We start from the raw sequence: 63,445 nt of genomic DNA, 5'->3' as shown, positions 1-63,445 counted from the left end.
AATATTAAATTTTAATTAATTAAAAATTTCAATGAATCAAACAGGCTTTTTAGTATAAATTTTCACCTTAAGAAATTATGTAGAAAAAATTATCAGAGTTTGCCTAAAAATAAAAATAAATAATTATTCTTTAAAGCCCTTTAAAGAACTATATTTTAGTCCCTAAAAATTGAAATTCAATTCTAACCTCTAAAAAATAAAATTTATAATTTAATCCTTCAAAAAACCGTAAAACTTAACCGATAAAATTATATTTTAACTCTTTCAAATATTTATAATTAATGTGTGACAAAGTATAAGAAACAACATTTGTTTTCCTTATTTTAAAATTCAAAAAGGAGAAAGAACACTTTATTTCCTTTTAAAATATTTATATGCATGCATCATTTACAATTTTAGCAAGTAAGGGACTACATAAAAAAAAAGAGCCTAAGTTTGGTGATCTCTTACACCTAATAAAAACGGGAAAAATGAGATTAGTGGGACCTTAATGTTATAAATTACAAGATTATGGGACAACTAAGCAATTTATTAACCCCATGCATTATATCTGGCACCACATGGGTCAAGTCCCCTAAAACAAGGTTTTTAGCAAAGTTGTATGTATATCATCTACCCTTTTTTAATTTAATAGTCAAATCAGATAAGTTGTCTCAATATTATTTTATTGATCCGCAAACGAGGTCATTACTTGTGCAATTTTTTTTAATTTATCGAGACATCTATTAGAGTTAGTCCAGTAATTAACCCTTCGCATTCTATAGACCCATTAAGGGATAGATGCTGACCATAAATTTTAAAATTGTTTTATACCCAGAGTGAGAATCAAACCTCAGACTATTAATTAAGATAAGAAAGATCCTTATCATCTTACCCAATTCTCTAGTTGCTTGTGCATTTTTTTTCTTCCAAGTAATAGTGTACTAATCATAACCAAAATAATAATCCATAAAAAAACACCTCATGTGATACACTATCTCATATTATATCCTTAAACATATGATATCCTTAAAACAATTGATCATTCCAGCAAGTAATGTGAAATTTTAAAAAAATTGCTTCCCACAAAGTTTCTTAACAAGTAAATCCAAAAATTGATTAGCATGGTCCATTACTTTCTTGTTTAAGAAGTGAAAACAACCATAAAAAAATAAAGTACATTATAAATTTCCTTTTTTTTAAAAAAAAATTTGGGTTGATTTGAAACTTAATATATTAATGGAGGTAGGCATCCTAACACACCCTAGAAACAAGGAAATGTTTTTTTTTCCCTTAAATAGGATTTACTTAAAGGGATTGAAAACCACATATTTGCAATGATCCTTTACCAAACTTGTTTGAGAAATTAATTTCATTTGAGGTCTAAATCAAGTCAAGGTGAAAATTAAATATGCACTATGTGTCAAGTAACACACAACAATTTGTAGATCAAAAATGGTGGTTGTGGTGGTGGAACCTCATTTGTGGTCTTACAGCAATTTCAATGGTTAATGAAGAAGATGATACCTTTACAAAGGTTAAGGAAGTTACAATGACTGTTGATTTTGGTTAATGAAGTTACAATGACTGTTGATTTTGGTGCTGAGTGTCGGTTTAATTTTTGTTTTAATTTATATATATATTTTTGAATGATTTTTAAAAGATTGTATCGTAAAACTTATGTTCGAATATGTCAGATACAAATAAGGACAACACTAGGGGCCTAGTAAGGGTTTTGCCTCTTAAAATAAAAAATTTCACTTTTGGTTTTTTTAATTTTATAAAATTTTAAATTAGTATATGGTAAAATTACACCTTTGACGACTTTTAAAATTAATTTATAATTCCTTAAGTCAAAAGAAAAAAAATTCAAATTTATTCAATTGTATCTCAATATGTCTAGGCAAAGCACTTACATGATAAATATTAATATATATATATATAAACTTATAAAAAATAATATAAATTTCAACAGTAACAATTTAATTTAGGGTAAATTATACCTATGGTCACTTTTGTTTACTTTAGGTTACATTTTAGTCACTTATGTTTAAAATATTACAATTTAGTCACTTACATTATCGTGTTGTAACATTTTAATCACTAAACCGTTAATTGCCGTTAATGGTGTAACAGCAAGCTGACATGGCATGTTAAATCATCATTTCAAACAAATATTTTATGTTAAATTCTACAATCGATCTTCAAATTTTTTTTGTTTTTAGCAATTTAATTTTTTTCTTTTATATTCTTTAAACTTTACTCTCTTTTTTCCTCTTTATTTTCCATTATCTTCTATTTCTCCTTCTATTTTCCTACCTTCTTCATGTCTTTTAACATATTAAGAAGTCGAATTGGCAGTGAAGAAAGAAGTAGGAAGTTGAAAGCCATCATTGCCTATAATCAAAACCCATAAACTCGTACCATGATTCTTTCTTCACTGCCAATTCGACTTCCTGATATGTTAAAAGAAATGGAGAATGTAGGAAAACTGAGGGGGAAGCAGAAGAAAATGGAAAATAAAGAAAAAAAAGTTAAAAGAACATAAAAGAAAAAATTAAATTGCTCAAAATGGAAAAAATATGGGAAGCAATTGTATAATTTAACCTAAAATTTTTATTTGAAATGATAATTTAACGTGCCACGTCAACTTACCGTTACACTGTTAACGGTAATTAATATCTCAATGACTAAAATGTTACAACATGATAACGTAACATAACATTTCAAACATAAGTGACTAAAATATAACGTAAAATAAACAAAAGTGACCATAAGTGTAATTTACCCTTTAATTTATAGATGAACTCTAGAAACTAATCAAATATTTATTAGTGGCTAAAGAGACTTTAAAAAGCCTTCAACTTTAAAACCTCGTATAAAACTCATTCAATTTGCATAATTTTCACTAAAAGTGTCATAACTCAAATTCTCAAACTTCAAACTTCAATCGACAATCACATCCCAACATGTATCATAAGTTTGTTTGTACCCAAATAAATGCTTGCCACTTGCTTTTAAAAGACTCAATCCTAAATTCCTATCAACAAATTTAACTCAATAGTATGATTTGGTCATTTGATGCAATTACATCTTTTTACAGACTTCAATCTGTGGATTTCAAGGGAAGCAAGCTACAAAAACCGGAAAACATTTAAGTACAAACATTGTATTCGCCATATGTATAAATCATTCCAGGTACAAGAAGATGATCAAGCACTACTACATTCATAACAATCAACAATAAGAACATTAACCCCCCCCCCAAAAGAGACTAAACGATCACCGTGTTATGTCGGGACCGAACTTAAAAACAAGATAACACTCGAGCCATCGAGAAAATGAACATACTGATTAGAACTACAGATTGAGCTGCACTGGGTACCTATGAATGCAATCTTCCCATGGATTATTAGGAGATGGCTTCACATTCCGGAGCGCAACCCAAACCGCGCTGTTACACTTGAAACCACTCCCGAATGCAATCTGCCAAACACGGTTTCCCTTCCGCATCCGGCCTTTTGCTTCTGTATAGGCAAGTTCATACCAGATCGAACTCGAAGAAGTGTTGCCGAATCGGTGAAGAGTCATACGGGAAGCCTCAGCATGTACCGGAAGAAGCTGCAAATTCTTCTCAAGCTCATCAATTACGGCCCTCCCACCGGCATGAATACAGAAATGATCGAACGCGAGCTTGAAATCCGGGATATAAGGCTTGATTTTCGCATTGAACAATTTCTTGGCAACTAATGTTACAAAGAACAAGATTTGTTCACTTATAGGAAGAACAAGGGGACCCAATGTTGTGATATTGGTCTTGAGTGCACCACCAGCAATTGCCATTAAATCTTTAGACAACGAAACACCTGTTTTACCATTATCATCCTGTTCTTGGTAAACACACTTGAATGCCTTGTCATTTGCCCCACAATGTGTCCTAACCACATGAACAAGCTTATACTTACTGCGCCTCCGATCAACAGACCGATTCGATAGCAGAACCGCGGCGCCCCCGACACGGAACAAACAATTCGGGATCAACATCGATTTCTTGTTCCCAAAATACCAATTTTGTGTAATGTTTTCAGTACTAACCACAACAGCATAACTATTCCTATGAACTTGTAACATGTCTTTAGCAAGATCAATGGCTATAACACCAGCACTACATCCCATACCCCCAAGATTAAAGCTTCTAATATTACCCCTTAACTTATATTTATTAATAATCATAGCAGACAATGATGGTGTTGGATTAAACAAGCTACAATTAACAACAAGTATACCAATGTCTCTTGGTTTAACATTAGTATTAGCAAAAAGCTTATCTAATGCACCAAACATCACCTGTTCTGCTTCTTGTCTTGCAGCCGCCATTGATGGTCTTGGTGGAAGGTAATGCATTGCTTCAGGCACACATGTTTCCTCTCCAAGCCCTGATCTTTCCAATATCTTGCGTTGAAACTCCAATGAAGATTCATCAAAATCACCTGTTAGCTCTGAATGTTCCATGAACTGTTGGTATTTGACTTTCAAATGTGATGGAGGAAGATAACATGAATAATCCAACAAGTAAACGGATCTTGGTCGGGTCATGATATAAACAGTGGATCCAAACACAAGAACAACCGAAAACACAATGAAACTAACGAGGTTGTACTGAAGTTGAAGCCATAATTGATGAACATCATCAAGACTCAACCTTGATGCTTCAACAACAATAACAGACATTAAAGGGATCAAACAAAGAGTCAAAAGATGACTTATTAAATAATGGTAACCGAGTTTAACATACTTCAAGTTAACACTTTGTAAGAAATCAGGCAATCTAGTACGTTGCCGGATCTGAACCCTATTGTTCTCTTCACCATTCATGGCGTTGGGTGGTTCAAAAAAGATGGGAAAGCTTTTTTGGAATACTTTTTCACAAACAAAGATAGGGTTTTTTTGAGAAGAAACTTGGGTATTCTTTGTTATGTTCAAAAGGGGTATATATAGTGAAGATTGGTGGGGTTTAGAAAAGGTTGATGCAACTGCAACAACGACCAAACGCCATTAAAGAACACGTAGAAAATTGTTAGATTACTATTAGTAGAAAGCTACAGAGAAGAAGGAGAGTTGGGGAGTTGGGAGTTTCCTGATCTGATTTTTAAAGTTTCTGCTGCTAACGCCATCCATTCCCCTCACCATTAAAGCTCCATTTTTTTTTTCTTTTGACTATGATTTTCTTTTCATTTTATTAATGGGAACTAAAATGGAGAAAAGAAAAAAGGAAAGGGCTTTGAACATTGAATTTGAAGATTTTGTTTTTATTTTTTTGGTTCTTAATTTGTGGGCCTAAGGAATGGAGAGAAATCAAAGGGCTTGATTTTGTTCTTTTTTTAAAAATGGTGTCTTTTAGAGGGTGATGAGTCAAAGAGAAGGAAGTGGAAGTTTCAGCGATGTTTCTTGCACGGCTTCAAAGATCTGAAATTTGTAAAAGAGTTTGTGAAATACGAGAAATTGTGTTTTTTCACTCTAATAAAGAGGTTGAAGTTACAAATAAAAGACACATGTCACATGTTCATAAGAATTCTTTTCTTAGTCAAAATCAGGGTATTAATCATCAATAATAGTGATTAATGTCATGCAGTAAATATTTTCTAAAAAGTAAATAACTGAAGTATGCAAGAATATCCTCACAAACACTATAGTTACTTTACTAGAACATTCCCTCATGTTCTCATTATCATAGTTCGAATTTTAAATTGGCCTTTAAATTTTAAAATTTTTCAAATCGAATCTTCAAAATATGAATATAATATCAATCAGGTTTTTTTGTCAATTAATTGTTAACTTACATTTGGAATGTTAATTTGTAACATGTGTAACATTGATGAAATTTAAACAAGTGTGTACCACTTATTTCTTTAATGCCCCTTATAAGTATACTCGTGTTTAAAATTTGATCCAGCGTTTTGAATATAATTCACAATGCTCAAGTTGATGGTCATATTGATATTTTAAGTACTCAATTACAATATTTTGAAATTAAGAGATCAATTTAAAATTTGAACCATAATTTAGGTACATACAATGGAATTGACCCTTATGTGTCTGTGTTAAACACTTATTAAAGCTAATGTTTATATAATATTATGTTTCAAACATTTAGGTTTTTCAAAATTAATAAAATTATTTTAAGGTTGTTACTTGGTAAAGATAAAAGAAAAAAATATTAAAAAAATATGAAATTCTAAAATTAAAAAAATATATTTTTATTTTGAGTATAAAACAATTTTGATTTACTTCCCTTCATATGATATGAGTTTACGATTTTCAGTTTTTATTTTTTTATATAATGCCTAAAACTAAACCCGACCTTGGAGATAGTTTAGGAGTACGGTCGCCCAGAGCATAAGGCTAGAAGGGGCCCAAAACTTTTTTTAACATAGAAAAAAAAAATCTTCAACCTTTTAAGTTTTCTTATCAACACTTCATTGCAGTCAGAAAAGAAAAAAGGTCCCATTTTTTTTTATTGTATTACATTTACAATTTTTTTAAAAAGGGTCTTGATTCATTGTTTTGCCTTAGGATTCAAAAAACATCAAGAACGGGGTTGTTTAGAACTACCTATAGCCCCTCCCCAACCCTTAAATAAAAAGATAATGCGTTCCAGCACACTCAAACCTTCGTCTTCTTATATTAACAATAGTACAAATACTAATTAAGTTAAATCATTGTGCTTTATTTGGAAAATAAAATAAAATCAATGTGCTTTAGGTGATGAATATTTTATTTTCCAAAAAGCCAAAGTTCATGACAGAATTTTTAGAGAAATGTTATAATTATGGGTCCACTTACCTAGCTGTCCATAATTTTGTAATTCATGGCCATGCTATTTACCATTTATTATATATTTTCTTTTTTGAACCATGCATCTTGGTGCCAGTAAGGTTCACTATTGATATTATTTTTAATTCTTTTTCTTTCTCCAAGTTATCATTGTTCTCAATGATGAATTTATAATAATTGAAGGAAAAAAAAAGAAAAAACCAAATTTGGCAGTGAGGTGTGTCAAAAGATATGGGTATATTTAACTTTTACATTTATATCAACAATACGTGCTTTATGTACCTCATGCTGATATATAAGGATTAATTTTTAATAGTATAAATGAGTCGGTTTTTTAATAGAATAAATCAATTGTTCTTTGATATAATGTATATGGACTAATTTAACTAGTTGTTAATTAAAAGGGACAAAATATAATTTAACTTTTAGTATAGGGACCTCTATGATATTTTTTTCTAAAAATTAATCCTTCCTATTATCAAAAAAAGCGCAATTTATCTTCAATTAAATCACACAAATTGCCTTGCATTATCTTCTTATATGATTACCTCAAAGTGCATTAGTTTAGTAAAAAATTTGTTGATATCTTATCACGCGAAGTAAATTTAAAAAAAAAAATTGGTTAGGAAGTTTTAAACGATGATTTGATGATTGGTATGGTGGATCCAAGTCAATCCGATAGTCAATGTCTGAGATCGAAGTAGAAAATTATTTTCATAAAAAAAAATTTTGAACTATAGAAGAGACGAAAAATAAGAGCTTTCGATTAGTGCAAGCAGTTTGAATAGAGAAGATCATACAATAGTGATTTTGATATCCCAGTGACTTAAATGAAAACTTTCGAATAATTCAATAATCATTTTGTAACTTTTGAAGTTGAATGACCAAAACGTAAATTTACTAACAATTTAGTGACATTGAATGTAGTTTACCTTAAAATAAAATAATCGATTTAGGGGGCATGGTATAATATGTAAATTTGCATGGGAATTCTTCAAAGAATTCCATAAAAGATTAGGGGGCTCTAATAATATTGCCATTGAATAAATAACTAAATAAATAAACCCAAGTTGAGCATATTGCTTGCTTTGGTGGAAATCGAAGGTGTGAAGCTCACTGCCCAACATCGCAAACTACACAAATCGTAACTAGTAATTAAACCAAACCAATGAGCCACTAATTTCAATTTTCAACGTTGTATTACTTAGAATATTTTTTTAAATTTAATATTTCAATTAGTTTTATTATATATTAATTAATATTTTAATTTATTTATTTTCAAAAGGTCCAATTATGGTTTTAAGTTATTATACTTCAATTTCATACAATTCAATCCCGGTTTCTATAACGTTATTAATGGGGCTAAATTGATAGCATTACTAACTGTTGTTAATTGATAACCATTAGAGGTGAAACTAGAAATTTTGTAGTTGGAATCGAGATTGGGTAAACTACACCCAATGTTATTAAACTATTAGTTAGTTTACGTTTTAGTCATTCAACTTCAAAAACTTACAAATATGGTTATTGAACTATCTGGAAGTTTTCATTTTAGTCACTAGGCTATTAAAATAGTTTGTGTATGGCCCTCTCCGTTCTCACCACTTGCACCAGTTGAAAGTTATCCTTTCCCTTCTCTTCTACAGTTTAATTTTCATTAAACAGCTTCGAACATCATCGAAGAACAAAAATCCAAACAATTTTTTTCATTGATCTCCGACACTGGCCATTAGATCGACTTGGATCTAAGGTATATTTTTCTACTCATCGATAGGTACTAATCTACAGTACTGAGAGTATAGTTTACCCTAATTTTTTAGGCTAAAATATAATTTTGCCATTTACTATTAACTTACAACTTGGTGTATGGGAAAAGAGAAAAAAAGGAAGGGAGGCCATACCCCTGCTTATCTTTTGGGGGTTAAATTTGTTAGTGTCCCGTTTTGAAACAAACAAATACTCACTTGGTAGTCATGTAATTAAAAATGTAATATTGTAATGAATTTAAATTTAACAAAATAATTTTTAACAGTGTTAATATTTGAACTTGAATTTTGAAATCTAAAAAAGTAGAAGAATTAAATTTCTAAAATTAAAACTACAGAGACTAAATTCTAAATTTATAAAAATATAGACACTTGTGATATATTTTAACCGAGGAAAAAAATAAAAAGTCAAAGGCCCCAACCGTGCTCGGCTTCACAATGATAAATGCAGAACAAAAGTCAAACGGTGAAAGGCCTTTTGCCCAAAATTTGCTATGGGCTTACGTCTTTCGTTTTCCGTTTCTTTTGATGATGTATGTGGGCCATGTATATATATACACATACATACATACATTATAAAACATTATCTTTATAATAATTATAATTTTTATTTTATTTTATGAAGCTTTTGATATTAGCCTTTGTATTATGTATAAATTACGAATTTTAGTTTATTAATTTTAATTTAATTAATTTTGGTTATTGTACTTTTAATATTTGAAATTTCACTTCTAATCTAAATGATAACAGTTAAATCCGTTAATTAAAATTTTAAGCTCATTTTTTGATTGAGCCCTGTTGTAGGCCAATTTTAGCCTGTTTACAATCAAAACCAAATGACCCATTTAAATTGCCCAGGCCCAAATACAAATACTCAAAACACAGTTACAACCAAAACCCAAACTAACCTAAACACTTAAAACCCAACACCAATCCAAAACAGTGAAACCCGATAGGTCCAAAACTCTAAAAATTTTGGAAAGCCACACTGCTCCACCATGTCGGCCACCACGCCCCGCGCGTGCTGAGCCATCACACACTCCACCGTCCGTGCCCATTCCCTGCAATCAGACAAGACAGAAGTAATAAAAAAATAGGTGAAAAAGAGTTATAAAAACCCAAATAAAAAACTGTAAAAGGGTTCCCTTTTCTTTTCTTTTTTTTTAGACAGTTTAAAATACAAAAAAACAAGAGAAATGTCTCAAGTCTATAATCAAAGTAGCAGTTTTAATTAGTACTCAAATACAAGCAAAATATCCAAACAACCAAGCATCGATATCAACACTAAGGTGATTTTCTTTTTTTTTTCTTCATTTCAGTATCGGCCTTCTATTTTATACGTATACATATTAAATAATATAATAAAATAATAAAACGAAAATAACAAAAAAAAGAAAAAAAACTAACCTTTTCGATTTTTCGGCCACCATGTACGGTGGCCGGCGCCGGCGCCGGCTCCGGTCCAGTGACCGGACCGTCCTTTCCCCCCAGGCTGGAAATCGCCCAGCTCCCTCACCCCTCTCTTTTGTTTTTTCCTTTCTACTGTTGCAAATGAGATTTTCTAAAAAATTTGGCCTTTAAATAGCCTCCCAAAACGACGTCGTTTTGGGGGCTGGCATTTAACCCCAAAACGACGTCGTTTCACTTGGCCCGACCCGATTCGACCTGAACCCACTTCAGGATCCGCGTGTTTTTAACTCAGTGGGCAATTTTCGCATTTGGCCCTTCCGCTTTTCTGAGGGTTCGCAATTAAGTTCCTATGATTTTGCAATTTGGCCACCTAATTCTCTGAGGTTTTCAATTTAGCCCCGTACCAAGCGCTGCGTTTTAACGATTGGGGATATTTCTGTTTTCGGTCCTCCCATGTTGCGCGCATATTGCAATCTGGTCCTCTCCTCCTTATTTTCTTTTCAAATCTACCCCACAACTTTGTTTTTAGTTTAATTTTAGTCCTGTTTTCGTTTATTTTCATTTTTTTATTTAAATATCCTTGTTATTTTCATATTATTGATGTTGTTATTATTATTATTATTATTATTATTATTAGTATGTACTTTTGTTATATGCGTATATATATGTATTTGTATTTAGTTTTTTTATTTATTCTATTTTAATATTTTTAATGCTATACTTGCCTTTATATTTCAACATTATTATTATTATTACCAATGTTTAAATATGTTTTATGTATATATGTGTATATATATATATATATTTACGTAGGCTTATTTTTATTACTTTATTTCAATATCTTTATTGTATTTGTTTTTGTGTTTCAATATTGTTATTATATTTATTATTATTATAATAGTGTATATTTCTATTTATGTACATAGATTTATATATATAGTATTTTTGTTATGTTACATTGTTCTTTTTTTGTATTTTAATACCATTACTATTATAATCATTAACTGTAGTATATGTTTTGTTATATACGTATATATTTTATATATTATATATATTATTATTTTTATTATACATATTACATATATATTAAATATCGTATTATTCATGTATTATATCATATATGCACATATCTTTAATATATATATATAAGTATATCTTTATGTAATATTAGTATTATTATTAATATTAATATGTTTTTTTAACATTGTAATTATATGTGTATATATTATGTAAAATGTTTTAATATTATATTATATATATGTTTTATATATATTATGAACATGTATTTTCAATATTATTAGTTAAATTTTTGTATATATTACCCTATGTACATTTTTAATAGTACAAGTTACATATACCTTTTTTACTATCTTATGTATATACTTCAAACACTATATATAGTATATTTCTAACACTATTACTATTTATATATATATTTTACATATATACTCTTAATTATCATCGTGTTCTGATTGTGTTCTCATATTTGATACTATTGTTACATTTAATATCACGTGCATTGTCATTGTTATAAATATTATTGTTGTATGTATTATGTGCCTTGATGTATTTCCAACTATTATCTTTCATTTCCCGCCCATTTTTATATATTACCCCGCTGTTCATTATCTTAAAATATTTATTTGTGTTTTTATTTATTTCAATAAGCAAGGCAACGTACCGATTTAAGCACTATGTCATCGATTTCATCGCTATGTTGGGTGAATATCAATCGACTCGTGTTAAAACGGTATATCCTTCTCAAAAGAAAACGAAACTTGAAATTTCTCGCGTTTTGATTGGATCACGATTCAATGTTACTTTGGACTTGCAATTTTGAAAATTAAGACAACACTTGTTTATAAGATACCAATTTTGGGCGTCGTGAGGGTGCTAATACCTTCCTCGCGCGTAATCGACTCCCGAACCCTAATTTTTCTCTGGACTTTCATGTAGACCTAAACTTGGCATTCTTTTTGTTTTAAAAATAAATTTATTAGGTGTCCAATCACACCTATAAAAAGGATCGGTGGCGACTCCCTTTGTTAATAAAATCGAAAGTTAGTTTTCAAATGTTTAATAAATCGCCACAATTAGCGACCAAGCGAAACTAAAATTTTTACGTCGCTACAAGCCCAAACCTAAAAAATAGACCTAAAAATTTGACAAGACTTGAACCGAATAAAAGCTACAACGGGACAGTTTAGATTAGTTGGTCGCCATTTCCCACAGATATACTCTTTCATCGTCTTTATACACAAAATACAATACCACATACAAAAAATATATCTTTTTAAATTATAAATATAATAATAATCTCAATTAAAATAATTTATTATAAGTGATAAATTAAATAATTAAATTCAAGGAATAATTACAAAAGGTAAGACTTGAACTTCAATTTTATTTTGGTCACACGAAAATATATTAATAAATTAAACAAATGATAACTTTCTCGGAACAATGATTTGGATTAATAATGTATTCAGATTAAGATTGAGTGATGGTATCATCATTTGTGTATATATTAGATAGAAGATCATTTCATTTCACGAAAAAACACATACAAGAAAAGTGCAAGAGGAGGACACAAACTAACCTCAAGCTGACAGGCTCCTCCGATACACCCATTTTCTATTGTCCAATCTCGTGAGAGATCACAGAAATATCCGATAAAAGAAACAGCAACAAGCTCGGAGGAGCAATCTCATAAGTGTGAGGAGATGCTTGAGATAAAGCCACTCGGGCAAGATGATTGCATTGAACTTTTGAATGTATTAGTTGTATTTGTAATAGTGAAACTCTAAAAAAAAAATCTAAAATTTATCCAAAGTAAATAAAGGTTTAATTACTATTTTTGTTTACCACGTTGAAATTTAGGATTTATTCTCTCTACTTTAATTTGACATAATTTAGTCTCTTGATTTTTATAATATCAATAGTAAACCCAATTTGATAATATTGTTAACAAATACCATTAATAGTGACTATATAGATTTTTATTTTTACCTACTACTAAAATTTACAAAGGTAAAAGACCTAAATCATATCAAATTAAGGTATCATTTCTTTCTTTCAAAAAAAAAAGATCAATCCCAAATTTCAACATAATAGAGGGACTAAAAACAAAATTAAACCTTAACAAATAATATCAAATTATCGCTTGACATGCATATGGTTCAACTTCTACATAATCCATCTGTTTTTGCCCTGAAATAAAAAGCAAACCAGGCCAAAATAAAGCAAAATACATATATTATAAATATATAAAAATTAATATATATTCCAAATAAGATATTTTTGTTCTTTCACGACAATAACAACAAAAAGAGAACATAGAGGAAGTGAGGATCACAGCTTTTGTGCCTCTTCTTAATACATCAATACTGACATGCATGCATGCATGTATATATATATATATAAGAGCATAACAAAACTTAGATTTCACTACTTTTGTGATTATTCTATAATTAGTACAACCATTAATACTAGTAGGTAAGCAGCATAATAATGGGGTTCATTGTTGTTTAATGTTGGTGCATGATGACATGCCAGAAGTCCATTGATCATCTTCATTAATTCAGATTCTGATTTTTCATCCTGCAATATTAATTAAACACAAAAATATATAAGATAATTAGCCATAAAATAAAAAATAATAATGAGATATTTCCAGCTTGTTTGATATATATATATATTCTTGTTAGAACTCCATGCAAATGATTGGAAATTATGTAAATGGGCCCCCTACATATATACTTTTCTTAATAAAGGTCACTGTTCTTTCTCTTCATAAGGGGAATAAGGATTATTATTCGAGGATTGAAGATTTAATATCAAACCTAAATACCAAGTTTAGGGACTAAAAGTTATATTAAACCATTTTAAAAGGGTTATGCACATGAAATCAAATAAATTGCAAGTATAGGGAAAAGTAGAATCAATGAAAAGTTAGATGGTCAGACATGAGGAACAGCAATGAAACAAGGTTGATGAAAACATGTCAAATGTGTATATATATATATAATTCACTCCGTTTTGAGACCATAACTGGTGTTAGTGTTACCTTGGGTGTTGCTGCCACCAGTGGTCCTATAGTTAGGGAATGGCACTTTGCCTGATTCAATTTGCTTCACATCTTTCACAAGCAGTTCATAGTGCCTCTTCACTTCCTCCGCGGTTTTCCCTCCGATAGCCTTGGCAACATTGTACCAACGGTCAGGTGTGTCCTTGTCATAAACAGCCAAAGCTTTTTCAAAATCTTTGTTTTGTTTGGCTGTCCATGAACTAGAACCTTGGGACGACATTGAGCTTGATGCCATAATATAAAAGCTAATAATATGATATTCACTAAGGGGATGATGATGATGATGGTGATGATGGTATGAGCAAAAGAGTTGGCAATGGCTGATATTTATAGAGGTAGTGAAGGGGGTGGTGAGGTGAGGGGTATATGGACAATTGGCTTAGAAATTTTGGACACCATGTTGTAAGAATTTTAAGTGATTTGTCTCCCTAAGAACCACAAAATTGTAAAAAAAGATGATGAAGAAGAGGAAATGTATGAGAATCAGTATCTACTAAGTCTAAGCACCTAAATTTTGATGAATAATGTATTAACAGTCAAAAAAAAAAAAAAAGCTTTGTTTTATTCTTTTTGAGTTGATAATCATGTCAAGTTCTATGAACTGATTGATTTGAGGGATAATCTTTTGGGGGGAGTTTGGAAATATCTATTTCATCTACAACAAAAGTTATTTTAGTTGACTATACAGTATTAGAAGATATATGCCTTCCAATGCATGATGATGGAAAATCAAAACCCAAATAATGGGAAAAGTTTTGTTTCTTTAAGCTTATAAACAGGGTTAAAACATCATTTAGTCCCCGAATTTAGTAATTCTTCTCTATTTGATTCATGAACTTTTTTTTAGTTAACATTAGTCCCAACATTTGGCAACATTTCTCAATTTTGGTCCATGCAATGAGGTGGTATTAGAAAAATTTGTTAGGAAAAAAAAGTATAAGGCTAAGTTAGAAAAAACTACCAAATTCAGGTACTAAATGTTCCCTTATCCCTTATAAATATGTTGCTTGAACTATTCATTTTATTTCAAATATCCATGTATGAGCTATTGAGCTCGTAATATTTATCACTTTATTTAAATGAATTTTAATATTTTATGTACACTTAAATAAATTTTTAACATACTTTACCAATGTATATCGGGTTAACTGGTAAAGAATATGTAAAATATTAGGTTTACATGACTCAACTCAAGATTTAATCAAGCCCAACATGGCTACTAGACACTACACACTAGAGATCTTAGACCTTAAAATATCTTATTAGCTTGTATTCAAATACACCTTTTAACTTCTTTCTTTTTCATATATATAACTCCTAAATTACCCATAAATTCCTCCCAACTCTTAAATAAAATAAAAAAAACGCACTTAAACATACAACTACCAATTTGCAGTTAACATCCTGTCAGCACCTTTTAGCCTTTTAATTTATGCTCAATTAAGCCTCTAACCTTTTAGGCTTTTTAATAGACGTGATTTATTAGTAAAGTTTTGGACTCTTTAGTTTTAATGATACTCTTTCTTACAATTTGGGGGCTGTTTGATTTCCTGGAAAAATGATGTGTCTAATTTTCCTTCTTGAATCGAAAATCGAAATTTCCCCCGTGATTGTTTTTGGAGAAAACAAAAACATTACATGTTTTTCAAGATCAATGAGTTCATTACAAGGGAAAGTGAAAACTGCACATATTGTTAATTTATTGCACTCGTTTAAAGACATGCAAATGACAAAAAAAAAACACACACACACACAGAGATCATAGCATCAACATAACAGTACATTGGTAAATTATTGTATGGTCCTAAAATGTACAGAACACCTCAAAAGCTGTTACCAGATAAAAATAAAACAGAACACTGCTGTATATGAAAAAAAGATTTAGATGTTCTTCAATTTTATTGCCTTGTAGTACAGTAATTATTGTTGTTTTTAATGGAAATTTGATTTGAACTATTTGCCCTTATTTTGATTTCTTTTTCTTTTAGGATGGTCCATATCCTTTGTTACTTTGTACCTCCCTCCAAAGATCCATAACCATACCTGAACTGACTTCAGGTCTACAATACCAAATATTGTTCAAAAATTGAGTAAACTAGTCCCTATTCATTACATTAAAGATCAAACTGGTTTTTTTTATTAAAAATTGAGATACACTTGGCACGCCACGTGTAACTATTTGGTTATTCTGTCAGCCACTGAAATAGATAAAACTTTTAATAGAAATGACTAGCTTACTATTTAATCTAATGTAATCTATTTTCTAACATAAAGAATTTTACGAAACTTATACCCAGTAAATTGGTATCTGCAACAAGTATGCATTCACAAGGAGTCTTAGACTGTTCAAAATCCATATCAGTTTATTTACTTACAGTCGGATTAACAGACCATTTCTCTGTACATAACTCCGAACAAAAGTGATTCATCATCCAAACTGCGTAAACAATTTGCATGAACCCTTAGATTCCGTCTTTAGAAAACGCGATGGACGACATTTTCGAAGCAATTTCGAGGAAGAAAAGAAGCTAAATATCTTGGTTGGAATAACAAGTCAAAATCCACAAAGACAGCATCAAAATTGGTAGGACGGTGGAGTGATACCATGGTACTGTTTTTAGCCTATGCAAGTTGAGTATATAGTTTAGCCCCAACCTATAGGGACCTTACTATGCCATCACTAAATATCCTGCAACTAGACCCTCACTGTAAAGTCCGCCTAATTTCGATTTTAAGATTCATAATCGACGACGATTCCTTCGTGATGCTGGTCTGATCCATCGACGGGGCAAAGAGCTCGGTTTTTTTTTTCTGGGATTTTTTTCAATGTGATAGCACATTATTCTTTTGATGATTTACCCTATACCAACCAGCACTGGTTCACACAATAAGGTAATGGCCAGCTAGTGCTCAAGTTGCAAAGGGTTCTCACATTCACATAAAATGGGGGGCTCACAGTGATGATTGCTTGAAAGTTACTCCCTACAACTTTCATGGAATATTTATCATTCTTTGGCTAAGTGGTCCTTTTAGTCCAATTCTGTTTTTGCCCTTTTTTGCAATGATTTTGTTAATCATTTCAAGCCTTTCAAATTTGGTAAACTGCATCCACGGAGGACCACGGTGGTTGAATTATTAGTAAATTTATATTTTAGTCACTTAACTTTAAAAAATTACAAAATAATTATTGAACTGTTCAAAAAATTTTATTTAAGTTACTGGGTTATTATTTTTTTTTAAGAAAAGACCGGCTAGTAATCTCCAAGCAACAATTCAATGATCAATACTGTGAATCGATACCCATCGATGAGTTGAAGAACGTACCTTAGTTCCAAGTCGATCTGACGGCCAATGTCGAATATTAGAGAAGAAAGTTGTTTGAGTTTTGGTTTGCAAATTCGTAACGTTCAAAGTTATTTTATGAAAAAAAATGAACTGTAGAAGAGAAGGGGAATGAGAGTTTTTAATTGTTGCAGACGGTGTGAACAGAGAAGGTTATAAAGTAACAATTTTAACAACCCGGTGATTTAAATAAAAACTTTTGAGTTTTGAATTGTTTATTAACCATTTTATAACTTTTTGAAATTGAATAACCAAAATGCAAACTTAATCACCTTGGGTGTCATTCACCCGAAAAAATCCATTGGTTTTTTTTGTGCTTTTTTTAAGTGGGATATTTTTTAGTTATATTAAAATTATTCGGATCAAAGAATTTATAAGAAGTGTTTGTAGCTTTGTTTGTGTAAATTACGATATTATTATAATGTTTAGCCTTTAAATTTTGTTAATTACGTTCATTTTAGTATCTATACCTTTTTTTTCAATTCACTTTGGTAGATAAAAATTTGATGATTCTTCTTATTTTGATATGAATTTAGATTCCGTTAAAGTATTATATTATCATACTTTTAAAGAATATAAGTTTAGATACTAAAATAACTTAATTACTAAGTTCAGACATTAAAATGGATTAAAGAAACTGTACATGTTTCAAAACTTAATTATTAAATTCAAAGACCCCAAATTATAATTATTGTGGGGAATTTTTTTTATTGGTGAAAAAGTTACAACTTACTTTGAATATATATAGCTTAGACTCGTGATAAGCGCTAAAATTAACATATTTTAATCTCATTCTTAATGCATTTTGGGAGATTATTCGATGTTAATTGTGAATTTTATGCTCCTAATCCTTTAAATTCACGTTTTTTATACTTAATAGAGCATTTGGAAGCAAAAGAAGTGAAAAACGAGCGAAAACTAAGAAATTGGAGCAAGCTACAAGAGCCACACGGGATGACTCATTCCACATGGCCTTTTAAGCGATTTCTTTCCTAGGTATTATTTTGTTTCTTGGTTGTTAATCGATTATTTTCCTGAATTGTTCTTTGTCGTGTTCATTAGTTAAATAATTTAGTTAATTTTAGTTTTTAAATCAATCACTCAAATTATTCGGTTAAATAATAGAAATACAATAATTACTAATACTCTTAGTCTTTGTGGGAACGATATATTTTCTCACTGTAATTATACTATTAATTAATAGATGCATTTGCATTAGTCAAATTTTTAATTAATTTCGTAAATATCAACTCAAGTGAGAAGAATAAAATTAGTGCCTTTTTATGGGTTTTTCCTTTTCAATTCAATCTTTGAACAAAGTAAAATTTGGGAGAATGGAATAATTTTTTTCCCAATTGGTTGAATTATTTTATTTGCAAAGGGAAGGCCTAGGAAGGGGGGTGAAAACAAAAGGTATAGGGGTATATAGGAGGGAATATGCAAAGGCAAATGGCAATAATTGTATGAATATGACTTGGGCATTCCCGGATTTAAATTGCAATAGTTGAAGTGTTTTTTTTTGAAATTATCGTAACGAATATTACGAATCGTAAAATTATTATTATTTTTTTAATATTAATTTTATTATAAGTTCTTATCATATTTACTTTTTTATATATAATGCTTAGAACTACTCATAACTCTTCCTCAACCCTAAATAGGAAGATAATGAGCTTTAACACACTCGAACCCATGACTCCTACACTAACAATAATACCGATACCAATCGAATTAAGACTCAATCGGTAAAATCAATATTGTTAGATTACGCTAGGGTTGCTATATAAATTCATATCACAAATTAAGTATATTTTGGGTACAATTGGACTGATTTTTTTTTTATTTTTTTGTTGTGATTCCCATTTCTAAGGAAAGAAGCATTGAAAAGTTAGTAGATACATGTATATATGTGGCTTATATAAAATGTAAAAGATGTGATGTAGCAAGAGGACACGAGCCCATGCAAATTGCAAATAGATAAGGGATAAAATAATGAGATTATTTGGAGATTTTAACCTTAAATTCTTATATTTGTTCATAATTTTTTATAGAAATTATGGGCGGAATTAAAAATCCGTAAAAGTATAAGGAGATTTCTATATAAGAAATCATATCGCATTTTATTTTCTTTACTTAAAAAATAAGTGAATTAATCAATATACGTTAAATCAAAAAGTAAATTGATCATTCTATTAAAAATTTCATTTATTTCTATTGTTAAAAATTATTTCTCGTACGTCAACAATAAGATGCACGTTATACCATGTCAATTTAACAGTATGGTGAAGTTTTTAATAAAAAATAAAGATTAATTTGTTTATTTTTTTAGTAGAGAAACTAAAATACAATCTGACTCCTAAGCTTCTGTATTACTTTTATCTTAAAAATTCATCTCAAAAGGACTAGATTTAAATTACAAATTGCTCTGTGATCTCTAACATTGTCCCTGTATTTGTCAAAAACATTAAATAATGATATCGTGAAAGTTTTTGATCTCATCATAAATTAATCTCATCTAAATGGTTTCGAGTTATGAATTAGAGCATGGAAGAAGTATATAATATATATATGGTATTGGAATTTTATACAAAAATTGTACATTGGTATTTTTCATCGTACATTGATTCTAATGTTGGAAGATTCAAAGAGACCAAAGCAAGATATGGTGGGGGCAAAGATTCGTATGTTCTTATGCTGATCTTGTTCTGTCCTTTCCCCTAAAGTGCATATATAAAAGTCAACGTTGGCTTCGTGTCTGTTTCGTTATTTTGTAATCAATAGAGAGGTTAAATTCTACTATTGATTCCTGTATTTTGTGTAAAAGTTATAGATTTAATTTATGTATTTTTCGAATTTTGAAACTTCAGTCTTGACGCAAATGATATTTGCCAACCCATTAATTAGATATTTAGTGAATAATATGTGAAAATAATCAGTTAACATGGTATTACACATTTAATGATATATTTTTGTGTTAGATTTTGGAAATATCAAAACTTAATGGATTTAACAGTTATTGTTTGGTGATAATTAAATTTTAAAATTTGAAAAGTACAAAAATTAAAAATGATCAAATTAAAGTGTAGAAATTAAATCCACAACTTTCGTAAAGTACATGGACCAATAACATAATTTAACCTATATTAGAACTCTTCTTACTATGTGTAAATTGTGCATTTAGTCCTTGTATTATATTTTGATCATTTTTAGTCATTGTGCTATTAGAAATTTATAATTTTAGGTTAGATCAAATGTTAGGTTATTGTTTTCACTTATTACTCACAAAAAACCAGTTAATAAATTTAACAATTGTTGTTTGCATTAAAATTGAAATTTCGAAATTTAAAAAATATAAAAACTAAGAATAATTCAATTGGAGAACATGGACTAAATCTACAATCTTACACATAATACGAGACTAATAGTAAATTTTAATCAGATAAATTTAACTGCTACCATCTGGTTAGGACTAAAATCTCAAAATTCAAAAGCATTATAACCGAGTTTTGTGCTTGTGGTGGCCCCCTTTTTTCAGACCTTAACTCGCTATTTCCTTTCTTCAACCATGCTCCTCTTTTCCTTTATCGTTTTCTTTACTATTCCGTTTACTTGCTTTGCTTTTTCTCTACTGTTTTCACTTATAGTATGGCCTTGAAGGGGTTGGTGGTGGTGCTCCGTCTCCGGCATACTCACTGTGCTTGTTCCACTCGTGGCTTTTGTTGTTTTTACCTAGCTTGCTTTGGTGTCCTTTCTTACTTTTGTCACAAACTTTCATTTTGATCCTCATACAAGAGTAATGGAGAATCTAAGAATCAAAGAGAACAAATTTGTTTTGACATTCAATTTAGTACATGAGTTTTTTTTTATGTTTTTTTTTACAATAGCACATTTGTCAAACATTCACCAGGCCACGTGATGTTGTTTAACCTATATATCAAATTGTACCTTGAAGTCAAACTTAAGTACTAAATTAGACAAAAAAAATGAAGTACTAAATTGAACCTTAAAACTAAATTTAAGTATCAAATAATACAATTAACCTTATTTCCATATAATAAATTTATTGGTGGTGTTTTAGACAGTGGTGCAAAAACTTCAACCCAAACCTAAATTTTCTATAGTCCATACAATAGGCCTAATTGGGTTATTTTTATCACACCCCGTTATTACTAGACCATAATAAGTAAAGATGTTCATGAGTTGAATTAATATATGCCTTATTATATACATGTAAATTTTAATTTAATTTTATTTAATTTTTTAAAATTATATAGAGATTAAATTAATTCATTTGATAATAATATTTTTCAAAATGTAATAATCCAACTATCACGTGTCTAGTTGTCTAAAAAAATTGAGGATATTTAAAAGAAATAAAATTGTAAAAAAATATATAAAATAAATTTATAATTTCAAAAATAAACTTAATATCATTTCATTATGGGCCTAAAGCTCAAAAGTTACGAAGGACAAAACCCTACAAAAACCATAGTTTTTTATTAACAGCGCCGCCATGCATGGGAGGAAGAGAAAAGGAACGACCGAAAATCCGCTGAGAGACCGCCGTACCGGCGTTGACAGCTTGCTCACCTTGGAAATTATTATGAAAAATTATCACCGTTTTATACAATATTTTTTAATCAATTTATTTATTTAAAGAAATGTTTATTTGTTTATTTTCCACTCTTCATATAAAAATAAAAAAGAGAGGTAACAAATGAATTGAAAAGAAAGCATTTACTTCATTCCACTTTCATGTTTTAAAACTCCTGATAATACAAGAAAAAATATCGATAGAAACCAGACACTAACAAGCAAACCCATTAAACCCTAAAATAAGCGCCGAAGCTCACTCAAACCCTAAAACGCCTTAACCTAAGCCCAAGAACCGCCGCCACCTGAGTAACGAGATCCACCATCACCGTATCCACCACCATCACGGCGTCCACCTCCGTATCCACCACCTCCATATCCACCTTCACGGCGACCACCATATCCACCGCCTCCACCACGGTTGTACCCACCTTTTCCTCCAAATCCTCCACCACCACCTCCGCCGCCGCTTCGGCGAGATTGTGCTTCGTTGACGGTTATATTCCTTCCATCGAGACTCCGACCGTTCATTCCTTCAATAGCATCTCTCATCGATTTCTCATCACGGAAAGTAACGAAGCCAAAGCCTCTGGATCTTCCAGTCTCACGATCGTTAATGATCTGAAAAAAAATCAACAAAATCTCAAAAAAAAAACTAAAAATTGTTAGAATCGATCGATCTTCGGCCCAGAGGGTATGAAGATGGAACGTACCAGCGAGACTTTAGAAAACAGTTTAGAATAGTAACAAGAGATTATCGAGTAGTAACACAAAATAACAGATCAAGGATCACAGATCATAGACATGGAGGCCCAGGTCGGGTTGGATTCGAGTCAGATCTGGAGTCCGATCACTGCGACAAACGGACCTTCGAATCGACGATCTCGCCGTAAGCACTGAAGGCTTCTTCGAGAGCACGGTCGTTGATGGTCCATGCGAGACCTCCGACAAAGCACTGGTACTCGACATCTGCAGAAGCCATGTGCGGAATGTAATTAAACCCTAGGGGCGGCAAAGGAAATAAAGGGAAAATGGAAAGGGTATTTTGGAGATAGAAGAGAATGAGAGATGAAGAGATCTAGACCTAGTTTTTATAGAAGGAAAAAGAAGAGTGAGGTTAACTATGGTTACTTATTTTCTGGTTTGTTTGGGTAGGTTAATAATAATAATAATAATAATAATAAAATCATCTATATAAATTCTCATTTATCGCATCATTATTGATCGGAACGGTTTAATCGATTATATATAACTAATAAATATATATGAACTAGTAAACTTCTGATTTACCATTACATAGTACAAATTAAAAGAAAAGTGGTAGTTTTGTAATACAAAATTATTACCCAATATAATAGATTTAATATATTAGTTCTTTTAGAGCTTCGAATTAATTTTGTACATTTAATATATTATCTTTAGAACTCTTTTTGTTTTGTAGGTTTCAACTTTCCGTGGTGATCAGAAGTACTACGACTATTCTTATGGTGGTTTTTATTTTGCCACCAATTTGTATTCTCTTCGAGGAATGAAACAAATCTTATTAGATATACTTATATTCATGCTGATAGATTATTTATTTAAACAAAAACTAATATCAGAAAATTTTAACCCCGATTAAACAATCAATCAATCATGTTTAAAAGTTCCAAATAAAAGTAACATCAATTAATATGTCATAAAAAATCCGAAAGATATAAAATAATGCAACTAGTTAGGTAATGTATAGAGACAAAACTAAATAAAACGTATGAATAAAAGCCACATGTTAAACATCAAAATCAGACATAATGTAAGGACTAGCAATTTTTTCATATCCATCATTGCAAACGTGCATGAAATTCAACTCAAAATCCAACCGTTTATGTTCATTTATCTTTTCCTTTTAGAATTGCTTATGTCATTTCTCTAAATAATTAATTAATGGAATAATATAAAGCGTATGAATTACCTTTGACAACTTTACAAAAGTTACAAGTTTCTTGGGGATGTACAGTAAGCAAAATATATTACATTTGTAAAATTAAACCACGCGAGTTCTTTTTTATACTTCTTATGAAACAATTAATTAATACAAACAAGGTCCATAAAAATGTCAATGGCCTCATTAATATAGTAATTCTAGATTAGAATCGACTCAAAAATCAGTTTAGACACTCCTCAAAAATTGTCTTTACACATGTACGGGTATTGAAAATTTTCAAATTCTATAACCAATTTAAGAAGAGGCGTTAGAGGAACGCAATCTTTATTTGAACTAAATTAAATCCGAACAATCATAAAATTCATTGATTTACCAACAATCATAAGTCTATTGGTTTATCGACACAAAATTGCATACTATAGAGATATAAATAAGTCAATCAATATTCATTTTCAAGTAACCCATGAAATCAAAATTTAAAAAGAATATAATTTCAAATATTTAAACCATATATCAAGTCGATTTAATATTTAAAGATGTTATTATTGAAAAAATAATGTAAAAGTAGAGATCTAATTAAGTTGATGCGTCTTTTTTGTTAAATGTTGAGACTTGATGAATTTATCAATAAGTAAACAAATTAAACTCTAATAGTAGACTGTAAATCTAATCAAAATTTATCAATAGTAAACTTTGAGAGTTAATCTTATTTCCCCATTTCATATAGATAACGATATCAAAATTTTCACCATCCTTGAGAATATAAAAATTAAAATAAGTTAACCAAAGCAATTATAATTGATCATGAATTAGCAAAAAATATAATTAGATTTGAAACATTAAATAAAGAAATTTCTTATAAAAATTTTGCATCTTGTGGTCTAAGATCTTGAAAATTATGGAAGATAAATTTGATCGTCAATAAAAAAATTATCACTCTAAGAAAGATCGTGTTGATAACGTATAATAAAACTAAAAGAATTATAGTATGAACAAGAGAGAAGAGTATATACAAATCTATTTATAGGGCCTCAATCACCATAGGTTACAACCATATAATAAAGAATTAAAGGTACCCTTGCCATTTCCAACTTATCGCCGTCGCATTTGATGGTCTTTTTCCAATAGCTAGGCTCACTAGAAGTCTCATTTGTTCCTCCTCGTCTCAAATCTCCCATTAGTTTTGCCTAAACGGACATAAACTCTTCAAATCTTACTTTGAAATCGAGAGTTAATGTCTTTTGATCTCCTCCTCTGATTGTTCGATTGCTTGGGTTCTGAGCCATGTTATTTTTCTCATTCTTGACATCGAACCCGCTGTCAAGACTTGGAAGTAGAACATTGAGGACTTCGTTCAATCGATCATCTTTCAAAACAACTTTTTTTATATTTTATTTTTTAAATTTATTCCTTTTTTGTTTTTCAAGTTTTAGTTTAAGGCTTTTTCATTTTTCCTAATGATGGAGATTTGAGTTGTAGGTTGGATGAAAGAAATTCAGAGATTGCTTTCTATTTATCCTTACCCCATTCAACTAAAAGGGACTTCAATGACTACTTTCAAACTAGTTTTTCCTTCTTTGATGGATTTGACTTTCCCAACTTATTATTAACACACTCAAAAGAGGGGAATACAGATGGCTAAAAGTCTAAAAAAATCCACCATTTAGGAAAAACACTAGTATAGGATGAGGAATTGGGATATAAGGGAATGACTCCATTTTTGGTAGTTTTCCTAACGTTCAACCGATAATCTGGCCTATCAACAGAAAAACAAGCGGGGTTGATTCATTTGTAACTTTGGGTATGGATGTTGAAGGGTGGACAGTGGTGTTGGTGGAATTAAGTTTGGGTCAATTTATGGTGTTTTATGAGGTTTTGGTAGTGGGTTTGAGATTGAGAGTGGAGGAGGGCACACCATTGGAATAGGCCAAAGCTTATGGCTTGCAAGCTTCCAACCATGAATTGACTTTTGCTAAAGATTTCGCAGAGCTAATGACAGGGGTGAAGTCATAAAATTTTGTTAGGGGCCGAAATTAAATTGTAATTTTTAGGATAGTAAAAATATAATTTCACCATCCTAATAACTTATATCTTTATAATTTTTAAATGATTGAAATAAATTTTTTTATTATTTTAGGGACAAAGTGTAATTTTACCTTTATTAATTTAAAATTTTAAAAGATTTAAGTGAAAAAATTTTTATTTTAGGGAGATAAAGCCCCTGCCAACCTCCCTAACTACACCGCTGGCTGATGATAAAATGGGTAAAGTTGGAGCACTCTTTGGAAATCAGGATAGATTTAAAAACATTTAATCTTTTTTTAGAGAGTTGGAATTTCCAAATCATCATGACGTGGAAATTCAAATATTTAGATGGAAATTATATAAATTATTTATTAATTACAAAAATTTCAAGTGATTAAAATGATCAAATTATGCAATATGAGTGCTCATTTCACAATTTTTTTATTTTCAATACCTAAAATAAAAACTTATGAGAATTGGATGACCAACTTCGAAATTTCCCCTTATATTTTTGTTGACTACTTTTACGATGTTATCTATTCATCTAATTAACTACTTTGAAAAATAATAAACGACCATGATAATGACACCATTGAAGATAATATTCCAATCATCACATGAGGAAAATCAAGCTGATGACGACGACAAAGACACCATCCAAATTACTTTTCTTTTTTCTTATAATATAAAAAGGTCAAATTTTTAAAAGGTACTTGTACTATGTATTTCTTTTGGATTTAGTCTCTCTATTCTAGTTTCAACATTTATAGTTTGTTTACTTTTTTAAATATGTAATATTTTTTGGTATTGCGCGCTTTTTTTTTTAAATATGTGGTGACATTTTTTTTTTATAATTTGATGCTTTTTTCACATATAATAAAAATGAAAAATATAAAATTTGTCCAATTATTTAAAAATATCAATAATTATATGTCACATCACCATATCTTAAAAATATATGTTAAATTAGTTGACAAAATTAACAAAAAAAATGTTAGCCTTAGAAAATTGTTTAAGGCGCGAAGATAAGATTATGAAATTTAGAGGGACAAAGTTAAAAATATTGTATTAACAATAACTAAATGGAGCATGGATCCCTTCTTGTTCCCTTTTTGTTACACACTTGGTTATCTCCATGATCGAAAATATACATTTCAAGAGGTAAGTGATTGTGCGCCACGCATTCATCCCGATAAGGCTTGAACTCATTTTCTTAAATAGTCTTTCAAGCATTTAATAAAAAAATAAAATTCTTAACTAATGACAATATTAACTCCGAGAAGACTTTATGGTTCCAAAATAAATAATACTTTAAAAAATTTTCAAAAAAAAATTTAACTCCATTAAAATTTCAAATTTACTGATTTAGGTTCAAATTATGAAATTTCCCAAGTATAAAAAATTGTATAAGAAATAATTATTTAACCAACCATCACTATTTAGATTCTTATTTTTAAATTTAATCATTTTTAATTCTTATATTGTTTTGATTTTGAATCCGCAGTCATGAATTCATTAACTAAAATAAAGTAGTTTTTGTGAGTATTACGTAGAAATAACAAATTGACATAGAATTATACATATGATAATATTTATTAGTGTTGACTTATTTGTCGGTTGAATTATAAGTTGCAACTAAAGAAACAACCTAATTCACGCTTCTCTAATGAACAAAACAATGCTCATTCAATTTATCCAAGGGAATATCTGGGAGAGGTAGGCAAGGGCATTGGCCCTCCCTCAAATGAAAAATTGTTATTTAAGTACTCCATACAACGATTAAATTAAAAAAAAAAATTTATAGGGAAATTGTACGTTGACCCCCAAAATGAATAAAATTATGTTTAATTCTTTAAAAAATGATGAAATAATTACATTATAAAATTATATTTTAGTATCTTAAAATTTTATTATTAAATTTCAACTCCCTAAAAAAAATTTTAGATTCGCCCATGAACTTATCCATGAAGTAATAAACATGTTTTCAATATACAAATAGCGTGAAATTTGAATATCCAACTAGTACGATCGATTAATGCTCTTTAATTTAATCCAAAAAATGCTTCCCAAACCATATGAAATAGAGAGTTATCTTCTTATCTTCTTTTTTAAAAACAATATCTCTCCGAATATTATAAGTAAACCACATTGGGATTCTTCAAATAATATTCTCGCTAGATCAAGTAACTTCACCACTTATATTCTTGTATATCGCTGCTCAAAATCCTAAATAAAAAGTGAGTATTCAAAATATTTAGGTAAAAATATGCCAATAAATATGATAAATTATACAAAATGAGTTGCAACAAATAATATTAACAATGTGTTTGTCGCGTAAGATTTTAGAAACAATATAGTTTAACTTAACGAATTTAATATCTACCGTTTGATCAGGACTGAAATTCTAAAATTTAAAAAGTACAAGGACTAAAAGTACTGATATAAAATATATAAACTAAATCTGTAATTTAGTCATAATATAATAACTAATAATAGAATTTGACCTAATAAAAATATAATTAAAATAAAATAAAAGTACATAGAGTTTGAATATGGATAATTTATTCCATTATCTCATCATTATCAAAACCCAACAAAAAGATTAAACTTAGTCAAAGGAAAGATATATATTCAATAAGAATATATTTAAGATAATCATTCAATAGTAAAATAAATAAATAAATAAATAATTCAAGCAAAGCAAAAATCTCACAACCACCTACTCCTTGCATTGACTAAAAAACTTGAATAAAATTCAAAATAGGGTTAAAAATAAATAAATTTGGATGTAATTGCAATATATTTTATAATTATTAATAATAATAAATCATATTTTAAATTTTTAATACCTGCTTTTAATTTATGTTTAAAAATGTAATTAAAAATTTCCAACTTAATGGCATTAAAATTTCTTATAATTACAAGACGATGTAATTACGATTTTAATAAATACATTTTTACATTTATTACTATTATAATATTATTAGTTTAAATAATTAAAATATTTACATAATTTATATATAAAAAAATCATTCTTGTTATACTAAAAAAAATTCAGACTAGAGCTTGAACTTGGTTTACCCAAAAGACATATTTTATTGATTAAAATTTTAATAAAAATAATTTTTATTTATAATTAATTATAAGATAATAAAATAAATTGAATTGAAAATATAAATCCAAACTTGACCCAAAACGAGTCTAACTGATCAAGTCACTATAATGAGTTGAAAGTAATATTTTTAAAGGAAAAAAAAAATTGAGAATTTAAAATACAGGGATTAGAACTAAACTTGAGCATAATAAAGGGACTAAAACCCAAATTGTACACAAAAATTTAAGGAAAAGTAAAACGTGTTTGCTTAAATAGCAAGAACAGATAATTCCAGCACCAAAACAACTGTTAAAAGATTAGGATCTCTCTGTATTTTTTGGGGTCAACAATTAGCAGTAAAGTGAGTTTCCTTAAACAAATTCAGCTTAAAAAGTTCACGAAAAAAATTCCCTTTTTTCTTACAAAAACAACGAAAAAAAGAAAGAGAATGTAATGTTTGAAGCTTTGGTTATATAACCGGTTTTAAACGAGATTAACGGCGCCGGACCTGGTTCTGTCGTGAGACGAAAATGGTGCCACCGGTTCAGACTTCAATCCCTATCACCGGTTCAATCTCTTTTACTATTCCTTGTTCAATTTCTTACCTTATTTTTTTATTGCTATTTCTCTGAAAGTTTCTATTTTTCTTTATGATAAGTTGATTTGTCAGTGCTTGAAAAGGAAAGAGACAGAGTGTTCAAAGTCCACCACTTTAGTTTTTGACCAACCTTGATTGATTAATTAATTAATTAATTAAGATTTTTTTACTAATTATTGATTCAAACTTTCATTTTTGTCTATTTTGTCAACTGAAAGAAATTGAGAAATTAAAAAACACACAGAGTAGATGAAGAAAAGTTGATAGAAATTTAAACCAAAAAGAAAAAGTATGAGTTTTTGTCTATCAAGGTAAGAGCTTAATTGGGTTCTAAGTAAGAAATTATTTTTATTATTAGTTCTTTTATTTTTGTTAAATTCTCATTGAATATTATGTATAGTAGATAATATGAGAATTGGGTTTAGGGTTTTATGAGCCATGGTGGATCAGAGAAATATAGGGGTAGCTTTAGTTTTATTTTATCTATTGTTGTTGTCGCTGTTGTTCAAGCCTACAGTCGAGCAGCGACTGAGTTCGAGTATCGAGTTTACAGCTTTGTTTGAACTTAGATCATCTTTGGGGCTTACAAGTAGGGATTGGCCTAGAAAAGTTGATCCTTGTTCGAGTTGGAACGGTATACGATGTGAAAACGGTAGTGTTTTCGGGATTAACATATCCGGGTTTAGAAGGACCACGGTCGGTAGACAAAACCCGCGGTTCGCCGTCAATTCCCTTGTGAATTTTACGCGTTTGGTCTCTTTTAATGCCTCTAAGTTCTTGCTTCCTGGTTCGATCCCGGATTGGTTTGGCCGACGGTTGTTGACACTACAAGTGTTGGATCTTAGGTCTTGTAATATCACTGGTGTTATACCTTCGAGTATTGGGAATTTGAGTAACTTGAGTATTCTGTATTTGTCGGATAATAGGCTTACCGGGGCGATTCCTTCGAGTTTGAGTCGATTGTTAAGCCTTTCGGTTCTTGATCTTTCAAAGAATTTGCTTACCGGGTCGATTCCTCCAGGCATTGGGGCACTTTCGCGACTACAAATCTTGAATCTTTCAAGCAATAGTTTAATGTTTTCGATACCTGCACAACTTGGGGACCTCGATAGCTTGGTTGACCTTGATCTCAGCAGTAACAGTTTGTCAGGGTTGATACCGGAAGATCTTAGTGGTTTACGGAATTTGCAGAGAATGGTCTTAGGGAACAACGGTCTCACTGGTTTGTTGCCGGTCAATTTGTTCCGATCTCCAAGTTTGTTGCAGGTTATAGTCCTTAGAAACAATAGTTTCACTGGTGAACTCCCTGAAGTAATATGGTCAATATCAGGGTTGAACCTGCTCGATATCTCTCACAATAACTTCACCACCGAGCTGCCGAATTTTGCTTCGTATGATAATGCCACTGCTGCAGTACTCGACATTTCCGGGAACAAGTTTTATGGAAGTCTCACGACTGTACTCAGACGGTTCAGTTCTATGAATTTGTCGGAAAACTATTTTGAGGGCAGTGTTCCAGATTTCGTGCTTGGCAATACATCACTCGGTACTAATTGTCTCCAAAACGTGTCAAACCAGAGGACTTTGACAGATTGTGTATCATTCTATGGCGAGAGGGGCCTGAGTTTCGATAATTTCGGGCCTCCAGCTCCCGAAAGTGGGAAGAGTAACAGCAACAGAAATAGAATTATATTGGCTGCAGTTTTAGGCGGAGCCGGATTTATCATGCTACTAACGCTGTTTGTATTGCTGGTCCTACGTGTCCGTACACGAAGGAGAGTAAGTCATAGAGGGATTGATGTAGGACCAGTCTGTGCTGAAACAACACCTCCTTCACCTGGATTAGCTATTAACTTTTCGAGCCTAGGTGATCTATTTACATATCAGCAACTTCTTCAAGCCACCGGTGATTTCACCGAAGCGAACCTCATCAAGCACGGCCATTCTGGGGATCTCTTCAAGGGTATCTTAGAAAGTGGGCTTCCTGTTGTCATCAAAAGGGTCGATTTGCAATCGATTAAAAAGGAAGTGTACTTATCAGAATTGGATTTCTTTAACAGATTTACGCATACACGACTGGTTCCCCTATTGGGACACTGCTTGGAGAAAGAGAACGAAAAATTCTTGGTTTATAAATATATGCTGAACGGGGACTTGTTGAGTTCTTTGTACAGGAAAATCAATTCGGAAACTGATGGTTTACAGTCGTTAGATTGGATAACAAGATTGAAAATCGCTATAGGAGCTGCCGAAGGCCTTTCTTATCTTCATCATGAATGCACACCACCGATCGTCCATAGGTATTTTTTCAGCTTCCCTTTTTTTATGCTTAAATATCCGAATTTAGTTGCGCTTTATGTAGGCAAACAATCGTATGATGAAGATTTTGTATGTTTCCGTGTTTATAAATCTGCTTTGTATCAACAATATGTTTTTTTTTTATGTTGTTGAAGAGATGTTCGAGCTAGTAGTATACTCCTCGATGATAAATTTGAAGTACGACTAGGGAGCTTGAGCGAGGTCTGTCTTCAAGAAGACGATGGCCGTCAAAATGGAATTACAAGATTACTGCAGTTGCCACGGTGAGTATTCCGTAGGGTCGTCCTTGTACACATGATGAATTTATCTACGTTCCTGTTTTTGAATTTTTATTGTTCCGAACAAATTGTACCAAGTTTTACTTGATAAAGGGTTTCATACGGCTTTTCATTGTTGCATGCAGGTCATCATCAGAACAGGGTTCTTCAGGTACGTGTACTTTTTGTTTGTAAAAATTCAAGCTTATTTAGATCTCGATCGCCATTCATTCATTGATTTCTTATCGTATTAGGCCCAATGCGTTTGTTCCATCTCTTATATGGTCGCATGTATAGGAACCAGCACCTATTGTCGTGATATCCTTGAGCTTTTGCTGAAATTTCCTTTTTTATTTGTAAAATGGCTAGATTCTTCTACGGCATTATGTGCATATGATGTTTTCTGCTTCGGGACGGTTTTACTTGGACTGGTAACTGGTAAATTAGACATGAATGCATCAAGTGAAACCGAGATGAAGGAATGGTTAGAACAAACACTACCATATATCAGTATATACGATAAAGAACTTGTGACAAAAATTTTAGACCCATCTCTTCTCGTGGACGAGGATCTATTGGAAGAAGTCTGGGCCATGGCCATCGTTGCTAGATCATGTCTCAACTTGAAACCGTCTAGGCGACCCCTAATGAGATACATTCTCAAAGCTTTGGAAAATCCATTAAGGGTAGTTAGGGAGGATCATTCAAGCTCCGCAAGGCTTAGAACAACATCCTCAAGAGGTTCATGGAACACTGCTCTTTTCGGTAGCTGGCGTCGAAGCTCTTCCGATATAGCAGTCTCCACCACTAGAGCTGAAGGTGGAGCCGACCATACATCCTCCCATAGACACCATTCGAAGGAGATATTCATATTCCCTGAGCCACCACCACAAGAAACCGAAAGACTCCCGTCGTAACTAGCAGATTAGATTTAGTTTGTTTCTTTTATTCTTTTTTGTTAATAAGACCTTTTGGCTGGTACCCGAAAAGGTAAATCGGGTTTTTTCAAGACTTCCAATATGCACATATACGATGGTTTTTTGTTCGGATTCGATTTTCAACAGCTTGTTTTCAGGGTTTAAAACAAGCTTTTTACAGTTTAATCTGTAACTGATCTTTGTTTTTCTTTGTTATGTAAATTGTTTAGATTACAAATTGAGAAAAAGAGTGTTATTTATATGGTCATGAAATTGGTGATAAAAGTGTATCCATATATATATATATAAAGGATATAAACAAACAGACATGCATTACTATTCCATCGAAAGATACAAAGGAGATAAACAGATAAACATGGATTCCATTGAAAGATCCATTAATAACAATTAGAATTGACAATTTAAAAAAAAAAAGAAAAAAAAAAGGAGATAGAGGTTCCACCGAGATTTGAACTCGGGTTACTGGATTCAGAGTCCAATGTCCTGACCACTAGACCATGGAACCATCAGATGTCACGTTTTATTTTTTCATATGAACAAAGGGAAATAACGTTTGCCAATCTAACCACCCCCATCCACCGCCGTATATCCTTCAACCACCATCCTAACCACCGCACCTCACCTTGTCCTCCGTACTCAAAAGTCAAAAGTCACCTCTCTCCACCTGAAACAACATATTCATTATATAATGCTCCGACACTCACATTATGTAAAGTAATAAATGGTTAGTCTACCTGCTCCAGACATAAGGGTTGAGGAGAAAACTGCTCGAAACAAGTAAAATTTTGAAGAAACATTTTAAGCTTTAAGAACGACAGTAGGCTTGATCCAAATAAAGAAGAACATTGCCCTTTTTTTTTTCCGGTTTTCTTCAAGTAAATCCTAAGTTAAAAGATGTTAGCATTTCCGTTTGAACTCCATTTTTGCTATGAAGAGAAATCAGAAAGACGAGCATGTTTCATGTTGGGTGTATGGAGAGATAGGGCTGACATGTAAGAAATATATATATGGCATAATTTTATTGGAGGGAACGTTTTGCAATTGGATTGTGCAGTTCTTGTGATGTCATTTCTATTATTCTATCTGATTTTTTATTCGTTGAATTTAATTAAATAAACTATTAAAAATACAAGAATTAAAAAAAAAACAAAAAAAACAAAAACATTTCAATCAGTTCAATAGTAGTTTTTAACTTAAATTCTCGAATGATTTACTAGTTAATTGGTCTAACCTCTCTTTTCAAACCCCTGTTTCCATCAAATTTCAATCCAGTTGACTTATCCACTTCGGTTTAAACAACTTTGCTTCTGACTTTACCAAAATATAAATTCAATTTGGTTATAAAAGTAGTAACTCGAATTGTCCAACTTGAATAAAAAATATTTAAATCTAAAATGATCCGAAATTGAAATAATTTGAGTTTGAAATTATTTCAATCCAAAAATTTTAATTTATAAAATTAAAATTATTTGAAATGACCCGAACAAAATAATAATTTATATTGAAAAATCAAAGTAACCAACTCAAATGACCTGAACCTGAAATAATGTAAATCTAAAAAAACCTAAAACAACCAAACTTGAAATTGACACTAATCTAAAATATGAAAATTTTAAAACCTATTTACTTGACCAAGGAATAGCAACGAGTTTTTTTAACTCGGATTAAAAATTCAGGAAAATATGAAAAAGGATCCGAACTCCATCAGTATATCAAATAATAATAATAAACAAATCAGAAAGATCTTGTCACTTCTCATTTGGCAAAGTTTTACAAATTGAAAATTTGTTCCCTGAACCTAGGATTTCCACAGGATTCATTTATCCATCATTGCATTAAAATGTAGCAAAAACAAAATAATTCATAACATAGATTCACAGTGTCAATGCCCTAAAAACATGGTATATGCCATTGCAAGAACATGCATGTATCATTTTATTTTCAGCAACTGAGCAAGAAAAAAAGTAGAGGAACAACATCAGCGATAAAGGCTTTCGGATCTGAGATTCTCTGCGATCTCAGTTTCCCAACGGTCACCATTCTCGAGCAGCTTCTCTTTGTCATATAAAAGTTCCTGCAAGATCATTGACAATAACAAATTTTACTTCAACTTGCAAGGGATAGTAGCTGTTTATGATTTAATTAAAAAGAAGATGAACCTCATGAGTCTCGGTGGCAAATTCAAAGTTGGGTCCTTCAACGATTGCATCAACAGGACATGCCTCTTGGCAAAGTCCACAATAGATACACTTGGTCATATCAATGTCATACCTGAAAAATTGAACTGATGTCAGACAAAGGAGACAACAATAACAGAAGAAGAAGAGAGACGATGCACCTTGTTGTCCGACGACTTCCGTCCTCTCGTTCTTCAGCCTCTATTGTGATTGCCTGTGCTGGACATATCTATAAAACCACAACCACTTCATGAGAAATAAATCATGATAGTTAATCCATATAAGTAAACTTCAATAGCAAATACGAGCACGGTTTGACCAGGTCCAAACATTTGCAGATTGCAGACATGGCTCCCTTCTATAACCAGTGGGAGTAATAGAGACAACACAAAGAAAATATAGTAAAGGAATCGATTAAGTGACCATAATATCTGTTTAAATGTCAGTATTTCAATCTAAAGCAAAATACAGACTCAAAAGTTAAAGCCCATAGGCAATGCCATCATGGTATTATTCCCACCCAATAAAAGAAGCAATTTAGATAATGGGGTCAATAAGATGAAGCTTCAACTTACAGCTTCACAAAGTTTACAAGCAATGCAACGTTCCTCTCCAGTTGGATATCGGCGGAGAGCATGCTCCCCACGAAAACGAGGGCTCAATGGACCCTTCTCAAAAGGATAGTTAATCTGCAGAAGAGAAGCCATGTTAGTATCATAATTCAAGCATTTGCTTCAATGTCCACTCCACCCCCACCCCCAAAGAGAAGGAAACAAAAAGACACTTACAGTAACTTTTCTTTCAAAGAAGTACTTGAGTGTCAACATGAGACCCCTAACCATTTCAGTTAGAAACAATGTGTTTATGCTTCGCTCGAAAACTGCAATTCAGCAGAGCATAACAAATCATTATTCCCTAAAATAGATCATGTAACAAGTTACGGAACGCAGAACATTTCAGTGCTTTAAATTACCAGAACTCCAGTCCTTCGAAATCTCCTTTGCAAGCTGCTCTCTTTCTTCATCATCTACAGTTTACACACATGAAAACATAAATGAGCCAAGACATCTAAATATTAAGTAAAATTCAAACATCTAGGCTAGTGAACATGCATTGAAAAAAAGCTGTAATAGGCAGTCTTAGAGTGGTTTTTGAGTAGAATGGTTTTTGAGCACTTATTCCCCATTGCAGGCTGTTTCAAAATTCAAAACATCTCTCAGTCTCTCCCGATTAATCCATCCTCCAAAGATTTCTCAAATACTTCCCCTTTCAAAATAACGAGATTTATAATAAAAATGAATTACAAAGAGAGAGTAGAGCAACCTTCCATGGTGCCATAGGAGTGTGCACCGAGTCGCAGCCCATAGTGTTGTGATGAACCCTGCAACGCTTGCCCTGACAAAGCCTATTCATACATAACAAAGTAATCAGTAAAACAAAGAACCCTAGAAAATCATAACGATGCCTGATGACACTGAATCATTAAAGTGAAGTTAATATAGCATTTTCAGTCGACAGAAAAAGCAATTAAAACAGAAAATTTTAATATTACAAACAACGTAAACATCTTCTCTAACCTAAACTGTTACTTACGGAGCCTTCCCCTTTTCCTTAATTCATTTCCTAAATTAAATCACCGCATGCCAGAAAAATCCTAACATTCTAATTCCCCTAGCCTATATCAACGGAAATGGAGAATTTATAATCGATTCCATGAAATTACAAATCTAGAGTTTAAGTGAAACGAAAATTTTCAAATAAAAAAATAAAGAGGAGAAAAGTGAGTTCTTATTACGAGATGTCGAGCTCTGAGAGCGGTGAGAGAGTTGCGAGCGAAGATCGCAGCCATTGATTTTCTTTTCGTTGCTGGTTAATCTAACGGTACTTGAAGACGATTAAGGTCTTCGCCGATCGGACTGTAAAACCAAGCTACAGGAGAACCTGCTCGTTAATTGGGGGTTTATTTCCAGTTTTCAGATCATTTTAGGATGACAAGTAACGGCATCGTTTCGGTGATCCAATTGCAAGCCTATTGCTCCTTTGAGATTGGGCCAGGGCCTGTAGAATCAATTTTTTTAGTAAATAACGCAAAGGACATTAAATTATTAATAAGCTTACATTTTAGTTACTTAATTTTAAAAAATTACAAAAATGTTATTAAACTATTTGAAGTTTTATTAACTTTTTTTAAAGTCTGGAAAGTAAGCTTTAAGCAACGATTTAACGATCCATAAAGTGGGTTAGTACCTATCGATGAATAGAAGAATATATATTAAATCTAAGCTAATATGAGCTAGATATTGAAAAAAAATCGTAATGTTCAAAGTTATTTCACATAAAAAGGACTAATATATCAGTAATTTTAACAGTCCAATGTCTTAAATAAAAATTTACGAATAATTTAATGATTATTTTGTAACTCTTTAAAGTTAAGTGACTAAAATATAATCTTAGTAATCAGTTACGCGTCATTTTTAGATCTAAAATCTCGAATCTGAATTATAGGGCTTAAGGATGAACTTGGCCTCCTAATTCTTCGCCTCTGGTTTTCACCAGCCAGAAGACCAAGCAAGCAAGAAAATGACGTCGTTTTGCAGGACAGCATTAATGGCGGCTTCTAGATCCCTCTCTTCTCGACCCAAATCCCTTAATTTAAGAACCCTAACCCCAAAACCCATTTCTTCTCCTTTCTCTTCTCCATCAACAAGAACCCTCCCTTGCGCTTCAAGGTACTTTCTTTTTCAATTTTCCGTCTAAATTTTGTGTCAAATTCTTAACTTTCCTTTCGATTTGAAGGATCGTATCGGCGTTGGGAGGAGTAGAGTCGATGATGCCACTTCATAGTGCCATTGCTTCTGCTCGATTACAATCAAACATCGCCGTTGATTCTTCCTTCTGGAGCTGGCTCTCTCAAGGTTCATATTTTTATTTTTTTTTGGATTTTTTCCTTAATTCTTCTTGTGCATTAATTCTCATTTTTGTTTACTTCCCTAAGTTCCATTCGATGTTTTTTCAAGAACCCAAAGTGGAGATTTTAGATAGAAATGATTTTTGTGTTGCTCTTAGTTATAATTTTTATGAGGAAATATATAAATAAAAAAAGGTGAATGGACCTGAGAGGCCTTCTATTATAGGGACCTGGTCAAATTAGTCCCTCTACTACTAAATAGATCAATATAGTCTCTAAACTACTGAAAAGAATCAAATAAGGTCAAATCATTTACTGTTTTTTATGGTTTTGCAAATGAAATCTTTTGTTTGGAATTGAACAGCAATTAATAATAAATTTCAAGATATTCTTTATATAGTGAGCTTATCTCTGTTACAATTTGGACTTATTTGATCCTTTTTAATATTATAAGGACTAAATTGATCCTTTTAATAATAGAGGGACTAATTTGATCTAGTCCCCATAAAAAATACAATAATTTTCAGCAATACACTAACTTGCTTTCCCACTTTATGCAAAAATAGGACTTGCAACACTATTGTGACAAAGCTGGATCCTTTGTTGGACAATGAAATGCATATGATCTTTTTTTTTTATAGAAATCTATGTCAATGGAAATCAAATTGTTCAAGATTGTCTTTGTATTCTGAAATTATGCATTTAACTTTTAGGGTCTACAGATTTTTTTTTCCTTTACTATTTGTTTCGAATCCCGAGCTTCTTTATGATGGGTTGAATGATAGGGATGACATACTGTTTTTGCTTTGGTATTCAAATTTGTTCAAGATAATGGGATTTTTCTTGTTGATGTTTCTATGTGATGAATCTGTTAGTCCTTCCATATGGTTTTGAGGAATTACTGTCCAGTGTCCATATCGAAATCCTTGTATTTAAGTGATTCAGTCTTTAATTGCTTGCAAAGTGAAGTTCTTAGACCCTGCTTGTTCCAATATAACATTGCTATATAGCAACTCTCATCTCCATTTATTGCATGCTTTTTGTTGTCCCTCTGTGATGAATCTGTTAGGCCTTCCATATGGTTTTGAGGAATCACCGTCCAGTGTCCGTTTCAAAATCCTCGTATTTAAGTGATGCTCATCAGTCTTAAATCACTTTCAAAGTGAAGTCCGTAGATCTTGCATGTTCCAAACCTAGAATCTTATTGCAGATTTTACGATATACCTTTCCTATACACTTCCATCTCCATATATTGCATGATGAATCTGTTAGGTTGTCGATACGGTATTTAAGGAATCACTGTACAGTGTCCATATCAAAAATCCTCATATTTAATTGATGCTCATCAGTCTTCTATCACTCGATGTTCTTAGACCTTGCTTGTTCCGAACCTAGGCTGTTATTGCGGATTTTGTAATATACCCTTTTATTGCATGCTTTTCTCTTTCAACTTGCTTCATACTTTTATTCTAATCAGCAGAGATCGAAAAGATATTTCGGCCAAGCTTTTCTTCCTATTGATTATCTTCCATTTTTCTTCCTTGTGTCCTAGACTTCGCGGTTCCTCGGTGACAAGAGTGAGAGCTTCCGTCATTCCAAACCGAACTGTCTTGCAGTCAACCAGCAGTTCGTTTTCATCCCTTTTCTGCATTTCTCATCTCTTTGCTGGAATCATTTTCTACCTGTGGCAGAAATTGAGTTTTCTTTTCTTTTCCCCCAAAAACATTGAGGAGACATTGGATATTGTCACATTTGACTGTTTGTATCCGAATATGATGATTTTATATACTTGTGGACAAAAGATTGAAGTCAAATGCAATGCCATTTACATTGTGTTTTTGGTGTTGTTTCAAAACGGTAAAGGTTAATAATTTTTTAATTTCAGTACTTGTTTCATAATCCATTGATCGATAATTATAAATCCGAAAAATATTTAATGTTTTGTCAATGCATAAGTTATGAATAATAGCGTACTAGTACTTGTAAATAAATATAAATAATTTTTTGAAAAAAATACAAATAATTTTACTTAAATATAATTAAACGTTATAAAACAGAGACCAACGGATATGATTAAATTTATTGTCGTGTTTCATTATTACTATTACAACTGGAATTTAATTTAATTTCTATAATTATTAAACATATCCATAATTAATTTTTAATTAGGTATTTATTTTCTAAGTTAAATCCTAATTGAAGTGAGATTAAATGAAAAACTAGAAAAGAAAAGCTTATATAAATCCTAATTGAGGAGGGATTGAAAAGCTAAAAAGATAAATCCTAATTGAGGTGGAATTAACTGTGGGGCTTATATATAATCTTAGCTCAGTTGAGTGAAATTATATCTATTCAATAAGTAAGCTTAAAAATAATTTTAAAGTCGGCACTCAACAGAGACAGTAACCAAACACTACAAAATAGAGAGAAATTATTGTGATTAACTATGTCGAATTCTAGCAATAAGTCCGTCGTTGTGAGACAAGTTTTTGCTGAAGATTTGGACAGTGAACTTTTGATGATTAAGGCAGCAATTTTGAGGTATCCTTTTGTATCTATAGATATTGAATTTCCGGGGACGATATTTAAACCTAGTAAGCAAATGATCCGTGAAGGCAATCCGATTATCAATTATCACTACATGAAGTTGAATGTTGACGCGCTTCAAATTATTCAGCTCGGCTTGAGTCTTTCAAATGCTCAGGGTAATTTACCGAACTTTGATTCTCCCTTTTCTTACATTTGGGAATTTAATTTTAAAGATTTCGATATCAATCGAGACCGTTATGCTAGCGATTCGATCGAACTGCTCAAACGTCAAGGGATAGATTTTGAGAAGAATAAAGAGAAAGGGATTGATTCTAAAGATTTTGCAAAGAAGTTTTGGGATTACGGCTTGCTTTTCAACCGCTATGGTCTGAAAAGTATTACCTGGATTACTTTTCACGGCACTTATGACTTCGGATTCATGCTAAAGATTCTTACTCAAAGTCCACTGCCTTTGCATCTTCACTCGTTCGTGCATCAATTGGCTTATTTCTTTGGCTACAACATTTTCGACCTCAAATACACCTTCAAGTTCTTGGGGCTGCTAGGCGGTTTAGAGAAAATAGCTCAAGCATTAAATGTGGCTCGTATTACCGGATCAAGTCATCAAGCCGGGTCGGATAGTCTACTCACGCTTCGATGTTTTATGAAGCTCAAGAGTGAGAATATTTTTGAATCTAAGTGGAACGAGACAAATCAAATATTGCTGCCTCCCCTAGCATTATACGGACTAGTTCAAACTGTAGGATGAAACATTTTGCTCTCTTTAGCCTCTTTTGTTTAGAAACATAAAAGCAATGTTATCGAAAACATCATTGTAATGAATGAATTACATATTAGTATTTAATAAGAAAGGATAAATTACATACATAATCAGATGCAAATATTGTTACTTCTCGGTTAGGGAATTTGCTTAATAATATGTCATAAAAATATTACATGAATTTTTCAACACGTATTACTATTTGAAAATATGAAATAACATAAGACCGGAGTTTGTTCGTTCAACCATCGTATAGCTGTAGGCTTTTTTTCCATAATTCAAAGGTCAAATTTTTACGTAAAAAGATTATGAAGAAATTTCATGCAAATCCGAGTGTACAAATTGAGTGCCAGATACTGAAGTAGGCGACTTGGATGCGAAGCAGGAAGAATTGGGGTTCTTGGACTACTGGGGTTTGATTAACTTTCATCCAGGTGATTCTGCGGTGGTCAGTGCTGATGATGATGGTGACGGGATAGGATTCTTTGCTTGAAAATTTGTTTCACTTTGAGGTGATTGAATCACGCCCATCAGTTGTTCCCAAAGCTAACCTTTCAACTCCATGCATGCCATCTGGGTTTCTTCCAGAGTCTGCAGTTCTTGATGATTTGTTGAGACTTGAGGGACCATTTGTTGATTACCATTGCAACTCTTGTTCAGCTGATTGCGCTCGGAAGCGCTACCATTGCCAGAAGCAGGTTCGCGAATAGTGACTTAACTAATAACCTCAAAATATTGAGTGCACTATGCAAGGAATAACTGCACCAACTATGTCTGTTGGGGTGGAACTGATATATGTATTTTGCATCTACGTATGCATGTTATATTCAGTTTTATGCTCCTAAGAGAGCAAGAGGGAATTCTGTCCCTAAAGATGTCTCTGAAGCAGCAGAGACTAAGACAATTTCTCAGTAAGATGAGGTTCCTCAAGAGGGGATCAGATAACTTGGCATCCCAGGTTCCACCAAAATAAAATAAAGTGTTGTAAATGAAGAGAACCACATGTCAAAAAATTGTGAACACAGATATTTATTTTCTTATTTAATCTGAACCTTATAATATAGCAAATGTTAAATAAAAGTATATTTATAAAATATAACAGTTCTAACAAAAATAATTATATTATTACTTCAATTGAGTGGGAAAAAGATGTTGAAACTTAAAAAATTAAGGATTTAAGGATGGATTATATTTTGTTTAATATAAAACAGGTCATAATTTGAGTATATTAAAATATTACATTAACTATTAATTTTTTTTACCATTACTAATTAATTTTAATTAGTTTTTTACTAGAATTTATTTATTTTTAATATTACTTCCATAATTATTAAATACATTCATAATTACTTTTTAAAAATTTTCAGAATAAGGTTAAATTTTTCCCAATAAAATTTTAGGTATTTATTTCATAATCTATATCCTAATTGGGTGGAAAAACTTGTGTCTTAAGTAAGTGCTTATATAAAGTAGTTCTCAAGTAAGATTATAAACCTAAACGAGAGAGCAAATAGTAGCAAACACGGATTAAATGAAAAAATAAAAAGATAAATCGTAATTGAGGTGGGGTTAAATGAAAAATTAAAAAGATAAATCCTAATTAAAGTGGGATTAAATGAAAAATTCAAAAGATAGGTGGGATTAAATGAAAAACTAAAAAGATAAATTTTAATTGAGGTGGGATTAAATGAAAAGTTAAAATAAGGCTTATATATAATCTAAGCTCAATTGAGTGAAATTACATCTACTCACGCTTTGATGTTTTATGAAGCTCAAGAATGAAAATGTTTTTTAATCTAAGTGGAACGAGATGAATCAAATCTTGCTGCCTTCCCTAACATTATACTGACTAGTTGAAATCATAGGATGAGACAATTTTGGTCTGAATTACATATTAATAATTAATAAGAAAAGAATAAATTACATACAAAATTAAATTCAAATATTGTTATTTCTCGGTTAAGGGATTTGCTTAATAATATGTAATATAAAAATATTATATGAAATTTTCAAGGCGAACTATTGCATGAAATTATGAAATAACATAAAATGTAGTTTGTACTTTCACCCTGCTCCGGATGTAGTTTGCTTATTTGATTAATTAGAATTCTATATTTCTTTTACAATTTTCTTTCAAATAAAATCATTGTTATTACACTAAACCGACAATTAGAGTTGTACTTCTTCGTTTGTTATTACATTCCACAATCTTTCTGATTTATAAACTTTTATCACTTTCATTTGTTTTCTAGCTAGTTTTTTTTCTTAATTAAATTAATAGTTAATTTTAAAAAAATTAAATAACTCAATCAATTAATTTAATATTTAATTATTTTTTTATAAAAGAGAGATTAAACCAAAACAAATTAAAGCAAGATCACACTACATTAGATAAATCATCATGTAGAGAATGAAAAACTTCATTCGGGGGTTGCATATGAATATAGACTTGCCCAAAAGTCTTGAGGATGTTATTTTTGCCAAATCATCTGTTACCTTGTTGGTCTTTCTGAAAACATGTATTAAGCGAATTGTTCAATCATGCTGGATAAGCTCCTTAATGCTACGGATCACCAAAGAATCATGTTGTTTCTTTCCAACTTCTTGAATTACTTGAATAGCTTCTATGTTGTTTGTCTCAAGAATCACTTTCTTCGAGCTTAAGTTTCATGCTAATTGATGACCATCAAGTATACCCCAGAGCTCAGCCATGAGTATTGAACAACTTCTAATATTTCTTAAAAAGCCTGCAATCTATATTCTAATTTGATCACGGATTATTCCTTTTAAAATAGTATTTTCTAAAAATTGACACACAACCCCGTCAATATTCACTTTTTCCCATTATCATATGGTGGTTTCCATCTTATTTTTAATAAAATTGAGATTTACCTATTTCTTTTTTTAGGTTTTTTTCCCTAAAAAATAAAAAAATTATACCCAAAAATTTGAATAGCAGATGGGGGTTGGTTTGACAAATAATTTGGTGGTTTGGGGATGGCTGTCACGAGCTGCTCAGCTCATGTTTTAATTACATTGATGCAGTAGTTGGACTTAGGACACACCATGTACCGTGACGTGGTTGTTACTTTCCTTGCCTACCCAAACCATGAATATTGAGGTTATTAAATCGAAATAATTTATAAATATTAATGATTAAAATTGTTATAATGTTAATTTTAAAAGTCGCTATAATTAGTTATTGGTAATAAAAAGAAAAATATTTAAATAGTTAAGTAATAATTTTATAATTTTTTATAATTAAATAATTTTAAAAAAATTTAATAATTGAATGTTTATTTTATAATATTTTATAATTAACGGATCAAAAGGAAAAAATTAGTAGATAAGGAAGAGAATAATGTAAGGTAATCAATAAGATTTTATATTTATCTATCATTTGGATTAGATTTTTTCTTTGAACTATTTTGTAGGGCCTAGTAATGGATTATCCTTGGACAAGCAGAATTTGGGGCATGGGGCCAGACTTTTATATTTATTGGGTAAATTGGTAAAGTATATTAAATTATTAGTAAGTTTATATTTTAGTTACTTAATTTTAATTAGTTATAAAATAATTATTGAATTATTCGAAAGTTTTTATTTAAGTAATTGGGTTGTTAAAATTGTTGTTTAACCTTCTATGTCTGCACTGCCTGTACCGATTAAAAACTCTTATTCCCCTTCTTTTTTACAGTTTAGTTTTTTTTTCATGGAACAGTTTTAAACATTACAAATCTGTAAACTAAAATCCAAACAGTTTTCTTCTTTGATCTCCGACACTAACCGATGGGTATTGATCCAGCGTACTAGACGTCGTTTGGAACTTGCTAATCGAGCTTCTTTAAAAAGAACTTAATAGTTTAGTGACTTAATAACAAAACTTTTTAATAGTTTTGTGACTTAAATGAAAATTTTTGAATAATTCAATGACTATTTTGTAACTTTTTTAAGTTGAGTGACTAAAACTTAAACTTACTAATAGTTTAGTAATCTTGGGTGTGCTTTACCTGTATTTATTTTAAGATTGAGCTTAACCCCTAAGCATAATTAGGGGTGGCAATATAGTGGTACATAACGGACATCGTCAAATTTATTACCGCTTCATAGTTGACACATTTTGTCGGTAAAATGGGAGGAGACGAGCAATTATTATAATTACTCTATACCAACTAAAAAAAAATCCACCTGCTTAGTCCTATATCCACTTTTCAATCAAGCAATTTGACTTTTATCATCTTTATATCTAAAATTTGAACCTAAGTTCATTTCTTAAAATAATAATATGGCTTACCGTTACATTCAACACTTATTAATCTACTTTTCTATCATAATTTACAATATATTAACCATTATGTTTACATTACATGAACATATTATAATTGTATATTATATTCAAAATTATTAAATACTTACATTATATAATTTTGGTCAAATTTTGATATTGGATATTGTACTTTGTGTAAATTATGAATTTAGTACTTATACTTTAATTTGATCAATTTTAGTCTCTGTACTTTTCAAATTTTGAAATTTTATACCTAACCTGATGGTAACAATTAAATCTGTTTGGTTAAATTATGTCATTAGTCTTGTATTATGTGTCCACGTTCACCAATTGGATCATTCTTAGTGGTTGTAACTTTTGAATTTGTAATTTTATGTATTAATGCAAATGACAAGCATTAAATATAATAATTGATTTTTTGTGAGTAAAAACGTGAAAATAACAAAGAAACATAGCATTACACATGTGATAATATGTTTGACACATCAGAAATTGAAAATAACAGAACTTAACTTAATGAATTTAATAGTTATCATTTGGTTAGGACTAAATTTTTCAATATTTAGAAGTACATAAACCAAAAATGACCAAATTAAAGTATAAATACTAAATTCACAACTTACACAAAGTACAATATCTGATAGTAGAATTTGACCTGTAATTTTTTCCAAATAAAGTTTGAATTATCGGTTCATGAAGAAAAACCACGAATGCTTCCTTTTTATTATTATTATATTGGAATAATACAATTTTGACCTCTAAACAAGTTCACTTTGGTATTTGTATATTTTTGTCCACATTTCCGCTTGAACTTGATAATTAAGTTCATTTTGGTCTTTAAACTTGAAAAATATAAAAAAACTGATAATGTGGTACTCTAAGATTGTGTTGCATCATCACCTAAAAATTAAAAGATTTATATGAATTTTCAGAGACGATAGTGTGGTACAATCTTATAGTGTCACATCTAGTGTTTTAATAACTTGACTGATGGTTGAACCGATCAAACCACCAATTCTTAATTTAATTGGTTCAATTGGTTCGACCGTTAGACCAAGAATAATTAAATAAATAATTAAAAATTCATTAAAATCTAAAAAATTTAAAATTAAAAAAATTATTACACCGATTCAACCTGTTCAACTGTCGATTTTTATTCCAGTTTTTTACTTTTTCCAATTTGAAACAGTTTCCAATGCAATTGGTTCAATCTCCTTGTTCGGACCATTATATCAATCAATTCTCAATCCAATCGACTAAATTGATCTTGTTCCAGTAAGACAAGTCAATATTGGCGGAATCTAAATTTAATGATTAAAATGGATATAGTTGCCAAATTAGTGCGAAAATAAACTAAAAAAAATACAAATATCAAAATGATCCTAATCACCAAACTTAGGGGCTAAAAATTATATTGCCCAATTAATTTTTAAATGGATTCCAAATTCTTAAACTCACGAATCCTTAACATACCTCATTAATATAAAGTTTTCAAAGGTCCCGCGGTGACCGTGCGTCCCTACTGTAAACTTCCTAAGGCCTTTCTCACTGGAAAAAAAAACACTCACACACCGACCTATAAAACAAAAAAAGCCCCCGGTTTGTTCGTAAATTTACAATAAACCCCTCACCCCACCCACTTCAATTTGTTTGGTCAACAATATTATATTAATTACTTATTACTTATTCCTTAATTATAGATTAATTAGTTGTCTTTTCATAATCTTTAGCTGGAAAGTAGTTGTGATATGTAATATATACCTCACTAATCAAATATACTGCAAATTGTCCAGGTAGAAATATCACTTTGGTCCCTTTTAATTTTAATATCGAGCAAATTAGTCTTTTTTAAAAAAACTAGATTAATTTAATTTCTGTCAAATTTGAAAGTGAACACCCAATGACAAATAATCACAGCGTTAATGTTTTACGTTAATTGTACATGATTTTGATAAGTATAATAAAAAATTTAGCTCGCGATGTAAAAGTTGACATAATATATGTAAATGTTGCAACCTAAAATTGCTAAATAAAGACCAATTTGATAGAATAAGTAAACTTGGAGGGCTATATTTTTTATTGTACAAATAAAAAATATATACAATTGACGGAAAATATTAATATCAAATTTAAATTACTCAATTTCTTTTTTAAGAGATAAATTTACTCAATATCAAATTTAAGAGGGACAATAGATAACTTCTAATCTTTAAAATATCAAACTCTCTTCGGAATTTAATTTTGATAAATTTTAAGATTTAATCGTACTTATAAATTATTTATTATAAAATTAATTCAATTGTTTAAATTATAAATATTCTCTATTAGAATTCATTTATTATAAGATTATGAGGTTAAAATGATTTTATGAGATGTAGTATAGATTAAATTGAGATATTTAAATGGGGAAAATAAAAATAAACTAAAATTTAAATTTAGAAATATATTTTAATTGAAAATTTAAAAATTTCAATCTTAGTTTGATTTGTATGAATATTGTTGTTAATGCAGGAAGATATAGGTTTAAGTGCTCTGAAGCGTATTATTCTCCTATTTATAAGTTAGAGATGAGTGTTATATACAATATATATATATATTTTTTCCTGGCAATGCTTGGTGCGTAAAGATTGCAATAGCGAGAAGCAACGATAAAAATGATTACTCCTCTCCAATTCTACCAGCTGCAATTTATTATGATCTAATATAAAAAGGGATAACATTATATTTAAGTCCCTGAAATTTTAATAATTTCTCATTTTGTCCCTAAACTTTCTTTTGATTATCACTTTTGGAATTTATCAGTTTTTTTTTCAATTTGGTTATTGAATTTGGATTCCATTAAGATACAATATCATGATCCTCTAAGATTATGTCACATTGTCAATTGAAGAAAGTTTTAATTTTCAGAGTGATGATGTGACACGATATTAGAGTGCAAAATTATCACATCTTAATGAAATCCAAGTATAAGAACCAAACTGAAAAATATCTTCAAGTTTTGAAACTAACATGATTAAAAAAATAACTTTGTGATCGAATTGAAAATTTTATCAAATTTAAAGACTAAATATTGATTTATACCGAAATAAAATTTAGACTCCTACCATCATAAATATGTAATTCTATTTTGTGTTTAAAATCTTTATTAAGATTAGTTAAATTATTATTTATAATAACATTTATAAGAGAATCAGTAACAAATAATTATGTAATTAATTTAAATAAATTTTACGGTAAAGTATATTGCATTTTCAATAGAAGAATATATATTTGAATATTGAAGATAATATTATTGAGAGGAGTAGTCACAAACTTCAAACATGAACTATAAAATAAACATAAAAGAAATAAAAAATGTTATATAATATAATAAATGTAATAAAAAATAGGGTAAACTACACCCAAAGTCACTAAATTATTAGTAAAACTATTCGAAATTTTCATTTAAGTCACTGAGTTGTTAAAATCGCTATTGTATGGTCTTTTTTGTTCACACTATTTATACCAATCGAAAACGCTCATTCCCCTTCTCTTTTACAATTCAATTTTTTCATAAAACAGTTTTAAACGTCACGAATTCTACAAACTAAAATCCAAATACCTTTATTCTCTAGTCTCTGACATTGACCATCAAATCAGCTTCAATTCAATGTATGTACTTATACTTGTATATGGGTATCAATCTACTATACCGGTCGTCGAATCATCACTTAGAACTTACTAATCGGATTTTAAAAAAAAGCCTTTTCAGCTTAGTGAATTAAAGAAAATTTTTTTTGAATAATTAAATGACTATTTTGTAATTTTTTGAAATTAAATAATGAAGACGTAAATTTATTAATAATTTAATGACTTTAAATGTTGTTTGCCGTAAAAATGAGAAGGGTCGTTAAAATGAAGACAAAGTGGATTAGGTAGTAAGTTTACATTAGATATTCACATTCAACCTGGTTCAGTGTTTAAAGACAAATGACAACTGAACTTGGTTGTCGTTCAAATATCTTTGGTATCCTGGTCTGCTTTACAAAAATTGTGATCTACGTAAAGGACACTTTGGTCATTCTCTCTTAATAATAATAATAATAATAATAATAATAAAAGGTTGTTGAAAATAAATAAATTAATTAACAAACACAATTTTTCAACTTTGTATGGACATTTATATATATATTATTAGAGTTGTGTGACCTGAATCCTATCAATTATTGAAAAAATAAAATAGAGAGGCAAAATAGGAGACTTGTGGCCGTACTCCTCTTGTATTGTTATTTTTTAACATTAGTGAATTTCTTCTCTTTTACCCGTAACTTTTTCTATTTATAAAATGTTTACGGAATAAGTTACTTTTTCTAAATATGAACTACTCATTAATTTTTTTTTATTTTCCAAAATCATTTTATTTATCAAACCTTGAAAAAATTGTAGAAAAACTCAACAAATAAATATAACATATTTTAATAAATACACACAACCAATCTTTGCGATACACAAGTTTTTGAAGTTTTATTGTGATCAAAATTATGATTAAAGTCTCATTAATCAATAATTACAATTAAACTCGTGTATATCAGGTAAAAAGACTAGCTTCTACTACATATTAAGCGTTTAATTATATTTTATGTCAATTTAGTTGAATATTAATTAAAATATGATTATTTTACAAAAAAAAAAATTATATCGTGATTTTATCTTTCGATATATTTTATATGAAAAGTAGGCACGTAATAATAGTTTAACTTAAATGAAATTTTAGTCTAAAGACAAAGTAAAAATGTGTATTTTTCTATTATAATTTACTTTAATCGAAATGAAAATTTATTCTAAATTAATGTAACTTTATGTTTCTATATTTTATTATTAAATAATTTGTTCATATATTAATTATATTATAATTTCTTAAATATTGAGACTTTAATCATTATAAAAAAAATAGATACGTAACGAAAAATATAATTTATGATATTTGAAAATTAAAAATAAAATCATAAGATTTTATATAATATTAGTAATTTAAAAATTATAATATTTGTTCATATTTTAATTATATTATAGTTTTGATTATATTTAATTTTTTTAACACAATATTTAGAAGTACTTATAGCCCCTCCCAATTCTTAAATTGGAAGATAATGTGCTTCACTGCACTCGAACCAATAGTTTTCTGTACTGACAACAATGCTTGTACCAATTGATTTAAGACTCAATCAACAATGATGATAGAATATTTATAACCGCTTTATTTAGTATAAATAAAACAAATTAATAAATAAAAATATATTTCTAATATTATATTTCTAATATTCTTATTGGACCAATCTTTTTTTTCAGACGTCGGTTTATATTTGGACCAAAAAAAAACATAACGTTTTTAAAATTTAGATATGAAAAAGAAGAGTTGAAGTATTAAAGTGAAAAATAGTATATTTTTAGGGCTAAATCGAAATTAAACCTTTTAATTTTTAAGTACTAAAGTGAGAAATTGGTATATTTTTAAGTACTTAAATATTTAAATTCAAATATTATCCGAATTCATAAATATTTAAATTATAGTGGCATTTCTGTAATAAATCTGCATAACCAAACCCAATATTGTAGTTAAAAGTCATCCTCCACTGTCTTCTTCACGCTCTTCATTTGTATATCCATTTTTGAAAGTTGAAGCTTCACTTTTCTTCTTTCTCTTTAAAGCACCAAAAACCCCTCCGCTCCTTAACCTTTTTTTTTTCCCTTAAAATTCATTTTCCTTCACTTTCCCGAGAAAAAAAAAAGGTCCCATCACTCGCCGGAACCAATGCCGGTCACCGGCAATACCGAAGACAACAACAAAAACAACTCCATAACTCACATTCTTACCTCGAAAACGCCGCTGTTCAATCTCAAACTTTACGCAGTAATCACCATTCTCGTAGCCTTCGTACTACTTTTTTCTTTAACGATCTTCCTATGTTTCCGTTTAAACAGAAACGCGCGAAAGCGCAAAGTGAAGCACAGTTCTGGTCTAATCCCGTTGGTCTCCAAAGAGATCTTGGAGATCAAGGCGTTGAATCGGAACGTAGGTTCTTGTTTCTCTTCCGAGGAAGGAAAGATCGGAAATGGGGTTCCTAGTAAGAGTAGTGAGGGAGTCAGCGACGATGCGTCGGGAGCCAGTGACGTCTCATCGGCGGCGGATGCTCAGAATATTGGTTGGGGTCGGTGGTATAGCATGAAGGAGCTGGAGATGTCGACACGTGGATTCACCGAGGAGAATGTGATCGGTGAAGGTGGTTACGGCGTCGTTTTCCGTGGCCTTTTGCAAGACGGTTCCGTCGTCGCTGTAAAAAATCTGCTTAATAACAAGTACGTATACACTATACTTCTTTTGATCGTTTCGAGAGATCATGCTTTTTTTTCTGCTCTGTTTGTTTCCCGGGAAAACATTTGCGCTCTTTGGTTATTTTATTCATGCATGTTAGATCCAAGACAGACAATTGAAAATTGTATATTATTTTTCCTTTTAATTTCTGATTTGACTTTTTATTTGGTCCAACCTTGTAATTTGACTCCAATTTGGCTTTAGATTTCTTTTCAATGAGTTACTATGTTCTTGGTTTTAAATTTTAATAATATTTAAAAAACTAAACTTTTTTTCTCTTACCTAATGCACTTATTAGCAAAATTCTTATGGTCAAATTATATAGAAGTCCCTGAATTATATCTGTTTGACAGATTTAGTCCTAATCATTTCTACTCCTATACTTTTCAAAATTTATATTTTTAGTCCTGAAAAAAAAACTTTTTTCTTGTACTTTCATTTCATCAAATAATTTGCATGGACCATTTTTTTTCAAAACATTTAGTCAAGGACAAAGCCAGAAAATTGTTTCAGGGGACATAATTGAATTGTAAAAGTTTTGAAAGGCTAAAGTACAATTTTACTAAAATTTCACAAATATCAAAATGACCGAATGGAAAATTTACCATTCTGGGGCCAATGGGCCACTAGTTATGTGTGTCATACACCTTAACATTTTTTTGTACAGATAGACAAATGTGATACATATTTACCCTTTTTGCCTTTTTTTTTTAATGTGTAAAAATTTGCCCAAGGACTAAATCCTCCAAAAATACATAATACAGGGACCTTTTATAGAATTCGACCAGCTTTTATTTTGATTTAAAATAATGTTTAATCGAAATTCTTTGTAACATTGTTCTACAGAGGCCAAGCAGAGAAGGAGTTCAACGTTGAAGTTGAAGCCATTGGCAAAGTGAGACATAAGAACTTAGTGGGTCTAGTTGGGTACTGCACTGAAGGTGCTCAAAGGTAAAAAAAAAAAAAAGGTTTTGTGTACTTAGTTGTTTACTTTTACTTATATGTTATATCAAAAAATAAATTGATCATTTTTATTAAAAATTTCATCTATATGTATTATTAAAAACTAGTGTGACAGACAGAATAACCAGACAACGACACGTAGTGTGCAATATGTATCTCATGCTAACGTATAAAGAACAGTTTTTAATGGTGGAAATGAAAGAAATTTTTACCAAAAGGATAAGTTTACTCTTTAATCTAACGCACAAAGATTAACTTGTCTATTTTTTACTAGAGAGGTCAAAATATAATCCAACTCTTAATATAGGGGCCTTTATGATAGTTTTACCTCCACTTTACAGACAAAACCTTATATCATTTTAATGAAAATGAACCGTCAAATCCTAAAGTTATTATTATCATTATCATTATTATTATTATTCATTTATTCAGGATTCTTGTGTACGAATACGTTGACAATGGCAACTTGGAACAATGGTTACATGGTGATGTTGGACCTGTAAGCCCTCTTACTTGGGATATACGAATGAAGATTGCCATTGGAACCGCTAAAGGGTGAGTGCACCTTCCTCTTCTATTCCCTTTTTTCGGGATACGGATTGTTCAGGAATCAAACTCGAAAAACTCTGGTTGCAAGTCCTTTCTTGTTTATTTTGCAGATTAGCCTATTTGCATGAAGGGCTAGAACCCAAAGTTGTGCATCGTGATGTAAAATCAAGCAATATTCTACTGGACAAGAAGTGGAACCCGAAAGTATCCGATTTCGGATTAGCCAAGTTATTAGGATCTGAATCGAGCTATGTGACCACGCGTGTAATGGGGACGTTCGGGTTTGTTTTCTTTCATAATCTCATTTCTATATGTTTTAGCAGATGGGAACTTCATATATATATATGTGTGTGTATGCAGTTATGTTTCACCAGAATATGCAAGCACAGGCATGTTGAATGAGGGAAGCGATGTCTATAGTTTTGGAGTATTGCTGATGGAGATAATTACGGGGAGAAGCCCGATCGATTATTCCAGGGCACCAGGAGAGGTAAAACCAATGCTTTTTCTCTTCCAATATGCCTTCATCGAATGCCAGGATACCGTGCATAATAACACCTTTTTTATTTGATGTATATTTTCAGATGAACTTAGTTGAATGGTTCAAAGGCATGGTAGCAAGTCGTCGCGGTGAAGAGCTCGTGGACCCGTTGATCGAAGTTCAACCTTCACCTAGAGCTTTGAAACGAGCATTGCTCGTTTGTCTCCGGTGTATAGATTTGGATGCCAATAAACGACCAAAAATGGGGCAAATCGTTCATATGCTCGAGGCAGATGATTTCCCTTTTCGCTCGGTATGCCCTATCTCATCACAATACTTGTTGCTTCACAGCCTTTTATAACTAGCACTCAGTTATCGATAACATACCATAACCTGTATCGCAATCGTTCTCGTAGAGAAAACAATAGCTTCATTTTGTGATAACACTTCTTTTCTTGACAGGAGCATCGACCGGCACAGGAGAGATACTCTGTTCCATCCTCCGTGCCAACATCCGCCAAAGTTCCGCATCCAAAGAAGCTCACCGAGAAAGTTGATGCCGCGAAATCAAGACGGAAATAATTGGTTTTTTTAGAAGGCATTATAATTTACCAAGGTCAGATTATATGTTGTAGAATAAGTTTTCCATTAGTTCCACATGAAGAATGCTAAAAAACACCTTGGATGTGCATATCTACATACATATATATTATCGCCATTTTTGCTTTGTATATATATAAACTTCGAAGTTTAAATCTGTTGGATGTCATCTTTTAAGATAAATTGCGTAAGTCAATGAGTAAATGCTCCGGGAGATCAAAATCGTTCAGGCAGACAGTAACTTTCGAGTTACCGAAAGTGGAAATGCTTGAAAATTTGGTTGCTAGTACCTAACTTGGTATCCTGTTGGTTTCACCAACATGACAAGGCAGGCAGGCAGGCAGTGGCTTTAATGGAATATGTTGCTTTCGGACCACGATGTCGTGTTGAACTATTGATGTGGACAGTGAATAATGAATATGACATTGTCTGTTGATATACGCCTATCACTCTGTTGGTTCTTTTAGTAATGAAATGACAGCCACCACCATTTTTGCCAAAATGGGTAAACAAATAGCTAAAATAAAGAAAAATTACATTGCTGATTCCAGAAGGAAAACTTCAGTTAGGAATCAATTCTTGAGTTCTTTATTGTATTCAGGAATACACGAATGTATTAAGTTTAGGGAAAATTACACCAAGGAAACTACATTGGTTTTTTAACTATTCGAATATTCAAGTTATTAGGCCATTAAAATTGTTGTTATCTGATATTCTCTGTTCACACTACTTGTATTAATAAAAAAACTCTCATTTTCCTTCTTTTCTACAATTCAGTTTTTTTCATAAGACAACTTTGAACGCCATGAATTTGTAAACTAAAATTAAACAATTTTCTTTTTCGATCTCCAATATTAGCCATTAGATCGATTTGGATTTAAGTTATATTCTTCTACTCATTTATGGGTACTGATCCACTATATTGATTGCCGAATTGTCGCTTAGAGCTTCTTAATCGGACTTAAAAAAAAACTTAACAGCCTAATAACTTAAATAAAAACATTTTAATAGTTCAGTGACTTAAATAAAAACTTTTGAATAGTTTAATGATTATTTTGTAATTTTTTAAAATTAAATAATTAAAACGCAAACTTGGTAATAATTTAATAATTTTAGATGCAATTTACCCTAAAATTTATATATATATATACATATTTACAACTTACACTCTACTAATAAAAATAAGTCACTACCAACACGAATCACACATAAAAGCAGTTAAAAGGTTTTGTTTTTCTCAATATCAGAGAAGGATCAAATGTTATAGTTCTGATTGTATCTGCTCTTTTTAACACAATACCTAGAATTACTCATAGCTCCCCGACCCTTAAATAATAGGATAATGCGTTTCAGCGCACTCGAACCCACGTTCTCCTACATTGACAATAAAACCCATATCAATTGAGCTAAAACTCAATCAACTAAATTTCATATATTTAAGTAAAGTAAGGAGTATAACAATAATATGCCCTTTACTTTTCGGTTTGGCAATCATATTTTTTAAAATTTTTTTAATAGTCCATAATATGGACAAATCTAGAGGGCTAATGGAGTTCCGACCCTTTAAAATGAATTTTTTTTATTTAAGCTCTTTATAATTTATAAAATTTTAAATTAATAATTGTAAAATTATACTTTAACCTCCTATATAATAAAATTTTTATTTAATCCTCTAAAAATTATAAATATATAAACTATTAAAATGACAAAATTATATTTTTACTATTATAAAAATATATAATTTAATTTCATCCCTTCCACAAAAATTCTGACTTTCCCCTTTATCCATAATAATTTCATTCAAATCAAAATTTTAAACTCTAATTTATTAATTTGTATTAAAAAAACTAATGAAACTTCTATATTCGGATCTAATTTCACTTCTTTGAAGGTCTGTAAATTTTATTTAATTCAATTTAATCCACTTCACTGCTATCCGTTTCCCAACGGAGGAACAGCCACAAACCCATATCTATCCGACACGTGTCTTCTTCCCATTCAATCTCTTAAAAATGCTCACGTCAACAGACTCCACGTGTACAAAACAACAATGAAAAGGCCCTCCCCTAAAAAATTCCAGAAGAAATTAAAATTCAGTTATACACGATCATCCCTTCAAACTCCTCTTGATCTGAATGTAAGCGACAGATTTTAAAGAAAAAATACATTTGTGTGAGAAAGTTTATTTTTGGTTATGGAAGGGAAGCTGGTTGAGAGGTTAGAGGCCGCGGTGGCGCGGCTGGAGGTTCTTGCTGCCGGAGGAGGAATTTCGGCCAGGGGGTTACCTGATAGTGGCGGTCATGACATGTCTTCGGATCCGTCTATTGTTGCGTTTGAAGATCTGATGGATCAATTTGCGGCGAAGGTTTCCGGTGCTGCGGAGAAGATTGGAGGTCAAGTGTTGGATGTGAGTAAGTTGCTTCTGGAGGCATTTTCAGTGGAAAAGAAGCTTCTTATGGAGATCAAGCAAACTCAGGTTACTGTTTTTTTTTTTTGTTCAAATTTTGTTTGATTGAGTTTTTTTTATTAGCTAGTTTTTGAAATGACTTTTTTTTTATGAATTACGTGAAAACTCTGTGAATTAGATTTAAAGTGTGAATTTATCCATATAGCTTAATGTGGTTGTTGCGATGATTGTATAAAGGAGGTTTTGGATTTTGTTGCTCTGCAAAAAGATATTTTATTAGTTAGATAGCTTTCATTCCGATCTGAAGAGTGTCCATTTTTGTTTCTGAAGTCTGACTAATATAAGAAACATTAGAATTATTAAGGAAATTACAATAATATCACGAAGCATTTCAGTGAAAGTGTTTATAGGAAGCTGTTTGAATAAGATCATTATCAAGGAGGAAATTAACATTTGGTGGCTTGAGCGTTTGATGTTATGGTTTGGTTCTAGATGTTAGAGCAAAAATAGAAGTCTTCTAAGTTTTAGCTGCTATTTGCTTTTTTATTCCTTTTACTCTACATGTTTTTATTCAGTGTGGTTCCATTCTATCAAATACTAATGAAATGCTGAACGCGTTTTGCTCTGCTGGTACAGAAACCTGATATGGCAGGGCTGGCTGAATTTCTCAAACCATTAAATGAGGTGATCATGAAGGTTAATTCTATGGCAGAAGCGAGGGGTTCTGAGTTTATCAACCACTTTAAGAGTGCTGCGGAGAGTCTTTCAGCTTTAGCATGGATTGCTTACACTGGGAAAGATTGTGGTATGTGAATGTATGTTGTGGCCTATTTGCACATAGATATGTCTGCATGAAGTGGGTCACTTTTCTCAATGAAGTGACTCTCGTCTAGGGTGTAGTGTAGCATAAATCATAACTAATGTTGAACAAAGCTGGAGTCTTTTTCACACGGTTTGTTTGAAGTGTGGATTTATATTAATGCCTTAGGTCAAAGCTAGAATTAGGAAAGTGTGACTTCCAATTCGTACTTTCCATGCTTAGGCTTTTAGTGAAAGAATTTGAGAGGTGCTGCTGCTTGTATATATTTCATAATATCCAGTCAAGTTTTTGTTATGTCTAAATAGCCTTTTTACAGTTGTACGTGACAATAGCATATGATCTCCTGCTACTTGTTGTTTGATTCTTGGTAATGCTTTCTTATTCAAGGTATGAGCATGCCTATTGCACATGTGGAAGAAAGTTGGCAAGCGGCTGAATTTTACAACAACAAGGTATTTCTTTTTACTTCTAGGAAGTAAGCAACTCAAGTTGGAAACTATCATCCACTATGCATGTTATCTATTGCTTTGAAACTAAGGAACAACATTGGATGCATAACAAGAGTGCCAAATCTTATATTTATTTGGAAGTTTTCTTTCGATCAATTATGATGTTGTCGTTGGTCAAATAAACCTCTCTTTTCTGATACAATTGATCTTTTTACTGCAAAAATATGCATTATATATACAAATTTATCAGACTAAGAAACTTTTATCTGTTTAAATTTGTAGTAAGCCGTGATAAATACATTATCTTTTCATGTAATATCGTCCATTCAATCCGTATGATCATACATTTGAGCAAAATGTCTAGTTGGTTCGTATCGAAATATTTATTGTAAATATCAGGTTCTTGTGGAGTACAAAACTAAAGATCCAAACCATGTTGAGTGGGCAAAAGCATTGAAGGAGCTGTATTTACCAGGTCTGAGAGGTTATGTCAAAAGTCATTATCCTCTTGGACCAGTATGGAATGCTTCTGGTAAAAAGGTATCTGCTGCTCCATCCAAAGCTCCTCCATCAGGTGCCCCTGCACCTCCTTGTCCTCCACCTGCTTCTCATTTCACCTCAGAACCTTCTAAAGCTTCTTCATCACAACCAAAACAAGGGATGTCAGCTGTTTTTCAAGAACTCAGTTCCGGGAATGTCACTGCCGGTTAACCTCTTACCTCTCTCTCTCTTCTGCTTTCCTGTCTAAATTTTATGTCAATGATTGAGCAAATATGATCAGATTCTCTTAATATCTAGGCCTGAGGAAGGTTACTGATGATATGAAGGCGAAGAACCGTACTGATAGAACAGGCGTTGTTAGCACCGGCGAAAAGCAAACAAGTTCCACACCCTCTACTACTACCCCTACTATCAAAAAAGTCGCACCACCAAAACTAGAGCTGCAAATGGGTCGTAAGTAAGTTTGCGTATTTTCTGTATTACCTTTTATTTTGGTGGTTGTGGTATTTGATTTGTTAATTGACTTATTACTTGTAATATTGGCAGGTGGGCTGTTGAGAATCACATAGGAAACAAGAACTTAGTTATTGATGATTGTGATGCCAAACAATCTGTGTATGTTTTTGGATGCAAGGATTCCGTTTTGCAGATTCAGGGTAAATTTATTATCTCTATGAATGTTAACATGTATGCTTGTTTGCATTGGCTGTATGAACAACTTAGCGCTGTTGTTATATTATGCAGGGAAAGTTAACAATATAACACTTGACAAATGCACTAAGATGGGAGTGTTATTTAAGGTTTGTAGGAGAAGACCTACTTTTCACATACATATCTTCAGAAGCATAATATTTACTCATTATGCTGCTTTTGACTTAAATTGGCAGGATGTTGTGGCCGCTTTTGAGATAGTAAATTGCAATGGCGTTGAGGCACAATGTCAGGTAATTTCTTCATCCCTGATGCTGATCGTGTTACTTGGTAAATAAATTAGTATAGGGGCCCTTTTCCCATGCTCTTTGATTGATAATTCTACCAATTACTATGCTGTAATTAGTGATTGACAGTTTTTATACTTATGATTATCTACTTTGCGGATGTTCAAGGGTTCGGCTCCAACAATTTCAGTGGACAACACATCCGGAGCTCAGTTGTACTTGAGCAAAGATTCTTTAGAAGCAGCTATAACGACAGCAAAGTCAATTGACATCAATGTATTAGTACCTGGTGCTACCTCTGATGCTGACTGGGTAAGTTTTCAAGTTTTTGAACCTTTTGGCTTTAAAGGTTTTATTGATGACCTTAATTCTCCTTCCTCTTGTTTCGAATCCTTTTGTTTTACTTATGGATTGTTGAGCTTGAACTATGTTAATATCGATTTGGTTGCCATGTCTTATAGAATAAAAGTTTATTCTGCATATATATTGAAAGACCAATAACATGAAGTGAATATACCGGCCAGGTCTCTTTATTATAAGAATAGAATTAAATTAGTCCCTCTATTATTAAATGGATCAATTTAGTATGGTATTATTAAAAAAAATAAAATAAGTCCAAATTTCAATAGAATTAACATTTATTGTTTAAAAAATGGCATTTATGGATAAAAGAGTTAATATTTTGAATTTTTTTTATGATTTTGCAAATGAAAATTTTTGTTTAGAGTTAAACTACAAATGAAAAAAAATTAGTTTTCATGTCAATTTTTTAACATTAAATGTTAGCTATGCTACAAGTTTGCTTTATTTGTTTCATTGTAATAGTATAAGAATTAAATTGAAGCATTTAATAATAGAGGGACTATTTGATCTCGTTCTTATGATAGAGTGACTTGACAATTACTTTCACTGATAATATCATTAGTTAATTTAAATAGTTAATACTATTAATTATTATAGTTAAAATGTTGATTTTAATTTCTCCTTCAAAAAAAAATCTCTTCCAACTCAGCATACTAACACAAGCTTTTCTAATGTTCGAAGATATTTTTTTTATTATAAAAAATCAATATCTACATTTTAATTGAAATAGTTAAAGAAATTAACTAATGACATTAGTAAAAAGACTAAATTATACTGAATTAAAATACAGGCATTAAATACCAAATTAAAGTATTGTAAAGAGATAAAAACAAATTTCGACCTGCATTATTCCATGATTATATGCTTCTTATGTTTCAATTATTATTTATGTCAAGCATGCTTTTCAATGACATGTTGGTTTATATATTTCTTTACCAAGAAATGGATGATGGCTTAACCATGTTTGTTGTGATAGGCGGAGCATCCATTGCCACAACAGTATATCCATGTATATAAGAATGGCCAATTTGAAACTAGTCCAGTCTCTCACTCAGGAGCTTAAGTAAGACTTAACTTTAAAATCCACAATTTTTAGCCTTTTTTTTCTTCTAATTTTTACTTCAATTCTTTTATTTCTTTGGACAATGATTATGATCTCTTTTTCTACCCTTTGATCAATTTATGATACATATCAATCGGTCATTATTTGTTTTTTTTTTATTCCTTCAGTTTAATAAAAAAAACAATTTTTTTATTCTCTTTCAATGAGCTTTTTTGCAACTATTTATATTATGTTGTAATTGGAACTTCTTTTTCTTTTGAATTGTTCTTAAATAAATTGATATATTCGGTTTATTTATTTTATATGGACAAAGATTTCTTCAGTTTATTTTCCTTAGATTAAAGTTGCTTAATTTATTAATTTATTTGGATGTCCTGAAAAAAGATGTTAGGTGATAAAAATGTGAACACGTGAAACAAACAGTTTATGTTTTCCAATAATCGAGTCAATGTAAAGAAGAAATGAAGAATAGTAGATTGGTACTACAACTTCCAAATTTTAATCAGATGTTGACCACCTCATATTCGAAATAATCTAAACTTGAACTTTTTTAAATTTAAAATAAAGTTAATTGCACAAAACATTCTTAAACTATGACGTTCATAAATTAATTTTAAAATTTTAAAATATTTTAATTACATTTTTAAACTATTAATTTTATATTAATAAGCTCATGTTTTTAAAAAATCGTTCATTTAACTGGTAAATGACATCATTGAAAATGAAAACTTTAAAAAAAATAAATGTTGTAAAAATATTAGTTTCGAGGTTTTTGAAAATTCTACTGATTTTTTTAAAAAAAAATATTTACTTTATTTTTAGTTTTGAAAGTTATGTGACAATATTTTACTTTTCTTTAAACTTTTCATTTTAATTTATGTCACGTAAGATTTTACATGTCATTTAATAATTAAATTAACGATTTTAATAACGGAAGGACCTTATTAGTATAAGATTGATAATTTGAGAATGTAATTAAAATATTTTAAAGTTTGAATACAAATTGAAAATGAGAGTCACGGTTTAGGGATGTTTGATGTAATCAAATATTAAAAATAAGATTTAACGTAACTTTTAGCATCAAAATTTAATAAATTACTTATTAAAAAAATTTAATTAATTTTAGCAATTAGTTTTATTTTAGTTTTTAAATTTGAAAATTTTAATAATGTAATTAAATCTTAAATAAATCCAATTTTATTCATTAAAATAGATGATTTAATCCGAAAAATCTGAATCTAAAATGGGCCCAATTGGGAAGCCCAGGGTACAATTTGATTAAACGAAATTTCTTTACTTCTTTCGCCCTTTGCATTGCCCCTGCCTTGGGAAAACGGGCGTTGGTCGGAGACTTGGTTGGTAGGCCTATCCATACACGTGCTCCTCCAAATAAGCATGACGCGTCTAGTTTGCTGAAAATTTCTATATTTCAATGGGTTAATTTAATATTTAGCCCCTGAACTTGATAATGAATTTAATTTTAGTATTTATTTTGTTTACTTTAATACTTAAATTTGAAAACTAAATTAATTTTGGTTCCTGAATATAATAAATGTAAATGTTTGATGACTTGACATTCTATATGCCACATCATCAAATCTCAATAAAATTCAAATTTAATTATTAAAATAGACTTCATTGTTAAGTGATATTTTGAGTGCTAAATCATTAAATCTTGACTGAATATAAGTAAAATAAATTTAATTACTAAATTTAAATACCAATATGGACCAAAAAGATTATAAATATTAAAATGTACTTAATTATAAATTAAAAAATTAAAATAAAATAAAAAAATTCAAAAAAGTCCACGAATAAAACAAACTAATGGTACTCCTGTTTTGCCCCCACCCCCAAAAAAGAAAGAGAAAAACACACGTTGTGGGTCCGGAGGAAAATGCAGAATGTTACATCACTTAATTGTGGAAAATATGTGGAAGGTTTAATAATTTATTTAGTCTTTTAACTTTAATAAAAGATCATTTTAGTTATTTGTTTAACTTTTTATATTTTTTTAATTTAATTTTTTGTTAAATTATCTCAAAATAGATAAAAATTTTAACAAAAGTTAATTTTTTTAACATGGACATATACGTAGACTACCAAATTA

At 30.7% G+C, this 63,445-nt stretch overlaps 9 protein-coding genes and 1 non-coding gene across 12 annotated transcripts; 5 read left to right on the top strand and 5 right to left on the bottom strand.

Annotated features, from left to right (window-relative positions):
- Window positions 1–3,036: 3,036 nt before the first annotated feature.
- Window positions 3,037–5,335, bottom strand: LOC107927815 (3-ketoacyl-CoA synthase 4). Its single transcript, XM_016858940.2, has one exon. The coding sequence runs from the start codon at window positions 4,852–4,854 to the stop codon at window positions 3,340–3,342; it is 1,515 nt and encodes a 504-aa protein (XP_016714429.1). The 5' UTR covers window positions 4,855–5,335; the 3' UTR covers window positions 3,037–3,339.
- A 7,990-nt stretch (window positions 5,336–13,325) lies between these two features.
- On the bottom strand, window positions 13,326–14,385 carry LOC107927901 (protein RADIALIS-like 1). Its single transcript, XM_016859025.2, has 2 exons — window positions 14,056–14,385; window positions 13,326–13,589 (listed from the first exon to the last, which is right to left on the bottom strand). The coding sequence occupies exons 1-2, from the start codon at window positions 14,309–14,311 to the stop codon at window positions 13,585–13,587; spliced, it is 261 nt and encodes an 86-aa protein (XP_016714514.1). The 5' UTR covers window positions 14,312–14,385; the 3' UTR covers window positions 13,326–13,584.
- A 6,398-nt stretch (window positions 14,386–20,783) lies between these two features.
- On the bottom strand, window positions 20,784–23,344 carry LOC107928000 (glycine-rich RNA-binding protein GRP2A). 2 transcript variants are annotated; one of them, XM_041102637.1, is made up of 3 exons: window positions 22,880–23,109; window positions 22,274–22,632; window positions 20,784–21,118 (listed from the first exon to the last, which is right to left on the bottom strand). In XM_041102637.1, the coding sequence occupies exons 1-2, from the start codon at window positions 22,991–22,993 to the stop codon at window positions 22,294–22,296; spliced, it is 453 nt and encodes a 150-aa protein (XP_040958571.1). In that variant the 5' UTR covers window positions 22,994–23,109; the 3' UTR covers window positions 20,784–21,118; window positions 22,274–22,293. The 2 variants fall into 2 exon arrangements, with proteins under 2 accessions (XP_040958571.1, XP_016714643.1); XM_016859154.2 differs by lacking the exon at window positions 20,784–21,118 and having other exon boundaries at window positions 22,141–22,632; window positions 22,880–23,344.
- A 6,009-nt stretch (window positions 23,345–29,353) lies between these two features.
- Window positions 29,354–33,325, top strand: LOC107927978 (probable LRR receptor-like serine/threonine-protein kinase At2g16250). Its single transcript, XM_016859120.2, has 4 exons — window positions 29,354–31,952; window positions 32,106–32,234; window positions 32,375–32,400; window positions 32,598–33,325. The coding sequence occupies exons 1-4, from the start codon at window positions 30,091–30,093 to the stop codon at window positions 33,143–33,145; spliced, it is 2,565 nt and encodes an 854-aa protein (XP_016714609.2). The 5' UTR covers window positions 29,354–30,090; the 3' UTR covers window positions 33,146–33,325.
- Window positions 33,326–33,599: 274 nt separating this feature from the next.
- Window positions 33,600–33,671, bottom strand: TRNAQ-CUG (transfer RNA glutamine (anticodon CUG)). The gene has a single exon. It is a non-coding gene; the product is annotated as a tRNA-Gln (tRNA).
- Window positions 33,672–34,892: 1,221 nt separating this feature from the next.
- Window positions 34,893–37,411, bottom strand: LOC107927814 (NADH dehydrogenase [ubiquinone] iron-sulfur protein 8-B, mitochondrial). Its single transcript, XM_016858937.2, has 8 exons — window positions 37,139–37,411; window positions 36,667–36,748; window positions 36,317–36,370; window positions 36,132–36,223; window positions 35,919–36,032; window positions 35,505–35,572; window positions 35,326–35,437; window positions 34,893–35,240 (listed from the first exon to the last, which is right to left on the bottom strand). Exons 1-8 carry the CDS (start codon window positions 37,190–37,192, stop codon window positions 35,145–35,147), a joined length of 672 nt encoding a protein of 223 aa, XP_016714426.1. The 5' UTR covers window positions 37,193–37,411; the 3' UTR covers window positions 34,893–35,144.
- Window positions 37,412–37,795: 384 nt separating this feature from the next.
- Window positions 37,796–40,088, top strand: LOC107927828 (protein NONRESPONDING TO OXYLIPINS 2, mitochondrial). Of its 2 annotated transcripts, none has more exons than XM_016858953.2 (3): window positions 37,796–38,072; window positions 38,140–38,258; window positions 39,804–40,088. In XM_016858953.2, the coding sequence occupies exons 1-3, from the start codon at window positions 37,924–37,926 to the stop codon at window positions 39,821–39,823; spliced, it is 288 nt and encodes a 95-aa protein (XP_016714442.1). In that variant the 5' UTR covers window positions 37,796–37,923; the 3' UTR covers window positions 39,824–40,088. The 2 variants fall into 2 exon arrangements, with proteins under 2 accessions (XP_016714442.1, XP_016714443.1); XM_016858954.2 differs by lacking the exon at window positions 39,804–40,088 and adding an exon at window positions 38,818–39,136 and having other exon boundaries at window positions 37,816–38,072.
- Window positions 40,089–40,697: 609 nt separating this feature from the next.
- Window positions 40,698–42,054, top strand: LOC107927890 (probable CCR4-associated factor 1 homolog 11). Its single transcript, XM_016859014.2, has 2 exons — window positions 40,698–41,457; window positions 41,915–42,054. The coding sequence occupies exons 1-2, from the start codon at window positions 40,698–40,700 to the stop codon at window positions 42,052–42,054; spliced, it is 900 nt and encodes a 299-aa protein (XP_016714503.2).
- A 9,370-nt stretch (window positions 42,055–51,424) lies between these two features.
- LOC107928013 (probable receptor-like serine/threonine-protein kinase At4g34500) lies at window positions 51,425–54,951 on the top strand. The gene is made up of 7 exons (XM_016859172.2): window positions 51,425–52,185; window positions 53,048–53,152; window positions 53,597–53,719; window positions 53,824–53,994; window positions 54,074–54,203; window positions 54,298–54,507; window positions 54,657–54,951. The coding sequence occupies exons 1-7, from the start codon at window positions 51,641–51,643 to the stop codon at window positions 54,774–54,776; spliced, it is 1,404 nt and encodes a 467-aa protein (XP_016714661.2). The 5' UTR covers window positions 51,425–51,640; the 3' UTR covers window positions 54,777–54,951.
- A 1,921-nt stretch (window positions 54,952–56,872) lies between these two features.
- LOC107927817 (cyclase-associated protein 1) lies at window positions 56,873–61,527 on the top strand. Its single transcript, XM_016858942.2, has 10 exons — window positions 56,873–57,270; window positions 57,838–58,006; window positions 58,409–58,473; window positions 58,870–59,176; window positions 59,269–59,428; window positions 59,518–59,627; window positions 59,716–59,771; window positions 59,859–59,915; window positions 60,078–60,221; window positions 61,249–61,527. The coding sequence occupies exons 1-10, from the start codon at window positions 56,989–56,991 to the stop codon at window positions 61,333–61,335; spliced, it is 1,437 nt and encodes a 478-aa protein (XP_016714431.2). The 5' UTR covers window positions 56,873–56,988; the 3' UTR covers window positions 61,336–61,527.
- Window positions 61,528–63,445: the final 1,918 nt, after the last annotated feature.

Source organism: Gossypium hirsutum, chromosome A03 (assembly GCF_007990345.1).
Source record: "Gossypium hirsutum isolate 1008001.06 chromosome A03, Gossypium_hirsutum_v2.1, whole genome shotgun sequence".
NCBI classification, from domain to species: domain Eukaryota; kingdom Viridiplantae; phylum Streptophyta; class Magnoliopsida; order Malvales; family Malvaceae; genus Gossypium; species Gossypium hirsutum.
Note: the sequence above shows the minus strand (reverse complement) of the source record. Positions and strands in the feature narration are given on the sequence as shown.

Coding starts and splice junctions, on each gene's coding strand:
- LOC107927815 (XM_016858940.2), bottom strand. CDS start 4,854: ATGAATGGTGAAGAGAACAATAGGGTTCAGATCCGGCAACGTACTAGA.
- LOC107927901 (XM_016859025.2), bottom strand. CDS start 14,311: ATGGCATCAAGCTCAATGTCGTCCCAAGGTTCTAGTTCATGGACAGCC.
- LOC107928000 (XM_016859154.2), bottom strand. CDS start 22,993: ATGGCTTCTGCAGATGTCGAGTACCAGTGCTTTGTCGGAGGTCTCGCA. Junction 22,633..22,879: donor GCGAGATCGTCGATTCGAAG/GTCCGTTTGTCG, acceptor ATTTTTTTTCAG/ATCATTAACGATCGTGAGAC.
- LOC107927978 (XM_016859120.2), top strand. CDS start 30,091: ATGGTGGATCAGAGAAATATAGGGGTAGCTTTAGTTTTATTTTATCTA. Junction 31,953..32,105: donor ACACCACCGATCGTCCATAG/GTATTTTTTCAG, acceptor ATGTTGTTGAAG/AGATGTTCGAGCTAGTAGTA. Junction 32,401..32,597: donor ATCAGAACAGGGTTCTTCAG/GTACGTGTACTT, acceptor TAAAATGGCTAG/ATTCTTCTACGGCATTATGT.
- LOC107927814 (XM_016858937.2), bottom strand. CDS start 37,192: ATGGCTGCGATCTTCGCTCGCAACTCTCTCACCGCTCTCAGAGCTCGA. Junction 36,033..36,131: donor TCTTTGAAAGAAAAGTTACT/GTAAGTGTCTTT, acceptor TCTCTTCTGCAG/ATTAACTATCCTTTTGAGAA. Junction 35,241..35,325: donor TTGCCACCGAGACTCATGAG/GTTCATCTTCTT, acceptor ATGATCTTGCAG/GAACTTTTATATGACAAAGA.
- LOC107927828 (XM_016858953.2), top strand. CDS start 37,924: ATGACGTCGTTTTGCAGGACAGCATTAATGGCGGCTTCTAGATCCCTC. Junction 38,073..38,139: donor ACCCTCCCTTGCGCTTCAAG/GTACTTTCTTTT, acceptor TTCGATTTGAAG/GATCGTATCGGCGTTGGGAG. Junction 38,259..39,803: donor CTGGAGCTGGCTCTCTCAAG/GTTCATATTTTT, acceptor CTTGTGTCCTAG/ACTTCGCGGTTCCTCGGTGA.
- LOC107927890 (XM_016859014.2), top strand. CDS start 40,698: ATGTCGAATTCTAGCAATAAGTCCGTCGTTGTGAGACAAGTTTTTGCT. Junction 41,458..41,914: donor ATGTTTTATGAAGCTCAAGA/GTGAGAATATTT, acceptor ATTGAGTGCCAG/ATACTGAAGTAGGCGACTTG.
- LOC107928013 (XM_016859172.2), top strand. CDS start 51,641: ATGCCGGTCACCGGCAATACCGAAGACAACAACAAAAACAACTCCATA. Junction 52,186..53,047: donor AAAAATCTGCTTAATAACAA/GTACGTATACAC, acceptor ATTGTTCTACAG/AGGCCAAGCAGAGAAGGAGT. Junction 53,720..53,823: donor GCCATTGGAACCGCTAAAGG/GTGAGTGCACCT, acceptor TTTATTTTGCAG/ATTAGCCTATTTGCATGAAG.
- LOC107927817 (XM_016858942.2), top strand. CDS start 56,989: ATGGAAGGGAAGCTGGTTGAGAGGTTAGAGGCCGCGGTGGCGCGGCTG. Junction 57,271..57,837: donor TGGAGATCAAGCAAACTCAG/GTTACTGTTTTT, acceptor CTGCTGGTACAG/AAACCTGATATGGCAGGGCT. Junction 58,474..58,869: donor CTGAATTTTACAACAACAAG/GTATTTCTTTTT, acceptor TGTAAATATCAG/GTTCTTGTGGAGTACAAAAC.